Source organism: Apium graveolens, chromosome 9 (assembly GCF_009905375.1).
Source record: "Apium graveolens cultivar Ventura chromosome 9, ASM990537v1, whole genome shotgun sequence".
In the NCBI taxonomy this organism is placed as follows: Eukaryota; Viridiplantae; Streptophyta; class Magnoliopsida; order Apiales; family Apiaceae; genus Apium; species Apium graveolens.
In genome coordinates this window covers 150,750,547-150,822,635 of record NC_133655.1, presented here as the reverse complement: position 1 = coordinate 150,822,635, position 72,089 = coordinate 150,750,547, and the positions used below count along the sequence as shown (strand labels likewise).

General features: G+C 36.6%; 3 protein-coding genes and 1 non-coding gene across 4 annotated transcripts; all 4 read left to right on the top strand.

Annotated features, from left to right (window-relative positions):
* The first annotated feature begins 30,767 nt into the window (after positions 1 to 30,767).
* Positions 30,768 to 31,175, top strand: LOC141685661 (uncharacterized). Its single transcript, XM_074490753.1, has one exon. The coding sequence runs from the start codon at positions 30,768 to 30,770 to the stop codon at positions 31,173 to 31,175; it is 408 nt and encodes a 135-aa protein (XP_074346854.1).
* Positions 31,176 to 46,400: 15,225 nt separating this feature from the next.
* Positions 46,401 to 46,507, top strand: LOC141688301 (small nucleolar RNA R71). Its single transcript, XR_012561753.1, has one exon. It is a non-coding gene; the product is annotated as a small nucleolar RNA R71 (small nucleolar RNA).
* Positions 46,508 to 57,766: 11,259 nt separating this feature from the next.
* Positions 57,767 to 58,518, top strand: LOC141685660 (uncharacterized). The gene is made up of 2 exons (XM_074490752.1): positions 57,767 to 57,771; positions 57,873 to 58,518. The coding sequence occupies exons 1-2, from the start codon at positions 57,767 to 57,769 to the stop codon at positions 58,516 to 58,518; spliced, it is 651 nt and encodes a 216-aa protein (XP_074346853.1).
* Positions 58,519 to 58,665: 147 nt separating this feature from the next.
* On the top strand, positions 58,666 to 68,959 carry LOC141685659 (uncharacterized). Its single transcript, XM_074490751.1, has 7 exons — positions 58,666 to 58,857; positions 58,947 to 59,396; positions 59,507 to 59,701; positions 67,386 to 67,577; positions 67,706 to 67,921; positions 68,192 to 68,381; positions 68,487 to 68,959. Exons 1-7 carry the CDS (start codon positions 58,666 to 58,668, stop codon positions 68,957 to 68,959), a joined length of 1,908 nt encoding a protein of 635 aa, XP_074346852.1.
* The last annotated feature ends 3,130 nt before the right edge of the window (positions 68,960 to 72,089 follow it).

Genomic DNA, 72,089 nt, shown 5'->3' with positions numbered 1-72,089 from the left:
GATTAAAATTTGCAAGCCTGATGAAGCAAAAATGTACAGTATGACTTTCCAGCCGGAGTTGTTAGAGAAAATAAAGAAGTGTCAAGAAAATGTAATGGATCAAGATATAAATCATTTGGTAGGTGAAGAATTGTGCACATAAAAGGACGATCAAGGTATTCTTAGGTTTTCTTCAAGAATTTGGATTCCACCGGTGACGGAGCTGAAGAATAAAATTTTACAGGAAGCTTATAATTCAAGGTATTCAATGCATCCAGGAAGTACCAAGATGTACAGAGATTTAAAAGAGAATTATTGGTGGCCAGACATGAAGAGGGAAATTGCGGAATGGGTTAGCAAATGTTATACATGTCAGAGAGTTAAAGCAGAGCATCAGAGACCAAGTGGATTACTACAGCCATTGGAAATTCCAGACTGGAAGTGGGAACATATTGCCATGGATTTCATAGTTGGATTACCAGTACATAATGTTTAATACTCAGTTCTGAGTTGGATAGTTGGGATTTGAATGATTTGTAATATAAGTAAGTGTGGTTGGCTTGTGTGCATACTTTAACCTGTTGCGATCTGTGGTAGTTGGTAAGTAGGGTCACTGTGTATTATTATTATCCTTATTATTGTTATAAGCAGGTTATAAATAAGGTGTATATGTGTGGACCCCAAACTTCTAACCCGGGTTTGGAGGGCGCCACAGGTATCAAGCCACCGGTCTTACACTTCACATTCTTGAAGGTCACTTCCTTCATCCCATTTTTCTAAATTCTTGTTATCCTGTCTCCTCAGTCCATCTGTGTTTCCTTATTAATCCATCGATCTATCTCAAAGTTTCATCGAATACTCTCAACTTCAAGGGAATTAACTATAAGTATCCCTTACGCCTTCAAACCATAAATTTATCTCATGATCAGTCACCATCTCGCTGATGATGACACACTTCTCTATATTTATTGCAAGGGTTTCTTAGGGTTTCCCATACCTAACTCCCTTATCACTTCTCAACTCTATTTCCTTTATATCCCTTTGTACTCCTTCCCTTTTCAGTCTTTTATTTTCATTTCTATTACAACCATTACATGAACCAACACAACATAAGCATTGATTTCAAACATCCCGTCATTCTGGATTCGTGTCCTCAGAACGAATCTTGACAACTTTTACAACTTAGGTTCATAATTCATCATACTCGTCCGCTTTTATTCTGGCTCTAAAGCTTTTACACTACCTCCATAACCTTGGGAAATACTTTCCCGAAAACAAGTGTCTGAACTTTAATCAATTTATTATAACCTCTGGCTCTGTGCCTTTCTTGGCCTTTCACCAACGGGTGGCCTCTCTCTTAGGAGGGTAAGTGACAAAAATAGTCTTTTGTGATTCGTCAATCATTTAGAATCTCAAATGATTCCTATATTTCCTTTATCCAGGCTCTAGCCTCGACTGGGTCAACCTGTTCCTTGGAACTCTGAGAGCTTAGCGACTTAAAGGTCATGAAAGAATTTCCTACCACATTGTTTCCTCAAGGTGGTGGTTGGGAATAAAAGTATAAGTTTTGTTTAGGCAGGTCCATGAATTGCCCCATAGGAGTGTCGTCCTGGTTCTCCCTATCTTGCTCAACTTCTGTTTTCTCAGTATGAAATGTTTTCTCATCCTCCCCATAATCGGGGTCATCCTACATGTTTTAAATCCTCATTTTCCACTTCATTATGTTATGGGTTCCTTCTACCTTGATGGCGTCCTCCCTGACTATCATATTCAGGGTTTGCCCTAAATCTTATTCCTCGAACTATAACTTTCATCTAAGATCCAGTCCTTAAGCTCTTCAACATTTGGAACCCAAATTCTGTAGGGATACCTCATTATTCCCTCATCATCTTTCTAGGTATTAATCTCTTCTACGGTCATTGGTTCTCTGCCTCTATTCATCACTTTTTTTCTTGGCACAATATGATCTTCACCAATAATTCGGGCTGTATTACAATCTCAAACAACTTTTCGGTACCGGCTCTGGTTACCTTCATTTCTATTTCCATTTTCTCAAAATCTCTTATCAACTCTCCCAAAGATATTTTCATCTTGAGTCTCTCTTTTATACTAAGGGCATTAGCCACCATTTTGGCTTTCCCTGGATGATAAAGAATCTCATAATCGTAATCCTTGATTAGCTCTAACCACATCCTCTGGCGCATGTTGAGCTCTTTCTGCATGAAAATATACTAGAGAACTTATGGTTTATGTAAATCTCGCACTTTTCTCCATACAAGTAGTGCCTCCAATCTTTAGGGCAAAACTATTTCCACGAGCCCAAGCTCATGGGTGGGGATATCGAATTTTATATTCCCTTAATTATCTTGACGCGTACGTGACTACCTTGTTGTGCTGTATAAGAAGCACCCTAATTCCTTATATGAAGCGTCACTACACATCACGAAATCTCCTTTTTCCATCCGGCAACGCCAACATAGGGGCCGTCACCAACCTTTTCTTTAGTTCTTAAAAGTTGTTCTCGCATTTCTCTGTCCATTCGAACTTCTCAGTCTTACGAGTAAGCCGCGTTAAAGGGGCTACTATATTTATAAACTTGAACGAACCTCCGGTAGTGACCGGCCAATCCTACCTCTGGTAGTCACCCTAACCATGGTCATCAATTCATCAGTAGTCCTTTATTCATTCTTATCAGGATCCTCCACGGAATCCTTCTCAGCAATAATCCCTTCTAGGACAACATCTTCAACCTCTACATCCTCAATATGAACATCAGTCAGTCCCGCGTTAGGACGCTCTATCGGATCCATAATCTGATCTCCAATAACTAATAAAACATCATCGCGTTGTTGGTCCTCAACCTCAGGGTTCGGAGTCCCGCTACCATATACGATAACGAGCTACGCTTCTATCACGATATTTATAAGGGTTCCCATAAGGGTTTTAACTGTCAGTACTACGTTAGGTAGTCCGACCATGAACTTGGCAAGAGTTCTTATTATCTTAGTGAACTTATTATTTTAACGTCACATCATCTCTGAGGTTTATAACGCTTGGCTCTGATACCATTTCTGTAACACCCCCAAATCCGGGGTCAGGGATCCGGGTTGTCAAGAGATCCATTTCCCTTAATAACACTTAATCTTAAAAACAACCAACTACTGCGTACTGTGACCCCACAATATACACACACACACCACAAGTTATAGTCTCAGAGATGAGTACCAAAAATAACACAAGTCATTTTATTCCACAATTATAAGCCATTACACCTCAAAAGGTTTCTGAATAAATTTACATATTCCTTGCCATTATTACAATTCATAATTATACATAAGTCTGACACAACAAAAGTTGAAAGCCTAGCCTATTTGTAGCTCCTACCTCAGCTACAAAGGCATCAACGCCTACAGGAAACTGCGGAACATTTCCTAACCGCTCACGAATTGGGAGCTTGGTCCTGTTCATCTTGTCTATCTGTTGTTGTGTGATGAAAGAAGAAATCAAGGGTGAGCAACAAGCCCACCGAAATAATATGTATAATAATTTACAATATATGAGCATTCTCATAGTACTCATGAAAGTCTTGGTCAAGAAGAAATGAACCAAGTTGATATCTTAACGCGACCAAGTCGCAAAATATTCAGTATATATATACCTATATACTTTTCACAATCCTTGAAATCCTCTGAAATGTATAATATACACAGAGTTCCAGTTTATAACTGTATAAAAATATCGTTGCAAGGTGATCTCATATATCTAACCTTGTCTTAACGTTTTTCTGAAAATCTTTGTCATGCATAAGATAATCATTTACTAGATATAAGTTGAAAAGATGAAGTTACAAGATACTCCAATATACTTATATCTTTTTCGAATACTACTCGAACTACCACCGTTCAAGCTATAATCAGTTTCAAAAGTTCATCACATAGATGAGACTACAAGATAAGATTTGAATAGATTCAATCTTTGAAATATTATTCAAAAGAAATGAAGTTACGAGATACTTCATATAAGTCCCGATATATATACACACCTATATATATATATATATATCTCATACATTCCCTGAAAACCTTTGTCATGAAAAGTATGAACAGAGTTGCAATATCCAATGAATTTGGAAGAAAAGAATTTTGGCATAAACCTGAGATCTTGCTGATCAGGCAAAGATACCAATAAGTAACCTTTTCTACTAGTAGATGGACGAATTCCCCACTGGTCATCACCCCGGCCGCATTAGGACCTATATTGGACTGCCACTCAGCCACTTACGCAATGATGGACTCTCACTGAGCCACTTACATTTTCATGGACGCCCACTGAGCCCATGTTGCTTATGCCGACTCAAATAGATGGACTTACTTCCCGAACGTTGGGCAAGTAATCAAAATGTTTTCTCAAAATAGCAACCTTGTTGCGAATATAAAATACACCACAGAGCCGGATCCTTTAGATTTTTGAGCGAGTATTCAAGTCCCCTTCAAAAAGGAAGATCTTAAATTTGAAAACGAGTTTTGGGATCCGCTCTAATCTTTAAAAATCATTTTGAAGACTCGAAAATATTTTTAAGAATGTTTGGAGTAATGCTGATTTAATGAAATAAATCAGTCCCGATATATTAGAAAATATCTGAATATTATTATTTAAATATTATTCCCATAAGGATAATCTTTATAAAAATAATTGAAGTAGAAGTTTTAAAACTCATACTTGAAATGAATAATAAATAACCAAAGATATACTTATACGAAAGTACGATCTTTATTTGAATAATTGAAAATAAGTTTGATTATCGAAACATTATTCTTTAATAAAATAAAGAATATTATTTAGTAAAATAAGAGGAGTCATAAGTCCTCAAATGAATATTCAAAATAATATTCATTAAATAAAATAAGCGGAGTCATAAGTCCTCGAATGAATATTCAAAATAATATTCATTAAATAAAATAAAGTTATCGAATAAACCTTATTCTATTAATAGTTTTGAAAACTATATCTATATATATATATAAATATATATATAATACTCGGGAACATCGACTCCCGATTTAGAAAATGTTCACCTTTGGGTCCCCTATACTAAGGGTATACGCAACTACTGCTTATCTCTAGCATAGGTATTATGCAACTTATAAGCATTTGAATTGATAATAGAATATCAAAATTACGAAACAGGCATGCATATAAATATCATATCACATGATCCAATATATCGCAAGACTTTGCTAATAATAATCATGCACTTATCACAATATAATGCATATACATATATACATCACAACAACAGTATAACGGGTAGATAACTTGCCTGAGTGTTCCCGGAATAAACTTAAGCTTAGACTGGGTCCGGTAACCTATGAACAATAACATAATCTGGAATTAGACCACGTTCGCTTAAGAAACTAGTTTTTAACCAATTAGACCCTAACGTTCGCTTTTGCGCTTAGCGATTTACATAAGTCGCTCGAGTACCCTCGGCTCCACCATTTTTAATAAATTAACCGTTACGAATTTTAAGGCGACGCTTTCGAAAATACCCTACCAACTGACCCTTTAACCTATCATAATTATTTCATACTCCAAATAGTCTTTTAAGGACCTTAACCAAGGTCTCAAAGTAAGGCGAGGGGTATTGGTTCGTTCGCGAAACGCCGTTACTTAAAACAATCGTTTCTCCTAAACCGTGCATCGAATTCAAGCGAACCACATATCAAAACGAAGCTTGTAACATGAACTATATAAACATGGAAATGGTAAAAATATAAAAGTGAGTTCACGGGTCCTGAAGTTAAGAACAAAAACAGTCTAAGGTAAATCGGGCATTACGACAGCTATGTTTACGAGTTTTCCAAGTTTCACACTACACCAAAACCTCACCAAACAACCCACAATTATTAACACATCAAAACCTCAACTAAATAATACTATACCAGTCCTTATTCTCCAGATTCTTAATCTCAACCAACCACAATCAAGTTCTATTTACTATAACAAGATTCATTCACCAAATCACTCCAAATTCAAATCAAACTACTAATAATTCAAGATCATGCTTCTCATTTAGAAAACCAACCATCAAACTCACTAATAATCAAAGTAAAGGCTATGGTTTGAAGTTTATACCTTCCTTGGGAGGTGTTAAGTTGCTAAGAAGCCTTAGGGAGCCTCCTACAAGCTTGATCTTTCCAAAGAAATCAAGAACACAAAGTTAGGCTTTGAAGTTTCTAAAAGTCCGATTGAAAGAACTGCAAAAATGAGGGTCTTACAATGCTTATTTGGACAAGACTTGTGAATAAGAGTTGTATGTCATCTCAATACCTTCCCAACGAGCTATAGAACACAACATTTTAGTGAGTATTGAAGGAGATATGGCAGTTTGAAGTTGCTGGGTTTGTTTTGGCCGAGAGCTTCTTGTGGAAAAACAAAGTCAACTTCTCAATTTTTGTGTTATGATTTCTTTTGGCTTGGTTGCTTCTCTTGTTTTCTAATTAAATTTACCATGGTAAAAATTACATGGCTCACAATCAACCAACTAACCTTTCTATTTGTCATGCTTATGTCACCATGCCTATGTCATCTTTCTTATGTCATCTTCTTACACTTGTTTTCTTCTTATTGGTATGATGACATCATCACCCACTAACCTCTTTGATTAACCCCTAATTACTTGGCTAATGACCGTTTATCTGTTATACGGTTCGCTTAACTTTCGTTCTCGTTTATCGTTTGAGGGATCATACCCGGGATCTCATTACTTAGGTTCCCTTAAACCTTTCTAAATATTTTATATTCCTCATATGATCCTCTCTTATAATCCTTGAATTAAAATCCTTTTAATCATGTTACCTTATACTCAATTCTTTCTGTATCTGGTGGGTTTTCGGGAAAAATCAAAGTGTTCGAATTTGGATTCTGAAGATCTTTACATACACTTATATACCATATAGAGTACTAATAAGATCTCAGAATATCAATAAAAGAACCCCTACATAGTGTGCCATGAAAAGTTTTCTTATTCAGTATAATCAGCAAAATCACTATTCATAAGGGTTACAAAAAAGTTCAAATTTTTTTTTTGGGTTATTACAATTTATAATCCAAAGGAAGCAAGGATGGTTAGTATGACCTTTCAGTCATAATGGTTAAGAGGAGAAAAAGAGATGTCAAGAGGAGATAATGAATCAGGATGATAACAGTTAGTAAGAGGAAATTTATGCACTTAGAAGGATGATCACGGTATTCTCAGTTTTTCTTCCAGAACTTGGATGCTACAAGTGACAGAATTAAGGAATGAGATCCAAAAAGGAACTCGCAATATTAAGTATTTAATCTATTCAAGAAATTCCAAGGTATACGGAAATTTAAAGAAAAATACTGATAGCCAGATATGAAAAGGAAATTTCAAAATAGATTAAGAGGTGTTAGTCATATCAAAGAAGTAAGGAAAAGTATCAGAGGCTATGGATTATTGAAACCATTGGAGATGCAGAATGAACATGGGAGCATATTGCTCTGAATTTTATAATCAGATTACCAAGAACGAAAGCGAACCACGATGCCAATTGAGTTATGGTGAACAAGCTAGTTAATTCAGCTCATTTTCTACCTATTAATGGAAGATTTTCATTGAACAAGTTGGTTCACGAGTAATTGAAGGAGATAGTAGTTTGTCAGGGAATTCCCGTATCCATGGTATTCGACCAAGATTCAAAATTTAATTCAATGTTCTAGAAAAGTTTTCAAGAATGTTTGAGAAGTTAAGTTGAATATGAGTACAGCTTATCATCCACTGACTAACGGCCAAAGTGGAAGAACGATCCAGACAATTGAAGACATGTTACGTATTTATGCCATTGACTTCAAAGAAAATTGAGATGAATATCTACCTTACTGGAAGTGCTTATAATAACCCTTATCACGCCAGTATCAGAATGCCTCCCTACGAAGCTCTTTATGGACGTAAACGTCGATAACCAGTATATTGGGATGAAGTCGGAAAACGTAAGATACTTGGACCCGAAATGGTGCAACAGACAGAGGAAGTTATTCAGAAAAGGTTAATTGCGGAACATTATCGTCAAAGGAAATATGTAGATCAAGTGTAACACCCCCAGATCCGGGGTCGGGGATCCGGGTTGTCACGGTCTTTCTTTCCACAATATCACTTCACTTAATTAATAATAAATAACCTCATGCTGTGACCCCATACTAACACACACCACAACCCGTTATAGTCTCAGAGATGAAATTGAAATAAGTACAAGTCTTTGAATCCACCATTTAAAAGTTATTACAACCCAAAATGATTACTTGATAAATTTACAGTTAATTGCCATTATCTGCCACAAGTTATAATTATACATAATTTGATTCTCAAAAGTAGATGGTCTGAACTACAATGGATCTACCTCTGCAGCTATAGCAGCTACAACATCATCGGGAAGACGCGGGACGCTTCCCACGCGCTTGCGCTGGGTCTGCTGGAGTCTGGCCATCTCTCCTAACTGTTGTTGTGTGATGAAGAAATAAAGCAAGAGTGAGCCTTACAGCTCGCAAGATAATACATAGTGATAACAATAATATAAGTATCTAAATGGATACTTACTAGAATCTTTATCGTGTGTAAGATAATTACTTACTAGATATAAGTAAAAACAAGGAATGAAGTTATCAATACTTCACTACACTTATATCATTTATAAAGCTACTTGAACTACCATCGTTCAAAGTATTATAAGTTTTTAAAAAAAAAACATCCCATAGATGAGACCACAAGTTAAGACTTGAATAGATTCAATCTTTGAAATATTATTGAATGAAAAAAAGTTACGAGATACTTTATTTAGTCCCGATATATATATATCCACATATATATCTCTTTAAACATTTCCCGGAACCTCTGTTATGTAAAGTATGAACAGAGTTTAAAACATCCAATGAATTTTGGAAAGGAAAAGAATTTTGGCATAAACCAGATATCTTGCTGATCAAGCAAAGATACCAATAAGTAACCTTTTCTACTAGTAGATGGATGAATCCCCCACCGGTCATCACCCTGGCCACATAAGGACCTTGTGCTGGACCGCCACCCGGCCTCTTACGCGTTGATGGACTGCCACCCAGCCACTTACACTTTCATAGACCGTAACCCGGCCTGTCGCTTATGCCGACTCAATTAGATGGGCTTACTTCCCGAACATTGGGCAAGTAATCAATTCATTTACCAAAACTGCAACCTCGTTGCGAATATAAAATACACCACAGAGCCGGATTCCCCAGGTTTTGAGCGAGTATCTAAATCCCCTTAAAAAGGAAGATCTTAAATATAAAAATGAGTTTTGGGATCCGCTCTGACTTTAAAAATCATTTTGAAGACTCGAAAACACTTTATAGAGTGTTTGGAGTAAAGCTGATTTAATGAAGTAAATCAGTCCCCAGAATATTTAGAAAATGACTGAATATTATTATTTAAATAATATTCCCATAAAGAATAATCTTTATAAAAATAATTGAAGTAGAAGTATTAAAACTTATTCTTGAAACGAGTATTAAATAACCAAAGATATACTTATATGAAAGTATTATCTTTATTTGAATAATCGAAAATAAGTTTGATTATTGACACCTTATTCTTTAATAAAATAAAGAATATACCTCAGCGAATAATCGGAGTCATAGATCCTCAAATGAATATTCAAATAATATTCATTAAATAATATAAACTGAGTCATAAGCCTTCGAATGAATATTCAAATAATATTCAAATAAATAAATAAAAGGAGTCATACGCCTTCGAATAATATTCGAAATAATATTCAATAATAAAATAAAGTTAAAGTTATCGAATAAACCTTATTCGATTAATAGTTTGGAAAACTATAACCATATATATATATAAGTATAAATATATATATATTTATATCCATATATACAAAATCTACTCGGGATCCTCGACTCCCGGTTTTAGAAAATATTTTCACCTTTGGGTCCCTGTACTAAGGGTATATGCAAATTACCGCTATCCTCTAGCATAGGTATTATCAACTGAATCAACAGATATATATATGGAAAGAATGCGAAACAGGCATGCATATATATATACCATAGCAGCATGCTTCAATATATAACAACATTTGCTAATTAACCAACATGCATCTATCACCAGATAATGCAAATACATATATTCATCACCACAACAGTTATAACGGGTAGAAAACTTGCCTGAGCGACTGGGGGTTACGAATGGCTCGGGACGAATCTGGTAACCTATAAACAACAAGTAAGTTGGAATTAAACCAAAGTCACTTGTAAATCTATACTTTAACTAACTTAGACTCTAACGCTTGTTTTGTGCTTACTGATTCTCTTAAGTCACTCGAGTACCCTCGGCTCCACCATTTTTAATAATTTAACCTTTACGAGTTTTAAGGCGATTCCTTCGCGAGTGTCTTACCAACTGCCTAACACACTTACCATAAATGTTTCATACATTAATTAACCCTTTTTGGTCTTTAACCTATGTTTCAAAGTAAGGCGAGGGGAAAAGTTTCGTTCGTGAAACGCCGTTACTTGAAACGGTCGTTTCTCCTAAACCGTGCATCGGAATCGAACGAACTACATATCAAAACGAAGCTCGTAACATGATCTATCTAAACATGGCAGTGGTCATAATCTAGAAGGGGGTTCTCGGGTCCTAATGTTATGCACAAAAACAGTCCAAAGAAAATCGGACGTTACGACGGCTATGTTTACGCGATTTCCCAATTTTAAACCATTCAAAACCAACCACAAACCAACCTCAAATCCAACATACCACCAACATCCATCTTTATCACATCATAACAACCCCAACCAATTCAATTTAATCATTCATACTTATGCCTAAGCTTAACTTTAATCATACTTAAGTTCTTTTAATCAAAACCACAACATTTACCATTCCATTTTGCTACCATTTCAAATCCCAAACTCTAATCACAACAACAAGCTACAATAGCACCCTACTAATCAAAATCATCTTATAATATATAGGAATCTAGGGTTTGGAGATGGTATACCTTCCTTGAAGTGGTGGGAGGAGCTAGGAAGCCTTAAGAAGCTTTGAGAAGTCTTAGGAAAGCTTGGATCTTCAAGAAAAACAAGAAAACTTCAAGTTAAAAAACTTGAAAACACTATTCATAGTCTTCTTCTTTGATTAAATGAAGAAGATTGAGAAGGAATTAATGGCTTAAACTCATGATATAGCCCTAACTAAGCATGAAGATGATTAGGGAATTTACTCACCAATTTAGGAAGCTTGGATCTTGGATTTTGAAAAATCTTGCCTTTAAAAAGTGAAAAAGCCGAGAGCAATGAAGAACTAATGCCTTGGTTTCTTTTTGTTTTGATGAAGAATGAATTATTTGGCTTGGTTGCTTGGTTTTTGTATTTGATTTAGTCAATTACCTTCTTGCCCTTGAATTTGTGTGGTTACAATGCCACCACACCTCCTTCCTTCCCATGTCATGCTTATGTCATCCTCATGATGTCATCCTCCCTTCCTTGTCCTCTTTCTATTGGTTGGATGACATCATTCCCACTAATCCCTTTGATTAACTTCCTAATCGTTTGCCTAATGACCGCTGATCTGTTATACGGTTCGCTTAACTTTCGTTCTCGTTTATCGTTTGAAGGATCATACCCGGGATCTTATTACTTAGGTTCCCTTAACCTTTCTCAATACATTATATTCCTTTTTATGATCCTCTATTATAATCCTTTAATTTAAATCCTTTTTATCATGTTACCTTATACTCAATTCTCTCCGTATCTTGTGGATTTCCGGGAAAAACCAAAGTGTTCGGAATTGGATTCTGACGATCTTTACATACACTTATATACTTCATAGAGTACTAATAATATCCCAGAATATCCATAACAGAACCCCTACATAGTGTGGCGTGAAAAGTTTCTTCATTCAGCTAAAACACTATTCACAAGGGTTACAAAAAGTTGAAAATTTTGGGGTTATTACAGTCTCCCCTCCTTAAAAGGATTCCGTCCCGGAATCAAACAGAAAACAAATGGGGGTACTTTTCTAGCATTGTGCTCTCTAGTTCCCAAGTTGATTCTTCCACATTATGATTCTGCCATAGTACTCTGACTAGCTTGATCACTTTGTTCCGAAGCACCTGCTCCTTCTTATCCATAATCCTTACTGGCTTCTCCACGTAAGTTAGATCTGGCTGCATATCCACCTGCTCGTACTCCACTATGTGCCTGGCATCCCGATGATACCTCCTTAGCATTGACACATGGAACACATTATGAACTTGTTGCAAATTAGGGGGTAGGGCTAGCTCGTAAGCTAACTTTCCAATCCGTCTTAATATCTCAAAAGGTCCAATGTATCTTGGGCTTAGTTTTCCTTTCTTTCCGAACCTTATTAATCCCTTCCAAGGGGATACTTTCAACAGTACTAAGTCCCCTACTTCATATTCCTTGTCCTTTCGGGCTAGGTCTGCATATTTCTTCTGTCTGTCTTGGGTTGCTACAAGTTGCCCTCTGATAAGATCCACTATATCTTTGGTCCTTTGGACCACTTCGGGTCCGAGCATCTTCCGCTCTCCTACTTCATCCCAGTATAAGGGAGATCGACACCTTCTTCCGTACAGGGCCTCATAAGGCGGCATTCCGATGCTAGCATGAAAGCTATTGTTATAAGAAAACTCGACCAACGGCAAGTGATCATCCCAACTTCCTTTAAGGTCTATTGCACAGACCCTCAACATATCTTCTAGTGTCTGGATGGTCCTTTATCCAATCTCGTCAGGATCCTCCATGGGATCCTCCTCAGCAACTATCCCTTCTAGGACAACATCCTCAACCGCTACATCCTCAATATCAACATCATCCGGTCCTGCGTTAGGACGCTCTATTGGATCCACAATCTGATCTCCAATTAGTAATAAAACATCAACGCGTTGATGTTCCTCAACTTCAGGGTTCGGAGTCCCGCTACCATATACGATAACGAACTACGCTTCTATCGCAACATTTATAAGGGTTCCCATAAGGGTTTTAACTGTCAGTACTACGTTAGGTAGTCCGACTATGAACTTGGCAAGAGTTCTTATTATCTTAGTGAACTTATTATCTTAACGTCCCATCATCTCTGAGGTTTATAACGCTTAGCTCTGATACCATTTCTGTAACACCCCCAGATCCATGGTCGGGGATCCGGGTTGTCACGGTCTTTCTTTCCACAATATCATTTCACTTAATTAATAATAAATAACCTCATGCTGTGACCCCATACTAACACACACCACAACCCGTTATAGTCTCAGATATGAAATTGAAATAAGTACAAGTCTTTGAATCCACCATTTAAAAGTTATTACAACCCAAAATGATTACTTGATAAATTTACAGTTAATTGCCATTATCTGCCACAAGTTATAATTATACATAATTTGATTCTCAAAAGTAGATGGTCTGAACTACAATGGATCTACCTCTGCAGCTATAGCAGCTACAACATCATCGGGAAGACGCGGGACGCTTCCCACGCGCTTGCGCTGGGTCTGCTGGAGTCTGGCCATCTCTCCTAACTGTTGTTGTGTGATGAAGAAATAAAGCAAGAGTGAGCCTTACAGCTCGCAAGATAATACATAGTGATAACAATAATATAAGTATCTAAATGGATACTTACTAGAATCTTTATCGTGTGTAAGATAATTACTTACTAGATATAAGTAAAAACAAGGAATGAAGTTACCAATACTTCACTACACTTATATCATTTATAAAGCTACTTGAACTACCATCGTTCAAAGTATTATAAGTTTTAAAAAAAAACATCCCATAGATGAGACCACAAGTTAAGACTTGAATAGATTCAATCTTTGAAATATTATTGAATGAAAAAAAGTTACGAGATACTTTATTTAGTCCCGATATATATATATCCACATATATATCTCTTTAAACATTTCCTGGAACCTCTGTTATGTAAAGTATGAACAGAGTTTGAAACATCCAATGAATTTTGGAAAGGAAAAGAATTTTGGCATAAACCAGATATCTTGCTGATCAGGCAAAGATACCAATAAGTAACCTTTTCTACTAGTAGATGGATGAATCCCCCACCGGTCATCACCCTGGCCACATAAGGACCTTGTGCTGGACCGCCACCCGGCCTCTTACGCGTTGATGGACTGCCACCCAGCCACTTACACTTTCATAGACCGTACCCCGGCCTGTCGCTTATGCCGACTCAATTAGATGGGCTTACTTCCCGAACATTGGGCAAGTAATCAATTCATTTACCAAAACTGCAACCTCGTTGCGAATATAAAATACACCACAGAGCCGGATTCCCCAGGTTTTGAGCGAGTATTTAAATCCCCTTAAAAAGGAAGATCTTAAATATAAAAATGAGTTTTGGGATCCGCTCTGACTTTAAAAATCATTTTGAAGACTCGAAAACACTTTATAGAGTGTTTGGAGTAAAGCTGATTTAATGAAGTAAATCAGTCCCCAGAATATTTAGAAAATGACTGAATATTATTATTTAAATAATATTCCCATAAAGAATAATCTTTATAAAAATAATTGAAGTAGAAGTATTAAAACTTATTCTTGAAACGAGTATTAAATAACCAAAGATATACTTATATGAAAGTATTATCTTTATTTGAATAATCGAAAATAAGTTTGATTATTGACACCTTATTCTTTAATAAAATAAAGAATATACCTCAGCAAATCATCGGAGTCAAAGATCCTCAAATGAATATTCAAATAATATTCATTAAATAATATAAACTGAGTCATAAGCCTTCGAATGAATATTCAAATAATATTCAAATAAATAAATAAAAGGAGTCATGCGCCTTCGAATAATATTCGAAATAATATTCAATAATAAAATAAAGTTAAAGTTATCGAATAAACCTTATTCGATTAATAGTTTGAAAAACTACAACCATATATATATATAAGTATAAATATATATATATATATATTTATATCCATATATACAAAATCTACTCGGGATCCTCGACTCCCGGTTTTAGAAAATATTTTCACCTTTGGGTCCCTGTACTAAGGGTATATGCAAATTACCGCTATCCTCTAGCATAGGTATTATCAACTGAATCAACAGATATATATATGGAAAGAATGCGAAACAGGCATGCATATATATATACCATAGCAGCATGCTTCAATATATAACAACATTTGCTAATTAACCAACATGCATCTATCACCAGATTATGCAAATACATATATTCATCACCACAACAGTTATAACGAGTAGAAAACTTGCCTGAGCGACTGGGGGTTACGAATGGCTCGGGACGAATCTGGTAACCTATAAACAACAAGTAAGTTGGAATTAAACCAAAGTCACTTGTAAATCTATACTTTAACTAACTTAGACTCTAACGCTTGTTTTGTGCTTACTGATTCTCTTAAGTCACTCGAGTACCCTCGGCTCCACCATTTTTAATAATTTAACCTTTACGAGTTTTAAGGCGATTCCTTCGCGAGTGTCTTACCAACTGCCTAACACACTTACCATAAATGTTTCATACATTAATTAACCCTTTTTGGTCTTTAACCTATGTTTCAAAGTAAGGCGAGGGGAAAAGTTTCGTTCGCGAAACGCCGTTACTTGAAACGGTCGTTTCTCCTAAACCGTGCATCGGAATCGAACGAACTACATATCAAAACGAAGCTCGTAACATGAGCTATCTAAACATGGCAGTGGTCATAATCTAGCAGGGGGTTCTCGGGTCCTAATGTTATGCACAAAAACAGTCCAAAGAAAATCGGACGTTACGACGGCTATGTTTACGCGATTTCCCAATTTTAAACCATTCAAAACCAACCACAAACCAACCTCAAATCCAACATACCACCAACATCCATCTTTATCACATCATAACAACCCCAACCAATTCAATTTAATCATTCATACTTATGCCTAAGCTTAACTTTAATCATACTTAAGTTCTTTTAATCAAAACCACAACATTTACCATTCCATTTTGCTACCATTTCAAATCCCAAACTCTAATCACAACAACAAGCTACAATAGCACCCTACTAATCAAAATCATCTTATAATATATAGGAATCTAGGGTTTGGAGATGGTATACCTTCCTTGAAGTGGTGGGAGGAGCTAGGAAGCCTTAAGAAGCTTTGAGAAGTCTTAGGAAAGCTTGGATCTTCAAGAAAAACAAGAAAACTTCAAGTTAAAAAACTTGAAAACACGATTCATAGTCTTCTTCTTTTATTAAATGAAGAAGATTGAGAAGGAATTAATGGCTTAAACTCATGATATAGCCCTAACTAAGCATGAAGATGATTAGGGAATTTACTCACCAATTTAGGAAGCTTGGATCTTGGGTTTTGAAAAATCTTGCCTTTAAAAAGTGAAAAAGCCGAGAGCAATGAAGAACTAATGCCTTGGTTTCTTTTTGTTTTGATGAAGAATGAATTATTTGGCTTGGTTGCTTGGTTTTTGTATTTGATTTAGTCAATTACCTTCTTGCCCTTGAATTTGTGTGGTTACAAAGCCACCACACCTCCTTCCTTCCCATGTCATGCTTATGTCATCCTCATGATGTCATCCTCCCTTCCTTGTCCTCTTTCTATTGGTTGGATGACATCATTCCCACTAATCCCTTTGATTAACTTCCTAATCGTTTGCCTAATGACCGCTGATCTGTTATACGGTTCGCTTAACTTTCGTTCTCGTTTATCGTTTGAAGGATCATACCCGGGATCTTATTACTTAGGTTCCCTTAACCTTTCTCAATACATTATATTCCTTTTTATGATCCTCTATTATAATCCTTTAATTTAAATCCTTTTTATCCTGTTACCTTATACTCAATTCTCTCCGTATCTTGTGGATTTCCGGGAAAAACCAAAGTGTTCGGAATTGGATTCTGACGATCTTTACATACACTTATATACTTCATAGAGTACTAATAATATACTAGAATATCCATAACAGAACCCCTACATAGTGTGGCGTGAAAAGTTTCTTCATTCAGCTAAAACACTATTCACAAGGGTTACAAAAAGTTGATAATTTTGGGGTTATTACATCAAGCTAGAAAGAATACGGAATTTGAAGAAAGAGATTTTATATTGTTAAATGTATCACCGTAAAAAGGGATCATCCACGATCGGAAAGAAAGGAAAGCTGAGTCGTAAATACGTTGGACCTTTTGAAATTTTGAAACGTGTCGGTAAGATAGCATAGGAATTAGTGTTACCCCGCATATGCAGTGTATTCATAATGTTATTCATGTGGCAAAATTTAAAAAGTATAATCTAGAATTCTAGAAATGTAATAGAATATGAGCCGATAGAGCTTCAGGTAGAGTTGTCCTATGATGAGAATCCAATAAGGATCATAGAAAAGAGAAAGAAAGGGTTAAGAAAGAAAGTTATAAAGTTAGCAAGAGTATTGTGGAAACACAAGAGTTGAAAAGTCAACATGGGGTTCAAAAAGTGATATACGTTAAATAGTACCTTTAGTCATTGCTTAATTGATTCTGGGGACAGAATCCTTTTAAGGGGGGAATTATGTAATATCCGGGATATGACGGGTAATTATCTTTGTTAATAAATAGATATTATGTGATTATTATATGAATTTTTGGTGAATTATTTGTGAAGTGATATCTGTGTTTGGATATTTAAATATGATATAATTTGAGTATTTTAATTTTTATATCTTCAAAATAAAGTATAGATAATTGTGATATTTTTCTATTATTTTTTATGTTGTTATATGATTTTATAAATGCTTTATGAATTTAATAAATTATTTTTCGAGTATCTATAAACTATTTTGTATAATCGGGAACCAACCGACTTCAACCGTTTTTACGTTTTTACAACCCGAAACTCTACCGAAAACTCCTTCCTAACCTAATTGCAATATTCCGAGCATTTTCCATGTTTTGACTTTTTCAATCTGGAGTACGGTTTTCCCCGTGCGGGTCCCGGCGCAATATTTTTGATACAAAATTTATTTCGTTAAATCGATAAAACCCGTATTTTCGAGAAATGGGATCTTTTTATTAAACTATTATAATTATCATCTCGTAGTACGTGTAACCAAAGTGTTGAGATCAAGACCGCAGTACAAAATGTATAGATTTGGATAATTATCCTAAAACCGGTACCGTTTTGGATCCGTTTTCTCAAATAAACGTATTATTTTATATCTGGTATGATCCAATGAGGTACCAATATTCCGTAGATATAAATACCAATACAATATTGTATTTTGTACAGATAAACATTATTATACAGTAAAAAAAGATAATTATCCAGAGAAACGAACCGTGTTCTTCGTGTTCTTCACAATCAGACGAGGATTTGAAGGCGTTATTGGAATCCGATGGAGGCGTATGAATAGTCAAATTGAACCCCTTGATCCCCTCTTTCATAATCTATCATCAAAATCAGCAGAGGAATGGTAAATTGTAAATTCGATTTTTAGGGTTCTTGAGTCGAATTGGGTTTTTGGATTCTAAGCGGTTTTGATTTTTATTGTTGCTATGGTTAGCTTTATTATGATCAATACAGTCGATTCATGTATGAATTTCAGTTGATTGCTTACAAGAATGTGTTAATTGAATTCTTGAGTTTTACCCATTTTTATCTTCTTTGGTTGTTAATTATAGTTGTATTAGTAGATTGTAAATCTTCCAAGTTTTGTTTTCGTATATAGATTGTTAGGTTTAGTATAGAAACAAGCCAATTCATATTTTGGCCGGAAAATTGCTCGACCTCGCTGGTTTCAATGGCAATTTCGCCGGAATTAGAGGTCTGGGGGTTGTTTATGGTTGTTGTTGGTTGTAACTGATTCCAGGGTTTGATACGAATTTAATAGAAGTCAAGAACGGTTCAAACCGTTCGCTGTTGGCCAAGAATGTACTCGCTGAAGCCGGTGAACAGTTGCCAGAATCTGGACTATTTTTCCAGTATCCGGTCGGCTTCAACCCGACCCGGATTTTTATTCTTCACGACCCGTTTTGTTATAAACCCCGACCCGGTTTTGATCCACCCCAATCCTACTTCATTTTTGTAAAACTGTTTCTATATTTTATTTCTATAAATAATTCAAAAATCCTTATTTAATTTCTAAAATTCATTTTTAATTCCAAAAATCATTATTTTAATTCTGAAAATCATTTTTTTATTCAAAAATAAATCTGAATTATTTAATTAATTAATTTTAGTTAATAATTAATTATTTAATTGATCAATTAATTCAAAAATTGATTAATTGATTTAATTTATTATTAATTGGCTTTAATTAATTATTTAATTAGATTTAATTATTAATTTGATTTAAAAATTCTGAAAAATAGTTTTGAGCTTTAAAATATTCTTTTAAATTATTTTCAAGACTCGATAATTATTATTAAATTATTTTAAAGTCAGATTCGGGTGTTCGAACCCTATTATTTAATTATAAAATGATTTGGAGACCCGTTTTAATTCCAAAAAATGTTTAAAAATTCATATTAAATACCAGAAAAATCATTTTAACCCCAAACCTTCTTTGAAAAATTATTTATATCGAATACCTTGCATGCTATGTGCTATGTGCTATCTGATTAATGTGATATACGGCTATGTGCTCATTGATTGGCTATTTTAGCCATAACTTTTAATCTGTAAATCAGATTTGGGTGAAACGAAGGGTAGATAAAACCTTATGACGTCTATGTGTCGATTAGGATACTGTGAGATGGACATTGATAGATACGTATGATGTCTAGCAGAGTAAGCAAGGTATAGAAAAAGGGAAGCAGGTGATCAGAAAATGGAATCGATGCGTAGAAAATAAAGCAAGTGATCAGCAAATAGAAGCGAGACATAGGAAAAGTAGACAAGTGGTTGTTGAATAGAATCATTAGACAAGTACAAGTGAAGTTGGAATCATTTGAGATAAGGAAAGTACTCTGAACCTTTCTCGAGAAATATTGCAAATATTCCTAAACTCTCTCGTGACATGTTGTTAGTATTCAAAATAATTCTGCTTTATATTGTAAGTGCTTTGAATCACTCAGACTTGAACCCTGATCACATCATTTGATCTTTGAGTTGTAAGCCTTATTTTTTTATAAACCATCCATTGTTGATTTACCAGATACTAAACCACACAAATACAATACTACTCCACAAATACATATCTACCATACACCAAACACTGAAACATAATTTCTTGAACATACAGAAACTTTTATACTCAATCATACCTTATAACATCAAAGGACTAAACCTTGTGAAATCATTGTTTATCTAATACCTGATTCTCCAACTGGCTGGAAGTTTTTCCTCACACATACCTTGATATACCCTTGTGATATTCATGAATTGCATTACGCTTTTATTCAAATGTTTTATCCCTATTGATTATGATCTTGCTTCATTGAATTATATTGTTTATCATACTCAACTGATTTAGAATTGGATAGTTTTCTTTGTGTGGACCAGATTCGTGATCAGACCAGATTCATGGTCAAATTAGGCCAATGTGTGCCTTGGATCCAGTTTATAGAGCAGAGCCGTGTGCCTTGCTCGGGGTTAGTGCGTGACTGATCAGCAGTCTAACCTTGGTTTTAAAATTTAAAATAATATCCAATTCTAATGATTGTTTAACAAGCAATTTGATTCTTTTGAATCATCTAGTTTGATCATTGATTAACCTCAGTTATTGCTATTATGATTTGCCGAGCTAGTTAGCTCACTCTTACGAATCTATTTATGTATTCTATAGTTAAAAAGGAAATGATTGATGGCAAGGTTTCCCAGTCCAATGTGCGAGCTAGGATTTCGGGACGAGTTGAATCGAGCCAACGAAGCTTTATATTATAGTTGAGTTGTGCAAGCTTGTAAGAATAAATTTCATTATCGATTGTAAGTTAAACTAGTTGGGATTGGTACGTTGTAATAAAAGTTAAGATTGTGGCTTGTTTTCATATTTTAACCTGTTGCGATCCGTGGTTGTGTAATGCAGGGTCATTGCAAATAATATCTCATATACAGGTTTATATATTGTGTGTGTGTTGTGAACCCCAAACTTCTTACCCGGGTTTGGAGGGCGTCACACTGGTGATGGCCGCAAGGAAGTTGCGTCCTTACTTCCAAGCTCATAAAATTAAAGTGCTAACGAATCAACCTTTGAGAAATATTATTCACAGTCCTAAAGCTAGTGGAAGGCTGATTAAATGGGCTATTGAGTTGGGAGAATTTGACATAAAGTATAAACCATGAACGGCGATAAAAGCCCAGGTTTTGGCTGACTTCGTGGTTGAATGTACCATCCCCAACCAAGAAGTCGGGGGGCAGGAAGATACTATACCTCAAGACACGGAAGGTAACAAAGAAGAGGGCATTAAAAAGAAGGAATATTGGGTTCTCTATTTTGATGGGCGTTAAAGAGAAGGAATACTGGGTTCTCTATTTTGATGGAGAATCAAAAACAAATTCGAGTGGGGCAGGGCTAGTTTTACAAAGCCCAGATGGTTTCCTGATTGAATATGCTATGAAGCTAGACTTCCCAATTAAAAATAATGAAGCATAATATGAAGCTCTGATAGATGGCCTCGGCCTAGCAGGAACATTGAGGGTTAAGAACTTGAAAGTCTGTGGAGATTCGAAGCTGATCATATCTTAGGTCAAGGGAGAGTTTGAGACAAGAGATGATATAATGGCTAGGTATGTCCGCCTAGTAAGGGCAGTGATGACTCAATTCGATGATTGCCATGTTGAACACATTCCAAGGGAGGAAAATGCTAAGGCAGATGCGTTTTCTAAATTCGCTTCATCGGAGATAGAGAAGAGTTCAGGAAGTGTGTACTTCCATTTTTTGAAAACACAGAGCATTGATGTTAAGCTTGTAGCCCCCATAGGGCTGGGGACATCATGGATAGATCCTATTTGAAAGGAATATGTCCTAAGTCCAATCATGTATTAGGATTTAGGAATAACTTTTTATGTAATCTGTTTTGATTTCATTGATATTAATAAAAGACTTGTTTTGTTTTTATTACGGGCTCTATCTATTTAAGTGTTTAAATAAGATATACCATAGTTTAGAGTAAAGCTTTTTATGGATTATGATGAGATCATAATAGTGAGACCTAAAAGATGATAACTCTAAACTTAAATAGTTCCTGGTCGTAGGATTACTAACTGGTAATTAATAATCAGCAAAGATCGGTACATACTATGTTTGCTTCATTATGAAGGATGTCTGTTCTCATAGACATTTGTATGGTGACACTATAGCTAGTATGTAGGTGCTTATTATAGAATAAGTTCACTGAACATGACTCGCACAGCTGAACAACTGATGGAGTTCACTCACGTGTCAGTAGTTGTTCACATAGTGATAGTTGTACAAGTATCCTTAGACTTGAGGTCATCATAGTCATCTTGTGTACACTGAACTATGCTTTGGTTTAGTTCTTAGTCTCCAGGGACAATTATTAGGGCTCTACTGGGTATAGGAATTTGTACACGAAGATAGTGTATGATCAATACAGGATCTACCCCTTCCAGTGAAGGAAGCGAATGTTCAAGGCTGATCCACTTATGCTAGTTCAGGAATCTCTGGTCAGAGTGAATGAAATTAGAAAGGAGTTTCTAATTTGCATAGAACTACGCATAGTAAATGGTAAGCAAGTGATTAAATTAGATAGGCTTGACACGAGATCCATGCCTTGTATTTAATCGGGACATTGTAGGGTAGAAGGAGTTTATTGTACGGTAACTATTCACTGTATAGGTTTTTGGTATTCTAAGCAGTGAATTCGTATTATCCGGATAGTCGCGATATGCTGAAAAGTATCCCTCGCGATGTAGAATAAATGTGATTAATTAATTAATCATATTTAATAAATTAGAGAATTTATATAAATAATGATAAAATAGTTTTATTATTATTTATTTCTACTACCGGCTTAATATTGAACCTACAGGGTCACACCATAAAAAGAGAATGATTTAATGGTGGAGGAATTAATTAATAATGGCTAATAATTATTTATTTGTGAAATAAATAAATAATTGGCAAATTTAATAATTGATTAAATGAGATTTAATAGATTATAAATTAATTAAGAAAAGTTCTTAATATTATTAATTAAGGATTTAATTTTTGGAAATTAAATCAAGAGAGAGAATTATTTCTAAAGTGTTTAGAAAAAGGATTAATAATTAAAAGGTGTTTTAATTATTAATGAGAATAATAAATGGGATAATAATAATAATATTTATGGGAAAATTTCAGCTGAAAATTTTGCCTATAAATATACTATTATAAACCCTATTTTCATTCGAACCCAAAAACCCAAAAGTTTTAGAAAACCAAATTCTCTCCACCTCCTCCTCCTCCTTAACGTCGTTTTCTTGGTGGATACCGGTGGAGTGCTTCACGTTTGAAGAACAGCTTCTAAGGATCTCCGAACGTTGCTTTTGGATCGCATATTAAAGGTTAGTAATCGATCCCTACGTTTTTACCATGATTTATATGCTTTTATTTGGATTTTATGTTTGTAAAAGTATTTTACCATGCCCCCGCTGCATTTAAAATCCAACATTGGTATCAGAACAAGGTTATATGCATATAGATCTGTGGTAAAAATTTCAGAATTTTATGTGCTTGTATGAATTAATTATGATTTTTACAAGTTATATCATGGATTAATTTTTTCTGATGAGAAATCGTTTCTCAGAATAATTTTGAATGTTGATCTGGGTTCTACAAGTGTTGTAGATCGTCTGGGTATTTTTTTTCATAATTTTAGGATGTATAGATTTTTTATTATGAATTTTTGAAGTTCTTGTAATTAAAATTCGTAATTAAATAATCATATATATATATATAATTTGTTAGTATGTATGCTATACATCTGTTATCTGCATCTGCTTGTCTGCTGTTGTACGGAGAAAGAAAAGAAAGGTAGTACGGTGGCACAGTGACCAATGATAGAAAAGAGAAAACAGAAAACGGCAGAAGAGGAACAGGCGCGTGCAGAGCACGCAGAAGGGGGGGTGTCGCGCATTCCGGGAATGCGTTACACCCTGTGGCGCATTCACGGAATGCGTTACACCTTTTAATTGGTTAAAAGGGTTGTAAAGCATCATCGGAATGCGTTACAGGGCTTGTAACGCGTTTCTGTAATGCGTTACAGCCCGACTGTCCACATTAAAATTGATTTTCTGGGAGTTTCGTAACTCCGTTTTGGGCGTGCAATATACCGTTGGATTCGTTTTTCCGAGACGGATCTAATGGAGTGATCAATTTTAGTTTATATAAAAGTTTTGAACTGTTTATATTTCCGAAAGTGTTTTAAAGCTGTTTTTAACTGTTTTAACTGCTTTTAAATGCTTCATGTGATACATAGAGATGTATAATGCTTAGACTAATATGCTAGATGATGTAACATGTCTACCTTGATGTTTATTCATGTTTATATATATGATATATGCTTAGTTTATCATGCGATGATAGATTTAGGTGAACTTAAATGAACATAAGGCGTTTGTTAGACAACCTAGTATAGTGAAATTGTTTCATAACCTTAAGAATAATATTATGAATACAATCATGAGATTCTTGTGTTTATGAAACACGTAATTGAATATGAATTTTCGATATGAGAGAAAGGATGATTCTGTCAACAACAGATTTCTATCTGTAAGAAAGGGTTATTAAGTGACGCCTCTTGACAATGCTCCACCCGATCTGGGAATCATCTGATTATTGATTATTGATTTGAAATATTTAATTTAAAAGGAAGAATCTCTTTATAATATGATTATGATTGTAACGTAATATAATCCCTCTAAAATTAAATAATATCAAGTAGTAATTGGCCAATGACACAACAGGCTTGTGTCGGTCATAGCCTTCCAACATGATAGAAAAGTAGTTCTTATTTTTGAATCATTGTCATTTCGTGCCACAGCCGAGGGCTTTGATTTCGAAATAAGAAATACTTGTCTATTACATAGAGATGTGTACATTGAATAAAGATCTAAAGGTCGTTACGTGCCACAGCCGTGGGCCTTTGGGGACTGATTCAATTGTACGGAATGTTGGGTTAGACTTGACTTAGAATATTGAGTTTGTCGTGCCACAGCCGTGACTCAATTATTCAAGAGGCTAAAGTTTGATTAGGGAATAACATTAGATGTAATTGACAAGAGTTGTCTGCCTATTGAACATTACATGGCGTTTCGTGCCACAGCCGGGGTTGTGTAATGGAATGTAGGATTCCTATTCCCACTAGCATTATGAATGCTTAATTTTTCACGTAGGGGGTTGAATAAATTAGATAAACTAGTGGGAGCCACTTCTGAATAAAGACCCGATTCATATAGTGTTTTAAAATGAAATCGAATATTTGCTAAGTGTTGTTATGTGTTTATCATTTACAGATTTACTTTGTACGTTATGTCTTCTGCACTATCACTCAGGAGCATACTAGATGCTCACAAATTGACTGGTCCTAATAATGCTGACTGGCTTCGAAACTTGAGAATTGTTCTCAGGATTGAGAAGCTGGAATACGTGATTGACTCACCTAAGCCTACTGAACCTGCTAGCGATGCACATAATGATGAACATGTTGTGTATCGTAAGTGGATAGATGATGCAAATGTTGCTCAATGCATCATGCTAGCTTCCATGAACATTGAGCTACAGAAGCAACATGAGCATATGGATGCTCACACTATCCTAATGCATCTACAAGAGTTGTATGATGTGGCGGGGAGGACAGCTCGATATGAGATATCGAAGGAGCTGTTCGGTTGTAGGATGTCTGAGGGATCATCTGTGAATGACCATGTACTTAAGATGATCAATTTAATTGAACGTCTTGGACAACTTGGTTTTGCCATGGATGGGGAGCTGAGCCAAGACTTGGTCTTGCAATCGCTTCCGAGTTCGTTCTCGCAGTTTGTTGTGAACTTTCACATGAATAAGTTGGATGTCAGCCTGCCTGAACTCCACAACATGTTAAAGACTGCGGAATTGAATTTTCCCCCTAAGAAGAGTTCTGTTCTTCTAATTGGTGAAGGTTCCAATCCTAAGAAAAGGAAGAGGAACTCTTCCAAGAAGAAGAAAGTAGGTGAGAAAACGCCGGTTCCACCAAAAGCTGAAGACCCCAAGAGCAAAGTTGTTTGCTTTCACTGTAACAAGGTGGGGCACTGGAAGAGGAACTGCAAGGTTTACCTTGCAGAATTGAAGAAGAAGAAGAAGGGTAGTGAGACTACCACTTCTGATTCAGGTATGTTCATGATAGAAGTGAATATGTCATTAAATCAAATTTCTACTTGGGTATTAGATACCGCCTGTGGTTCTCATATCTGCAATTTATTGCAGGGACCAAGGAGAAGTAGGACTCTTGAGGAAGAGGAGGTGATTCAACTGATGGGAAATGGAGCAAGAGTTGCTGCTGAAGATGTAGAATCATTTCATTTACATATGCCTACGGGCAAGACTATTGTTTTAAATAATTGTTATTTTGTTCCCTCGATTGTGAGGAATATTATTCCCATGTTAGACTTGGCTGGATTTTCATTTATTATTGAGATTAATGAATGTTCTATTCTTAGAGATAATATTCTTTATGGACGTGGTACTTTAAATAATGGTCTGTATAAATGTGACATAATTTACTTCAGATCGAACAAACTAATAAAAGAAAAGGGATGATGAAAATCTCACTTCATTGTGGCATTGCAGTCTCCATTTAGTAGACATGGAGAGAGGGCTGCAAATTTGCTATGAATGGTACACACAGATGTATGTGGACCAATGTCTACGCAAGCCATGGGTGGATTTTCATACTTCATTACTTTCATAGATGATAGATCTGGATTCGGATATGTGTTTGATGAAACACAAGTCTGAGGCCTTTGAAAAGTTCAAAGAATATAAGTATGAAGTGGAGAAACAACCAAACATAGTATTATAACTCTTCGATCAGATCGAGGTGGTGAATACTTTAATGGAGTGTTTCTAGATTATCTCAAAGTAAATGGTATAGTCTCCCAGTGGACTCCTCCAGATTGGTATCTGAAAGGACAAATCGAACTTTGTTAGACATAGTTCGGTCCATGATGAGCTATGCAAATCTTCCAGTATTCCTATGGGGTTATGCATTGGAAACCTCAGCATATTTACTGAATATGGTGCCTTCCAAAATCTGTTCCTCAAACTTCGTATGAGATATGGAAAGAAAGGAAACCGAGTCTTAAACACGTTAAGATTTGGGGATGTCCAGCTTATGTCAAGAAAGTTGACCCAGATAAGCTGGAATATCGATCCGTAAAATGTAGTTTTGTGGGATATCCTAAAGAGACTTTAGGGTATTACTTTTGCACCGATCATCGGGTGATTGTCTCCAGACATGCTACCTTCTTGGAAAAGGAGTTTATCCTTGAAGGAAACAGTGGGAGCAAAATTGAACTTGATGAAGTTCAAGAAGTACAAACTACTACAGATCGAGTGGAAACACCTGTTCTGACTGAACAACCTTTTGTGGAACAGCCCATTCATAGATCAGGGAGAGTGTCTCGCCAACCTGAGAGGTAATATGGCCTTGTCATTGAGAATGACAATGAGTTGTCGATCATTGATGATGACGACCCTGTGACCTATAATGAGGCTATGAGTAGTGTTGACTCAGAGAAATGGCATAGTGCCATGAAATCCGAAAAGGAATCTATGTATACAGTATACGAAAGAATGATTGGAGCAGATGGCCATGTGGAGACCTATAAGGCCAGGCTTGTGGCAAAAGGATTCAAACAAAGGCAATGGATTGACTTTGATGAAACCTTTTACCTGTAGCCCTGTTAAAATCAGTTCGGATTTTGCTTGTGATTGCTGCTTACTACGACTATGAGATCTGGCATATAGCCAGATGGTTTTCTTTCCGAGGGAAATGAAAACCTAGTGTGTAAGCTACTGCGAACCATATGTGGTTTAAAGCAAGCTTCTCGTAGATGGAATATCCGTTTTGATGAGACAATCAAAGAGTTTGATTTTATCAAAAACGTAGATGAACCATGCGTCTACAAAAGGGTTAGTGGGAGCGCGGTAACATTTCTTGTATTGTATTGAAATAGAGTTGACACACATAACAACATAGCAGACCCACTCACAAAGCTACTTTCTGAAAGTCACTATGATCGTCATAAAGACTAGATGGATATTAGATACCAGAGTGATTGGCTTTAGTACAAGTGGGAGATTGAAAGGAATATGTCCTAAGTCCAATCATGTATTAGGATTTAGGAATAACTTTTTATGTAATCTGTTTTGATTTCATTGATATTAATAAAAGACTTGTTTTGTTTTTATTACGGGCTCTATCTATTTAAGTGTTTAAATAAGATATACCATAGTTTAGAGTAAAGCTTTTTATGGATTATGATGAGATCATAATAGTGAGACCTAAAAGATGATAACTCTAAACTTAAATAGTTCCTGGTTGTAGGATTACTAACTGGTAATTAATAATCCGCAAAGATCGGTACATACTATGTTTGCTTCATTATGAAGGATGTCTGTTCTCATAGACATTTGTGTGGTGACACTATAGCTAGTATGTAGGTGCTTATTATAGAATAAGTTCACTGAACATGACTCGCACAGCTGAACAACTGATGGAGTTCACTCACGTGTCAGCAGTTGTTCACATAGTGATAGTTGTACAAGTATCCTTAGACTTGAGGTCATCATAATCATCTTGTGTACACTGAACTATGTTTTGGTTTAGTTCTTAGTCTCCAGGGATAATTATTAGGGCTATACTGGGTATAGGAATTTGTACACGAAGATAGTGTATGATCAATACAGGATCTACCCCTTCCAGTGAAGGAAGCAAATGTTCAAGGCTGATCCACTTATGCTAGTTCAGGAATCTCTGGCCAGAGTGAATGAAATTAGAAAGGAGTTTCTAATTTGCATAGAACTACGCATAGTAAATGGTAAGCAAGTGATTAAATTAGATAGGCTTGACACGAGATCCATGCCTTGTATTTAATCGGGACATTGTAGGGTAGAAGGAGTTTATTGTACGGTAACTATTCACTGAATAGGTTCTTGGTATTCTAAGCAGTGAATTCGTATTATCCGGATAGTCGCGATATGCTGAGAAGTATCCCTCACGATGTAGAATAAATGTGATTAATTAATTAATCATATTTAATAAATTAGAGAATTTATATAAATAATGATAAAATAGTTTTATTATTATTTATTTCTACTACCGGCTTAATATTGAACCTACAGGGTCACACCATAAAAAGAGAATGATTTAATGGTGGAGGAATTAATTAATAATGACTAATAATTATTTATTTGTGAAATAAATATTTAATTGGCAAATTTAATAATTGATTAAATGAGATTTAATTGATTATAAATTAATTAAGAAAAGTTCTTAATATTATTAATTAAGGATTTAATTTTTGGAAATTAAATCAAGAGAGAGAATTATTTCTAAAGTGTTTATAAAAAGGATTAATAATTAAAAGGTGTTTTAATTATTAATGAGAATAATAAATGGGATAATAATAATAATATTTATGGGAAAATTTCAGCTGAAAATTTTGCCTATAAATATACTATTATAAACCCTATTTTCATTCGAACCCAAAAACCCAAAAGTTTTAGAAAACCAAATTCTCTCCACCTCCTCCTCCTCCTTAACGTCGTTTTCTTGGTAGATACCGGTGGAGTGCTTCACGTTTGAGGAGCAGCTGCTAAGGGTCTCCGAACGTTGCTTTTGGATCGCATATTAAAGGTTAGTAATCGATCCCTACGTTTTTACCACGATTTATATGCTTTTATTTGGATTTTATGTTTGTAAAAGTATTTTACCATGCCCCCGCTGCGTTTAAAATCCAACATTATTAAGGCCCATATTCAAACTGGTTGGCTCCTGAATGATGTGACTGAAGCCCGAAAGTTAGTCGTGCAAGCACTGAGGTATTCGTTGATTGACGGAATTTCATATAAGAGATCTTTTTTAGTGCATTACTTAAGATGCCTCAGGCCAGATGAGGCTCGACTTGCTCTAGAGGAAGTTCACGAGGGCATATGTGGCCAACACTTGGGGGCAGGGCCTTAGCCCACAAATTCACCCGCTTAGGCTTATATTGGCCAAAAATGATGACTGACGCCAAAGACTATGTGAAGAGATGCGACTGTTGTCAGAAATATGCCCCTATAGTAAGGAAACCTCCTGAAATGCTGACTTCCATAAACTCCCAAATCCCATTTGGTATGTGGGGAATGGATATTCTTGGACCTTTCCCTATGGAAACTGCTCAAAGAAAGTTCTTAATTGTTACGATAGATTACTTTACCAAATGGATTGAAGCTAAACCTTTAGCCAAGATCACAACTAAACAGGTTGCACAATTCCTATGGGAAAATATCATGTGCAGATATGGAATTCCCCGTATCCTAGTTACCGATAATGGAACAAAGTTCAACAATGAAGAATTCAGGAAGTATTGCGAGGAGAATGAGATCGAATTGTAGTTTACCTTAGTAGCTCATCCGCAAGCCAATGGGCAAGCGGAAGTTGCAAATCATATAATTCTAGATGGGCTGAAAAAGAGGATCGAGAAATCTAGAAATAATTGGGTGGATGAAATATTTCCAATACTTTGGGCCTACAGAACTATATGTAGAGTTACTACGGGGGCAACACCATTCATGCTAGCATATGGAGTAGAAGCAGTTGTTCCTATGGAGATATCATACTCGTCTCCCAGAATCCAAGCATACAATGCTGAGGAAAATGATGAGGGGAAAAAGTTAGCCCTGGATTTGATAGATGAGGTACGAGATGCAGCGCATGCAAGGATCATAGAATATCAGAAAAAGGCCTCTTTTTACTACAACCTGAGGGTGAAGGAAAGGTTTTTCAAGCAAGGGGATTTGGTCCTAAGGAAGGTGGAAGCTTCTAGAGTAGGGCAGAAAGGAAAACTCGCCCCAAACTGGGAACGGCCATACAAGGTTAAGAGCATTCAAGGAAGAGGGTCTTACGAATTGGAGACAATGGATGGGGAAAAAGTACCTCGGACTTGGCATGCTCAAAACCTGAAAGTTTACTACCTATAGCTCATACTTACTATAGTGGTAAAAAGGTTGAGAAGCACCTTGAAGCTTTGCTTGCTTAGGATTTCATGTGTTAATTTTATAAGACTATTATTTTAGATTCTAGTTCTACGCAGAATTATGTAAGGGACGAATCCCAAGAGTTTCCATAAACTTGTTTTAGAACTGTTTGGTTAATCTTGTCCTGGAACTGTTTGGTTCATACTATATATGGTTGAGTTTGCTTATCTATTTTCGTACAAGTACGAAGAAATATAAGGGAAAGCTACAAAAAGGCTAGAAAACTAACTCCCATAAAATAATACAAGTACTTGGAAGAAATAGTAGAAAAGCAAACAAGAAACTTAAGATAACATAATAAACCCCGAGGGGTAATAAGTTCAAAATACAATAAGTTAATACATAGAAAGCCACGATGGACCAATAAGAAAAGGAAACTACTCTAAATCCTTAAACAAATCATCATCATCATTCCCCCCATCAGTAGCAGTAGGGGGCGGAACAGGCTCGTCTCTCACTGGATCATCATGAACTGCATCCTGAGAAGGGGAAGTTGTGGCCATAACAGAAGCACTGGGGATGCGAGATAAAGGAAAATCCTCAAGGGGAGACCCTGACCCAGGAACAGGTATAGTAGGAACTGGGTATGTAGCAAGGGTTACCTCTGGGATCTTCTTCCCAATATCCTCCACAATCTGCTCCAAGCAGCTAGCAAAGGTCTGAGGGAAGTTAGCATCTTACTTAGCATTCAGAACTTCCTGAAAGTCCTGAGATGCCTTGTACTCAGCTATCACCTCAGCACGAGCCCTTTGAGCGTCCAGCTCCAGCTTACGAATCTTCTCATTTTCCTCAGCCAACTCCCTCTCCACCTCACGAAAGCGAGTGAAGTTGGCCTCCAAAGCCTTGAAATACCTATCCATGCCCCTTTAAGCAATGGTCAGGCTAGTCCTCACCTCCTTCAGGTTGTGAAGGGCGGCCTGGAGATAGGTATTCATCTGCACAAACATGTTCAAACACAATAAGTAGTGTGTAAAGAACGAAGAAAGATCGTAAAAACATAAAATGAAAAAGGGAGAGGCTTACTGAAGCAACGGCCTGAGCACTCAGACACTCGATCTGTAGGTTGTCAGAAGACTCTACTATCTTGGTCCTGTCACGAGGCATAACCACGCTCTCGGACCAAACAGCAGCAGCCTCAGAGCTGCCCACTACCGTGTCCTTCCTCTGAAGGCCCCAAGTCACAGTAAAAGGAGAAGTATCCTTATTGAGGCTAAGGGGCCTCTCGGATATGAAAGTAGGGACGGCCTCCTTAACCGTGACTGAAAGGCCGTCTCCAATCCTCATCCGCTTATCGCGGTGAGTCTCAATAGCGGAGCCTTTAACAGCGCGGGCCTCCCTTTTCTAAAAGATAGAGTCCAGAGCTGCCTTAGTTGCAGGGAAATATATAAACATTAGAAAATTGACCAAAATATTGAAATGAAAAACGAAATAAAAAGGGGAAAGAAGTACCCTCGGGACCTAGGTCGCTAAGACCTAAATTTTGCAAGTTGCCTTCTGATAGAATGAGAGCACATTGATGCAAATTATCAGCAGTAATGGCCCTGATGGCCGCATCTTCATTTATTCACCGTTTTAAATCTCTTAAAGAGCCATCTACACTTTTTGAGAAGTTGGGCTGGAAAAAATGGTCCCAACTCTCCTCGACATCTAGATATACATAAAACCACTCATTTTTCCAAGTTGGATACAAGTCAGGATTGGTACCAGAAATGAAGCAAGAACGGGCCAAGGATCTATGAACTATTTTGACCCATCCTTGGTCCTCAAGAGAATTAAAAAATTTAAATAAATAGTGAAAAATGCACACATTGGAATCAAAGCCATGTTTACGGGATTGGGCCATATAGTAGAGAATAAAACGCCACGAGTTGGGGGTAATTTGGGTTGGAAATACTCGGGCTTCAACTAAAAGGCGGAAAACAAAGGGGTGTGGAGGAAGACGAAAACCGGAATAAAAGGTTTCCTTATAGACCCGAATGGCCCCAGGATTTGGGTAACAGGCCCTATCATTTGGGCCTAGAGCCACGACCCTATAAGGGTGTGAAATACCAAATAACGGGTTATAGTCTCTACTTTATCAGAATCAAATCTAGAAGGGTAATTATATGCATATAAGTGTAACATATTAGGGAAGGCTTGCCCAAATTCGGTTAAAAGATCCCTAGGAGAAATAACTGAAGAATGGACTAGAGATTTTTTACCTCGATTGGCCATAAAAGGACGGGTAACGGCGATGGGAGGCTGAGAGTGGGATGAGTCGGAATCCGCCATGGATGATAAAAGCTTGAAACCCAGAAAAACACTTATAGATGAGGAAGGAGATGAAGATTCAAACAGAATTTTCAAGGAAACCCCAGAAAATGGCAAGAACTATGGCGGAAAGAGAGGCCGGAAATCACCTTGCGGTGGCAAAGAGGCAGAGAAAATATTGTAGAAATAAAAAAGCAAGGAAAGAATTTTTTAGAGATTTTTGTAGAGTGTGAGAAATGAACTCACACTCCACTCCTTTTATAGCCGAGTAGAGGGAACTCAACCAACAATGGGCCTAAAAGTAATGGGCCTGTGAAGTCATCAAGGGCGGGAAGCCTAGGCGTTTTGAATTTTGAAAATTCGAATTTAGAATATTCTACTATACTCAAAAGAATTCTAGAACATTCTTTACTAAAAAATCAAAAACATAAGTTTAATTGCCCCGGATTTATGAAAAAATCATAGGGTATAAATTGAGGTACCAAACCACGCCTAACGGACATAATTCCTAGGCATTGTTGATAAGGTGTCTCCTAGGCGTGGGTTACCCCCATGCCTAGGAAGTATTGAGGCTTAAAAGCCAAACCACGTCTAGGAGACATGATTCCTAGGCGTGGTTCATAAGGTGTCTCCTAGGCGGGGGTGACCCACGTGTTAGTCGCTAAACACGCGCTAATAATATACGCAAGTATACGAGTTCACAAGTAGTATAAGATATAAATCATATTTGATCCCACAGAGACTGTATTGGTTAACTAATCAACTCATGCACTTAAGAAATAATGTATGGTTATTATTCAATGTTAAGACGAAAACAAAGTGAGGTTGTTTATAACTAAAAATTAAACTAATTATTAAAACTACGAGAATAAGATAGACTGAGTTAATATATATGACAAACATGGGATTCTAACTTCATTAAGTACTTCATTCAATAGCCTTATTGTTCTTAACCTTAGCATGCAATGGTGATGACACTAATCAGATAACACGAAATTGATAAATGCCAACTTTCGTTGCACGAGTACCATTCTACCAGACATCCACAAAAGAGATAGAAGCTGAATAGGCACCAATTATATTGAGACCCTATATGTCTATAGAATTTGACTACATAACGGTTTAAACACAAGTTATCTATCTTGAATACATAGGGCAAGTAAGATGCTTAAAATTACCTATGAATCATGCATAACAATACATGAACCTATGCTAGCATGGCAAGTTCTAAATCCTTAAATTCATTTTCGCTTCATTAAGAATTAACACACTATCTTATAAGTTCGTGACGCTCACAAGACGAATACGCACAACCATAACTAGGATATCATACAATCACCACACAGTAAGGCATCGAAACAATTTAACTAAAGAAATCCATAAATAAATCTGCTAGAACCCCACGATAACGATTAGATCGAACTCATCGCCAATGTGGGTTCCAATGAAAACATGATATAGCAAACGTAGTCTTTATACGAATAAATACACCAAAGTACAAACAAGAATAAAGGTTTAGGAAAAGAATAAACAAGCATCCAAATTACAACTCAAAACAAAGATTCACAAAAATAAACTAGATCATCTTCACCTTTGTTGAATTGTGCCCAAAAGGTTTCTTGACGTCTTCTCCTTGCTTGATGTCTTGATATCTCTGAATATATCTTAAAAAATGACCTAAATTATGTTTATATAGCAGTCCATGCATCCCAGGAGTCCAACAATTCGAATTATAAAAGAATCAGAATTTGTCGCGCGGCCGCGCTGAACTCCTGTTCTCCCGGCGCGGCCGCGCGCAACACCAGCGCGGGCGTGCCTGCCTTCTGCTAAAAATTATTTTTTTCTTCTTCTTTATTCCTTGTAGCTTTGAGCCAATCTTTCAAGCTTTTATTCCAGCATATCCTACACACCATATTAGCAACAAAACAATGCTAATTCACCCGACTCACTAAGTAAAGCCTGAAATGCAAAAACACTTAAAAACACGTTAAAACACAAATAACTTGAGTACAAATACAACAACTCAAAGCTTATTAGAGCATAAATAAGTGTCATAAATGCCACTTAACACACCCCCAAACTTGAATCGATGCTTGTCCTCAAGCGTAAACAGACTCAAAGAACAAGAAATAAAAATGCATGAATGCAACTATATGAATGCAACGATCCCCAAAGAATAACTAAACCAATCAAACAGCAACACCTCAGCAAATGTAATTATTCACATAAAGATCCATCAAATCTCACAAATCAATCTACTCACCAGAGATGTGCGTGTGTGCAAATGCTTATAGATATACTATCGCAACTAGATCGATAATCATAACTCACTACCCGTCAAAACAATCGCAAGTTTATTAATAGAATAAAAGCTACACTCAAAATAACTTATAACACTTCAATTCTTATATTGGAGTTAACATGGATTCATGCTTTTATTCTCAACTAAACAACACAAATATGCTTATTTGATCGTGCAATGAGTGAGGTCCACAAAAGACTTATACAATAGTACCCATGTAGCGAGCGTTAGGTTAACGGATCCCAGACTATAAAAGCCTTAGGTCACTAGGCACAAAGTCCCCTAAGAACTTAATAGCTCGAGTACTAAAGAGCCTACTTGTGATCAATTATACATAACACTTATTCTTTTTATTCTTTTTTTTCTTTTTCTTTTTTTTTCAATTTCTGAATGATTGTATTTCGCTCCATCTCATTCAACCCTAGACTACTCATAAAAATATGAGCCGTCTACTAGCCATTTGACACCTAGCCACACAACTAGCCATGAAATCCAATCTCTCCAATTTTTAAATATCCATGTCTTTTATTATTAAGAGCATATCCTAGATTCTAAATATAAACAAGCGATTAAACCTCACAATCAAACAAATCATGACAATGATCTAGCACTCTAGCAATCTATAAGACTTAGTGAAATACAAGTGTCTCTAGCATACAAATCAATCTAATAAGACTCAACATCACTAAATACGACATCACTACACTAGCATCAATATCACCAATTAATCGGAAAAATTATCTAAGGGAATCATGATATAATGCAAATGCATGAAACTACATGAACAAACTATCATACAACTACCAAATTAGAAAAAACTACATGGAAAAATATATGCAATTATATGAAATAAAACTATCATGAACATGCAAACTATATGAGAGTCACACAAACTATATTCCTTCAACTACTACCCCTATACTTAAAATATTCATTGTCCTCAGTGAAGGTAATAGTAAGGAATCAGGCATACCTACTGCGAATCAGAATCCTCACCCTCAAAGGGTGGAGTGTCAGGTGTGTCCAGAGGTGAATACACGGAATCTTCACCAAATACTGGTCACTGAATGTCAACTCCGGTGGCTCTAAATACAGTCCCAAGTGCCTGGGTGAGATCGCGTGCAAAACTACTATAGATGTCGTGCATCGCATCCATCCTCCTCGCAAGACACCTATACTGCGTCGAACTTAAACCAGCTCCCATCTCTGCTCCTGCTGCCTCCTGTGCTGCTGTTGTGACGGACTGGCTTCCTCTCCCAACTCGGCTCTCCAAGCCGCCTTACTAGCCTGCTGTGTACCACCGGCATACGACTGAGAGGCTGGACGTCCTCCTGGTAGATGAGTTACCCCCATGCCTAGGAAGTATTGAGGCTTAAAAGCCAAACCACGTCTAGGAGACATGATTCCTAGGCATGGTTCATAAGGTGTCTCCTAGGCGGGGGTGACCCACGTGTTAGTCGCTAAACACGCGCTAATAATATACGCAAGTATACGAGTTCACAAGTAGTATAAGATATAAATCAGATTTGATCCCACAGAGACTGTATTGGTTAACTAATCAACTCATGCACTTAAGAAACAATGTATGGTTATTATTCAATGTTAAGACGAAAACAAAGTGAGGTTGTTTATAACTAAGAATTAAACTAATTATTAAAACTACGAGAATAAGATATACTGAGTTAATATATATGACAAACATGGGATTCTAACTTCATTAAGTACTTCATTCAATAGCCTTATTGTTCTTAACCTTAGCATGCAATGGTGATGACACTAATCAGATAACACGAAATTGACAAATGCCAACTTTCGTTGCACGAGTACCATTCTACCAGACATCCACAAAAGAGATAGAAGCTGAATAGGCACCAATTATATTGAGACCCTATATGTCTATAGAATTTGACTACATAACGGTTTAAACACAAGTTATCTATCTTGATTACATAGGGCAAGTAAGATGCTTAAAATTACCTATGAATCATGCATAACAATACATGAACCTATGCTAGCATGGCAAGTTCTAAATCCTTAAATTCATTTTCGCTTCATTAAGAATTAACACACTATCTTATAAGTTCGTGACGCTCACAAGACGAATACGCACAACCATAACTAGGATATCATACAATCACCACACACTAAGGCATCGAAACAATTTAACTAAAGAAATCCATAAATAAATCCGCTAGAACCCCACGATAACGATTAGATCGAACTCATCGCCAATGTGGGTTCCAATGAAAACATGATATAGCAAACGTAGTCTTTATACGAATAAATAAACCAAAGTACAAACAAGAATAAAGGTTTAGGAAAAGAATAAACAAGCATCCAAATTACAACTCAAAACAAAGATTCATAAAAATAAACTAGATCATCTTCACCTTTGTTGAATTGTGCCCAAAAGGTTTCTTGACGTCTTCTCCTTGCTTGATGTCTTGATATCTCTGAATATATCTTAAAAAATGACCTAAATTATGTTTATATAGCAGTCCATGCATCCCAGGAGTCCAACAATTCGAATTATAAAAGAATCAGGATTTGTCACGCGGCCGCGCTGAACTCCTGTTCTCCCAGCGCGGCCGCGCGCAACACTAGTGCGGGCGTGCCTGCCTTCTGCTAAAAATTATTTTTTTCTTCTTCTTTATTCCTTGTAGCTTTGAGCCAATCTTTCAAGCTTTTATTCCAGCACATCCTACACACCATATTAGCAACAAAACAATGTTAATTCACCTGATTCACTAAGTAAAGCCTGAAATGCAAAAACACTTGAAAACACGTTAAAACACAAATAACTTGAGTACAAATACAACAACTCAAAGCTTATTAGAGCATAAATAAGTGTCATAAATGCCACTTAACACACCCCTAAACTTGAATCGATGCTTGTCCTCAAGCATAAACAGACTCAAAGAACAAGAAATAAAAATGCATGAATGCAACTATATGAATGCAACGATCCCCAAAGAATAACTAAACCAATCAAACAGCAACACCTCAGCAAATGCAATTATTCGCATAAAGATCCATCAAATATCACAAATCAATCTACTCACCAGAGATGTGCGTGTGTGCAAATGCTTATAGATATACTATCGCAACTAGATCGATAATCATAACTCACTACCCGTCAAAACAATCGCAAGTTTATTAATAGAATAAAAGCTACACTCAAAATAACTTATAACACTTCAATTCTTATATTGGAGTTAACATGGATTCATGCTTTTATTCTCAACTAAACAACACAAATATGATTATTTGATCGTGCAATGAGTGAGGTCCACAAAAGACTTATACAATAGTACCCATGTAGCGAGCGTTAGGTTAACGGATCCCAGACTATAAAAGCCTTAGGTCACTAGGCATAAAGTCCCCTAAGAACTTAATAACTCGAGTACTAAAGAGCCTACTTGTGATCAATTATACATAAAACTTATTCTTTTTTTTTCTTTTTTTTCTTTTGTTTTTTTTTCAATTTCTGAATGATTGTATTTCGCTCCATCTCATTCAACCCTAGACTACTCATAAAAATATGAGCCGGCTACTAGCCATTTGACACCTAGCCACACAACTAGCCATGAAATCTAATCTCTCCAATTTTTAAATATCCATGTCTTTTATTATTAAGAGCATATCCTAGATTCTAAATATAAACAAGCGATTAAACCTCACAATCAAACAAATCATGACAATGATCTAGCACTCTAGCAATCTATAAGACTTAGTGAAATACAAGTGTCTCTAGCATACAAATCAATCTAATAAGACCCAACATCACTAAATACGACATCACTACACTAGCATCAATATCACCAATTAATCGGAAAAATTATCTAAGGGAATCATGATATAATGCAAATGCATGAAACTACATGAACAAACTATCATACAACTACCAAATTAGAAAAAACTACATGGAAAAATATATGCAATTATATGAAATAAAACTATCATGAACATGCAAACTATATGAGAGTCACACAAACTATATTCCTTCAACTACTACCCCCATACTTAAAATATTCATTGTCCTCAGTGAAGGTAATAGTAAGGAATCAGGCATACCTACTGCGAATCAGAATCCTCACCCTCAAAGGGTGGAGTGTCAGGTGTGTCCAGAGGTGAATACACGGAATCTTCACCAAATACTGGCCACTGAATGTCAACTCCGGTGGATCTAAATGCAGTCCCAAGTGCCTGGGTGAGATCGCGTGCAAGACTACTATGGATGTCGTGCATCGCATCCATCCTCCTCGCAAGACACCTATACTGCGTCGAACTTAAATCAGCTCCCATCTCTGCTCCTGCTGCCTCCTGTGCTGCTGTTGTGACGGACCGGCTTCCTCTCCCAACTCGGCTCTCCAAGCCGCCTTACTAGCCTGCTGTGTACCACCGGCATATGACTGAGAGGCTGGACGTCCTCCTGGTAGATGATTATATGAATAACCAAGCCCCTTAGGATCGAGCTTCCCTCCATACCACTCGACCATGCTGTGCAGCGTAAAACTGTCAATAAGAGCACTGGAATCTGAAGCTGCTCATGTGCGGACCAATAAACACCAACTGCGATGCACAACTTCATCACAATGGATGCATACGGAATAGCCCCAGTAGTACCTCCTCTCAATAACCTCAGGATCCCTTGATATATCACCATCCCCAAATCAATGTAACCCAAAGTAGACGAGCACACTCCATCATAATCTCATGCACATGTGAAGATAGCGTGATGTTAGCACAATTAAATGAGTTCCAAGCCCGTTCATACCTGTTCATGCATGAAGCAGGGAACATGTAGTAATTAGTAGTGCCCCTCTTGAACTTCCAATGAATCTCAGACACACAGAGAGTAGCAACGATGAGATCCAAATCGAAGTCCTCGGGAGTCTTATCGTTCCAAGTGTCCTGGCCCACCTTCCTCGTAGGCTGCTCAATCACCGTCCTGATAGCCTCAGCACTGTACTCAACAGTCCTCCCCCTCACCACCGTAAAACCATTCTTCTCTACCTTAACGTTGGCGTAGAACTCCCGCACAACACTCATGGGCACAGCAGCGGGAGCCTCACAAAAAGGAACCCAGCCCATCTCCAAAATCATCTCCAACAGCTTACCATCTTTTCCTGATGGCAGAAATCCTCTCTCCTTAGCAATAGGCTTCGAGAGAAGCCTCGTGTACTCCTCCTCAGCCTCAGGAGTAGAGAACCTGGGCCTCACACCACTCGCGGTAGAAGAATCGGTGGCGCTGCTTCCAACTTGAGTTCTCTATCTTTTGGGTGCCATCGGGATTGAAAAAGAAAGAATAAAAGCTTAAGTGTTTAGAGAGAATTTGTGTTTGAGAGTTTGTGGATTGGTGGAGAAGTTGTATGCAAGTGTATGTATTTATAGGTGGAGGGGTGTGAATTTGATAAGGAATAGAAGTGGGAATTGATTATGGGAATCGTGGGAATAATGGAATTGATTAGGAGAGGGAATTATGGGATGTGGAAGAGTAAAAATCGGTTTAGAATTGATTTTGAAATTAAAATCCTGATTTTTTCTTAATAAACTACTTTTTTTATTTTTTTCTGAACAGGGACTCGGCGCGGCCGCGCGCTAGGCCAGCGCGGTCGCGCTCCAACTCTGGAGACCGGTGCGGGCACGCGCTAGGACAGTGCGGGCGCGCGCTTGGTTTCTGGAAAAAATGGCACGGTCGCGCGCTTGGCCAGCGCAGGCGCGCCCAACTTCTGTACTTGGCCCTGAATTTTTTCCTTTTTCTGATTTTTTTGTGTTTTTCTCTTTTCTTCTTGCTTCCTCTACCTACTAATGTACAACATACTTGGGTTGCCTCCCAAGAAGCGCTTCTTTTACGTCACTAGCTCGACGTAGAATCTCGAGATCAAGTAGACAATAAAACGGCAATAACCACCTCGCGGGTTGTCGTATCACCATAATAATTCTTCAACCTTTGACCATTTACCTTGAATGCTTGGCCCGGATCATTCTCAAAAATTTCCACCGCTCCATGTGGAAACACAGTTTTGATTATGAAGGGCCCTGACCATCTTGACTTCAACTTTCCAGGAAAAAGATGAAGACGAGAGTTGAATAAAAGAACTTGTTGACCTGGCACAAATTTCTTGAGCACTAGACCCCGATCGTGCCACCTCTTGACTTTCTCCTTATACATCTTGTTGTTCTCATAAGCTTGAAGTCGAAACTCGTCAAGTTCATTCAATTGAAGCATCCTCTTCTTTTCAGCCTCATCCAAATCCATATTTAATTTCTTCAAAGCCCAATAAGCTTTATGCTCGATCTTCACAGGAAAATGACACTCCTTACCATAAACCAACTGAAACGGCGACATTCCCAGCAGAGTCTTATATGCTGTTCTATATGCCCAAACAGCTTCATCAAGCTTCAAAGACCAATCCTTTTTTGATGGACATACCACTTTCTCCAAAATGCACTTGATCTCCCTATTAGATACCTCAGCTTGACCATTTGCCTAAGGATGATAAGCCGTAGCAATGCGATGATTCACATTATACCTTTTCATCATGGTAGTGAACTTGCGGTTGCAAAAATGCGACCCCTCATCACTGATTATGACTCTTGGAGTCCCAAACCTTATGAATATCTGCTTGTGAAGAAAACTAAGCACTACTTTCACATCGTTCGTTGGCAACACCTTAACTTCAACCCATTTTGACACGTAATCAACCGCCAACAAGATATACTAATTGTTGCAAGATGAGACAAATGGCCCCATGAAGTCAATTCCCCAAACATCGAAGACCTCAACCTCGAGAAGCACATTAAGAGGCATCTCATCCTTTTTAGACATATTACCCACATGTTGACATCGATCACATTTCAAAATGAACCGATGAGCATATTTAAACAATGTTGGCCAAAAGAAACCTGCTTGAAGAACACAAGCTGCTGTCTTTTCTCCACCATAATGTCCTCCATAAGCCGTTGAGTGAAAATATCGCAAGATCCCCCCCCCCCCCGTTTCGCTGTAAGGAATACATCTCCTGATGATTTGGTCAGCTCCTTGGCGAAAAAGAAACGGCTCATCCCACATATACCACTTCACTTCATGAAGAAACTTCGTCTTTTGAGCATAAGATAAGTCGGGAGGCATGATGTTACTCACAAGGTAGTTCACAATGTCTACAAACCACGACTCTTCTTCTTGCACTCCAAACAGCTGCTCGTCGGGAAAAGACTCATTTATCAAAGTCTTATCCAATGAAGTAGCATTAGGATTCTCTAAACGCGAGAGATGATCAGCAACTTGATTTTCAGTTCCTTTTATGTCCTTGATCTCTAGTTCAAATTCTTGGAGCAAAAGAACCCATCTAATCAATCTAGGCTTCGAGTACATCTTCGAGACGAGATATCGAATTGCAGCGTGGTCAGTGAAAATTGTCACCTTAGTCCAAAGTAGATAAGATGGAAATTTTTCAAAACCGTAGATAATAGCCAAAAGTTCTTTCTCCGTAGTAGTATAATTCAGTTAAGCACCATTGAGTGTCTTACTAGCATAGTAGACCACATGAAATACGTTATTCTTCCTCTGCCCAAGAACTGCTCCAACTACATAATCACTTGCATCGCACATCATCTCAAAAGGCTCATTCCAATCACGTACGGTTGTGACGGGTACCGTGATTAAACTCTTCTTCAATGTCTCAAAATTTGCAAGGCACTCGTCATCAAATTTAAAAGGAACATCTTTCTCTAACAGACTGCACAAAGGCTTTAAAATTTTTGAGATGTCCTTGATGAAACGCATGTAGAAACCCGCATGACCAAGAAAACTGCGACTTCCCCTAACAGAAATAGGTGAAGGAAGATTCTCAATGACCCCTACCTTGGCCTTGTCCACCTCTAGACCTTTATTAGAAACCTTGTGCCCGAGAATTATGCCTTGACGCACCATAAAATGACATTTCTCCCAATTGAGAACCAGATTGGTCTTAACGCACCTCTTGAGAACGTGTCCAAGATTTTGCAAGCATTCATCAAAAGAATCGCCAAAGACTGAGAAGTCATCCATGAACACCTCCACATTCTGGCCAATTATGTCAGAAAAGATGGCCATCATACATCTTTGAAATGTGGCTGGTGTACCACATAGACCAAAAGAAACTCGTTTGAAGGCGAAAGTACCAAATGGACAAGTGAAGGTAGTCTTCTCCTGACCTTCTGGGGTGATACAAATCTAATTGTAACCCGAATATCCATCCAGAAGACAGTAATACTCTTGACCCGCTAACCTGTCAAGCATCTGATCAATAAAGGGCAATGGAAAGTGATCCTTCCTAGTGGCTTTTTTCAACTTCCGATAGTCCATGCAGACTCTCCACCCCGTGACTATTCGTGTAGGGATAAGCTCATTCTTCTCATTTGCCACCACAATAATTCCACCTTTCTTTGGCACACAATGAACCGGGCTTACCCATGAACTGTCAGAGATAGGATAGATGATCCATGCATCTAGCCACTTTAGAATTTCCTTCTTCACTACTTTCTTCATGATTGGATTAAGTCTTCTTTGCTGCTCGACTGTAGGCTTGCTACCTTCTTCTAGTAGAATTTTATGTATGCAGTAAGAAGGGCTGATTCCCTTGATATCTGCTATAGTCCATCCAATTGTCGATTTGAACTCTCTCAAAATTCTCAAAAGCTTTTCCTCATCGCTACCTGAAAGGTCAGATGCAATAATAACAGGCAGAGTAGATGCATCACCTAAAAAAGCATACCTCAAATGTTCAGGTAAAGGCTTAAGCTCAAGAGAGGGGGCTTTCTCGATAGAAGGCTTAAGGCATTTAGGAGCTTTGCTCAATTCTTCAATCCCAAGAGATTCAAAAGGCATATCGATCTTCCTCTTCCAGGGAGAAGCATTCAGATATTGCAATTGATCATCACCTTCGTCATCTTCACCATCTGAATTCCCCAATAAGGCTTTTTCTAAGGCATCAGACCTTAGCAATTGATCAAGTTCCGATGTGACCACCGAATCGACCAACTCCACTTTTAAACACTCCTCATTATTAGTAGGAAATTTCATAGCATTGAACACATTAAAGGTAACATCCTGATCCAACACTCGCATTGTAAGCTCACCCTTCTACACATCGATCAAGGTTCGGCCAGTTGCCAAGAAAGGTCTTCCCAAGATTATGGGAATCTTCTTATCCTCTTCGAAATCAAGAACTACAAAATCAGCAGGGAAGATGAGTTTATCTACCTTGACCAAGACATCCTCCACAATACCTCACGGATATGTAATAGAACGGTCGGCCAACTGCATAGTCATATACGTCGATTTAGGATCAGGTAGATCTAACTGCTTGAAGATTGAAAAAGGCATCAAATTGATGCTAGCTCCCAAGTCACATAAGCATCTGTCAAAAGACACTTTTCCAATAGTACATGGAATAGTGAAGCTTCCTGGACCTTTAAGCTTCGGGGGTAACTTCTGCTACAGCACAACACTGCATTCCTCCGTGAGAGCGACAGTCTCTAAATCATCTAGCTTCACTTTCTGAGAGAGAATACCTTTCATAAACTTTGCATAACTAGGCATCTGTCCGAGAGCCTCAGCGAAAGGTATGTTGATATGAAGTTTCTTGAACACCTTCAGAAACTTCTTGAATTGCTTGTCCAGTTTTTTCTTCTACAGCCTCTTAGGAAAAGGCGGTGGAGGATAGATCTGCTTCTCCCTTGTATTACCCTCAGGCGGAGTGTGCTCAACAGTAGTCTTCTTTGGTTTCACTTCTTCATCCTGCTGCTTTGCTTCTTTCTCAACCCCAGCTTCTTCAGTCAACTCTTGAGTCTGTTCGGGATTCGCAACCTTTCCAGACCTCAAAGTGATTGCCTTAACATGCTCCTTAGCTTCCCTCTTTCCTGGCACTTCAATGTCACTAGGCAATGTACCGGGTTGACGATTTAACAAAGCATTGGCAATTTGCCCAATTTGATTTTCCAAGGTCTTGATAGAAATAGCTTGACTCTTGCACATGAGCTTCAACTCCTCTAATTCAGATTTTTCATTAGCTTGTTGCAGCTGGAGTTGTTGTTTTGGTGCATACTGCGGTTGCTGAAAACCAGGGGGGTTGTATAGCTTAGCTGGATACTACTGATAAGGCTGTTGAACCGCATTCTGAGCATTGCTCTAACTGAAATTGAGATGATTGTGGTTGTTAGGATAATAGGTGGGTGGCACAAGTTGCTGCGATCGCTAGAAGTTGCTCAGGAACTGAGCTGATTTGCTAGAAATTGCGCACTGATCAGTCTCATGGGCACCAGCACAAAGCTCACAGACACTAGTGATTTGATTAACTCCATAATCATCCAAAGTGTCCACCTTCATTATCAAAGCCTTAAGTTGGGCAGCTATAGCAGTTGCTGCGTTCAACTCCAGAATTCCTGCTACTTTTCCATGAGTCAGTCTCTGGGAAGGATTCTGGTACTCATTAGCAGCCATCAGTTCAATAAGTTCATAAGCTTCATCATAGCTCTTAGCCCACAAGGCTCCTCCTGATGCTGCATCAAGCATGGGTCTAGAAGTAGCACCCAATCCATTGTAGAAACAGTTGATAATCATCCAATCAGGCATGCCATGATGTGGGCACTTCCTTAGCATCTCCTTATATCAATCACAAGCCTCACACAGAGATTCTCCAGTTTGTTGAGCAAAATGAGTAAGAGCATTCCTGATTGCGGTAGTCTTCGCCATGGGGAAGAATTTAGTGAGAATCTTTTGAGCGAGATCTTCCCAAGTTGTGATAGATCCTGCTGGTAGAGAGTGCAACCAGCACTTAGCTTTATCCCTTATAGAGAATGGGAAGAGACGTAGCTTGATAGCATCTTCAGTCACATCATTGAACTTGAAAGTGTCCCAGATCTCGATGAAATCCCTGATGTGCATGTTGGGGTCTTCGGTAGAAGAACCCCCAAACTAAACTGAGTTCTGTATCATCTAGATCGTGCTTGACTTGATCTCAAAAGTGTTAGCCCTGATGGCCGGTCTAATGATGCTAGACTGAATGTCATTAATCTTAGGCTTAGAATAGTCCATCAAAGCCTTCGGAGTTTCCGCTTGATCACCCATAGCTACTACAATTGACTCTTCAACTTTCTCTTCTTCTACCTTCTTTTCTTCCTCAAAAACTTCACTACGAACTACCACAAGTTCTTCCTCAGCTTTATCCAGTATTCTCTTACGAGTACATGAACGCGTATGCATACACCCTCGCTAGATCACCTGAAATAAAATGAAGAAACAAATAAGTAACAATGTCCGAGTCAATGAACTTTAACGACCACTGATGGAAAGCACATAAAATAATAATTAACACTGCAGTCCCCAGCAGCGGCGCCAAAAACTTGTTAGTCGCTAAACACGCACTAATAATACACACAAGTATACGAGTTCGCAAGTAGTATAAGATATAAATCATATTCGATCCCACAGAGACTGTATTGGTTAACTAATCAACTCATGCACTTAAGAAATAATGTATGGTTATTATTCAATGCTAAGACGATAATAAAGTGAGGTTGTTTATAACTAAGAATTAAACTAATTTTTAAAACTATGAGAATAAGATAGACTGAGTTAATATATATGATAAACATGGGATTCTAACTTCAGTAAGTACTTCATTCAATAGCCTTATTGTTCTTAACCTTAGCATGCAATGGTGATGACACTAATCAGATAATACGAAACTGATGAACGCCAACTTTCGTTGCACGAGTACCACTCTACCAGACATCCACAAAAGAGATAGAAGCTGAATAGTCACCAATTATATTGAGACCCTATATGTCTATAGAATTTGACAACATAACGGTTTAAGCACAAGTTATCTATCTTGATTACATAGGGCAAGTAAGATGGTTAAAATTACCTACGAATCATGCATAACGATACATGAACCTATGCTAGCATAGCAAGTTCTAAATCCTTAAATTCACTTTCGCTTCATTAAGAATTAACACACTATCTTATAAGTTTGCGACGCTCACAAGATGAATACGCACAACCATAACTGGGATATCATACAATCACCACACACTAAGGCATCGAAACAATTTAACTTAAGAACTCCATAAATAAATCCGCTAGAACCCCATGATAACGATTAGCCCATAATCGAACTCATCGCCAACGTGGGTTCCATGAAAACATGATATAGCAAACGTAGTCTTTATACGAATAAATAAACCAAAGTACAAACAAGAATAAAGGTTCGGAAAAATAAGAAACAAGCTTCCAAATTACAACTCAAAATAAAGATTCACAAGAATAAACTAGATCGTCTTCGCCTTTGTTGAATTGTGCCCAAAAGGTTTCTTGTCGTCTTCTCCTTGCTTGATGTCTTGATATCTCTGAATATATCTTAAAAAACGACCTAAGTTATATTTATATTGCAGTCCATGCATCCCAGGAGTCCAGCAATTCGAATTATAAAAGAATCAGGATTTGTTTATCCCGACCCAGCGCGGCCGCGCGCTTCACCAGCGCGGGCGCGCTGAACTCTTATTCTCCCGGCGCGGCCGCGCGCAACACCAGCGCGGCCGCGCGCAACACCAGCGCGGGTTGCGCGCGGCCGCGCCTGCCTTCTGCTAAAAATTATTTTTTTCTTCTTCTTTATTCCTTGCAATTTTGAGCCAATCTTTCAAGCTTTTATTCCAGCACATCCTTAACACCATATTAGCATCAAAACAATGTTAATTCACCTAATTCACTAAGTAAAGCCTGAAATGCAAAAACACTTGAAAACACATTAAAACACAAATAACTTGAATACAAATACACCAACTCAAAGCTTATTAGAGCATAAATAAGTGTCATAAATGCCACTTAACACCACACCTAGGATATATTGAGGGTATGAAGATATATACCAGGCCTAGGAGACATAATTCCTAGGCGTGTTACAATGCATGCTTCCTAGGCGGGGGTAACGCACGCCTAGGATTATGGAAGAGTTGAAACTCAACCACGTCTAAGAGACATGATTCTTAGGTGTGGTATAATGGATGCTTCCTAGGCGGGGGTAACCCACGCCTAGGATTTTGACAGGGATGAAACTCAACCACGCCTAGGAGACATAGTTCCAAGGCGTGGTACAGAACTTGTCTCCTAGGAGGGGGTTACCCACGCCTAGGAAGTATGGAAGGAATGGAACCTAACCACGCCTAGGAGACACAATTCCTAGGCTTGGTACAGAAACTGTCTCCTAGGCGGGGGTGACCCACACCTAGGAAGTATGGGGGATCCAACAACGCCTAGGAGACAATATTCCTGGGCGTTGTTGGTAACATGTCTCCTAGGCAGGGGTGACCCACGCCTAGGATGCATAGCACCATGAGAGCCCATTAATTTATCTAAAAAATAGGCCAAAAAACAGAGAAATTGTTAAAAATTCCCAAAAAATAGGGAAAAATAAGCAAAAAATCGCATAAAATTAGGGAAAATTAGAAAATAAATTTCAAAAATTATTGTTGATAAAATATTCTTGAAATATTAAAGAAATAATACCTGTGAGTATCAGAATATTCTTAAAAATTAAGGAAAAATCATTAAAAATACCAGAAAGTACACAAAAAATCCTAGAAAATTAGGGAATCCTGAATGAATGAATTTTAAAGGCAAAAATCGTTGTGAATGTGTAGGTCGGTTCACACTTTACGAAAAAACGATACCTTATAAGGGATCAAATGGACTTAACTTCAGCAAAATCTAATACGGTTTCCTGGAAGTTGGGGGGGGGGAAATGATAGGGATAAAATAAACCTTGACTTTATTGTAATAATTATACATGGTTTGGGCTACGCACAAGGCCCATTAAGGAGATGTATGACATTCAGACTAAGAAGGTCAACATATTGATCAGGCCTAATGGACCAGATCAGGCCTGATGGAACAAAGAAGGCCCAAATAGCCCTGACTATTAACTATTTTTGTAGTTGATAAATATGGGAAAAACAGCTATCAAGGTAAGTTCTAATGAGGATATAAGTCCTTGTAGATTGGCTTCCAAGGGACCTAATTGGATAAGGAATCAACTTCCTATCTCCTAAGACTCCAAAGTCCATTCTAATTCTGGGACTTGCCCACCAAGTCTCCTAGACCTATTCTAATTCATGATGTTCCACACCTATATAAAGGGTATCACCCCTCCATTCAGAACTATATTTTTGGCTTGATTCTCTAGTTCGCAGAGATACATAGGTATCTCGTAAAGGCAGAATTAAGCTACGAAACACGAGAGCAACCATTAAAGGCCTTGAGATCCCGAACCCTAGTAATAAATACAGCAATTAATACACCTTAGTTTTTTATCCATAACAACGGGTCAACTAATCGGGTCAAACAGGTCAAAATCCAGGTCGTGAAGCACACGCCGAATTATGCCCAGAATCCGGCCACCAGAGCCAATTTCGTCCATCCAAATTCAGGCCAAAATCGCTATCGTTTGGTACGGTTTTTTATTCCAAACCATTCCAAATCACTTCCCCTTTCTGATTAAGGCCAAAACCAACCGTAAAAACCCCTGGGTCCGACATAAACTCCGGTCAAACATCGATTTGGCTCATATGTACATGAAACTTCGATTTCAATAGCTCAAATCAAAGTTTATGAACTCTACAATTAAAGCCCTAACACCCTATATACCTCAGCTTTCTCAAAATCAAAAACGTTCAAATCAAAAATTAGTATCAACCCTAATAATCGAATTCACATATCCAGGAATCGTTCGTTCAATTAAATACCATGAAATGACTGCAAATCATCATATGAAGCTATTTTAATCATCAAATCATCCTAATAACCCTATAATCAAAAAGACCCAATTCAAACATAAACCCTAGAAATCGAAATTGAAAAATAACAACTTAAAACATGAAATTGATACCAGAAATCGAAAGAACATATCAAGAGGATGAATTTGAGTACTTACATCGATCGATTTGGTGCAGAACACTGATCAAAATCATGGTTTGATTGCACGGCCCGAATCCGAATTCCTGACCCGATTTCAGAGAATTAATCTGATTTTTCTGATTTTTAATAATTAAATAAAAATTAGGCTATTTATACAAGTAAAAATAATATCCCTAATTAAAATTAAGTCCATAATTATACATCTAATAAAATTAATTGGCCCCTAATTTTATAAATTTTGAGTATTAATTTCTAATTTTGAAATATTTAATATATAAAATATATATATCAAAAATTCCCAAAAATTGTTAATAATTCAAAAATACAAAGAAATGGTATATTTGATAGTTCTAAAATTTTATAAAAATAAAAATGTGATTTTTGTGGGGGTTTTAACACCCGAAGGGGCCCGAAAAAGTCATTTTTCACTAAACAATAAAATTTATAAAATACTTAGATGTTCAGAATAACGCGATGGTATAAGTCGTTCTAAGAAAAATAAGGCCAGTTATTTTATTTAAAATATCATCTATTAAAACATAGTTCGGGTAGTATAACTTTTGATATAGAAGCTTTTAATACTAAATAAAATATCCTCGGAGAATACCCTGACGATACGGAACACACATATCACATAACAGTTAGAGTTTTATAACTAATTACATAAATGACATAATAAAACACATAATTTATCTTTATTACGGTATAATACAGCGTAATTTCTCAGTTGTTACACAATGCATAAGAAATCCTATTATATTAACAAGGAAACCTAATACAATGCTTTTGACATAAAATCCTTCACCGCCTTGAGTTCATGTTTCCTTCTCCTTATCGAAGATAAACTGATGTGACAAATAATGATTACATCATCCGTCGATATCATCATCCGTTGATATATAAATCTGATGTGAACTTGTGATAGTTTCTGCTTGATATCATCAATTGCTCCTAACATATCCCTTCCATAAAGGATGTGATAACTACTAACAATCTCTCTTTCACATATCGAGCTCGACACCTGCTGGGCCTGCCTTCTGATTGTGTGATCAGGCTCCCTTTCACCTATTCTGGAAGTCCATATGGCTCTCTGGCTCACCTTAAACCCACACTGGAAGGCCCATCTGCCTCCCTCTTAAGCACATCCTGGGGTAGCCCATATGTCTCTTCCTAGGTCCATTCTAAAAGCCTATATGAGATTGTTACGGTTATTTATAACATAAAACTTTGATACCACTTATTGGTCTGGCTAAGTAGGTCTAACTTCACATTAATATGATATTCGGTATGAACTGAGCCCGCACGGTTTATTTTTGGTCATATATTGAAGGTTTCATACTAATGGAATTATCAAACTAATTATATATTAGGGATATGTCACCCTCACAAACGGCGTGCGATAATTTTTAATACGAAGGCCAATGAAGCTATTGAGATATTATATCCAGGTGACACTCGAGTATAACAGTGACCGAATCTTGGAAAATCTTTTAAAAGAGCAAAATATTGAAATTAAATTTTAAAGAGAAAATACTTCAACATGATAGGTTTTGTATACTTAAATAATAGATATTATCGATTTGTATAGATTAAATTCAAAATCATGCGAGATTTGTGAAAGAAATTAAGGGGATTACAAAGTAAACATAAGCTTGTCAAGGAAGTTTGCACGTATCATGCACTAAATTATAGTTATTAGGCAAAAAGTTCAACAAACTATTTTTTTTGTCAAAAAGTTTTTGAACATTTTTTTGAATCCTAATAAACTTTCATAATTAGGCTAAAATAATTAATACTAGTTATTTATTGTTGATCTACGGCAACATAATTAAGTTGATTAAGTATTAATTAAAATAACTAAAATTATTTTTAAAGTTATTAATAAAACAATTTAAAAAATTGACTTAATTCTTACCTGACACAAAAAATAATTAATAATTGCAATATATTTATAATTGGAATAACATATTATATTTGATATATTCGCTTTACAAATATTTTAAAATTTAAAATAAATAAATATAATTCGTGGAACTACTAATCGTAAAATAATGTTTCAAATATAAATGATGAGAAGTTATTTTATATAAAATTTCCAACAATGTCTTAAAATGGATATTGCAATAGAAACTCATAAATTTAGATTAGTAGTTTTAATTTAGATAAATTAGTATATATTATCGTAAGAGCACTAGAAGATTAGTATAATACAGGCGGCAACTCATAAGTACATGTAATGTTTTAGGGATCAAATGATTATTTTGCAGAGTGAACTTTTTTTAAAAAATAAAAATAATTTATATAAAAAATATTTATTAATTGTATGATGGTTACCTTGATCACGGCTTACACATGTACAAAACTATATAATTCATATGAAAATATTTGACAACTAAGTATGTAAATTTTAAAATAAATAACTTAAAATGAATAAGTTACATGATAAGTAGATGAATACTTATAAGTTATACTAGTTTAAAACTTGTGTGAATTGAATTCAATTCTTAATTTTATTTATTTAAAACTTTAAATGATATGACTTCATAATAATTATATTAGTAGACGTATATGTTCATAACTTTTTTGAATATTTAAACTTATTTAAAGTGATAGCATTGGTAAGGGGAAAAATGTTATTATAACAAAATTATTTTTTATTGAGGGTAAAAATATAATGTCTCCATTATGTTCGGACCTTAAAAAATATTATTTTAGCATGATATTACTTAGTCGATTAACTATAATTCTATAAAAGATATTTGAAAAAGACAATATTACGAATTTTTTAGTTCGCATCAATAGGGTACGAATTATACTTAGTCTAATATTAATTTTATTAATCTCAGATCAGTGATTTACATTATTTTATTTTAGCCCGATGCCCAATACACCGACCAAATCAAACTAATTATTTTTAGTCTAATTTTAATTATTTTTAAAATCTCGATCAATAAGATAATTTTGTTTTAGACTGAATAATTAGTATATATTACTTTTGTTGGTTGAATTGTATTTTTATTTTAGTTTTGTGTTAGTCTGAATCAATTATATAATATATTTTTTATCTTGGATAAATAATATATATTATTTTGTTCTCCAAGTTCATTAGTATAATTTTTTTAGGAGGTTGAATAGTATTATTATTTTATCTTAACCCGATTCACATGATATATCAACTGAATATTAATAATTATATTTAGTTTGTTTAAATTTAATTTAACATGAAGTAACAAATTATAATAATATTAAACTCAATATGAATTAAAATATAAATTGATAAAAGACGTTGAGTTTAATATAAATTATAATGATATAGAAATCGATATAAAATAGAATTGAAATTGGTAAAGCGATAGAGGAAGTTGACTTGAATATCAATTAGAATTAGAATTGATCGACCCAATAATTAGAATTAGAATAATTAAATAAGGGTAATAAAGTAATTTCAGCAAGTATCGACTGACGGACTACCAAAATTTTAATGTTTCGTTTATTATAATATAGTATAGATAAGTATTTGGATAATTCTACTTATAATAATTTTTACTTATAAGATATAATCAATTTTACTAAAATGAACTAAAATAAATAATGTTTAAATATAATTATCTTAATTCGTAAATTTTAAATTAGATTAAATTTTAAAACATAATTTTCAAATTAAAGTTGATGAAAAGGTGAAAAAATAAAATAAGTTGAGAAACATTACATCACCACCAATATTCAACTTATCAAATTATAAATTTTAAATTCAACTTATAAATTGGATTGAAAAATGTGTAAATAATTTTCAAGTGAGCAAATAAATAGGCCCTAAGATTCATAAATTTAACCATGGACAATTTTTTGAATTTTTTTATAGTTTAGTATAGGTCAGTGGGGTTGTAAAAACTAGTTGAACGATTTTTTAGCAAAAAAATGATAAGCTTAATTTTTTCTAATAACTCCACTAAATTATAGGTAGATGCAGGGATGCACAAAAACCCCGGTCCGAAAATCTAGTCCAGCCCAATTCGGTTAAATCCCGGCCCGGTCAAAGTCCGGGACGGGGCCTCGACGGGCCTTATATTTTTAGGTAAAGTTCAGCCAAGCCCGGCCTGATTAAAAGCCCGGGTTTGGGTCCGGCCCGATTTTTGACTCGGCCCGATTAAAAACCCGAAAAAATACGGTTAAAATCTTATTATTATAATATTTCCTTATATATTTATTGTATTTATGTATTCACATTTACTATAAATATAAATAATACTTTAAACACATATATATTTCCATATTCGTGACTAATAATACTATTTATTAATGAAAAAAGATATAAGCCCGCAAGGGTTGGCTCAACTGGTTAAAGAGAGGAAAACTATCCTCTTGGTCACAGGTTCGATTCCCACGGGAGGAGAATTTATGATTATGCCTCCTGAGTCAGAGTCTGTCGCTTAAATGCGGTTTACCTTGGTGCGGTTTACCTTGGTTCACGTGGTTTGCAGGCTATTGCGTGAGCCCGTATGGTTTACCCAGTGCGCACCCGAAAGGTAGCGGCTGCGGGTTACCTACGATAAAAAAAAAGATATAATAAGTATACTGTATATATTTGGATAACATTTGTAAAACGTATTATTCTATAAACATGTTTATTTTTTGCAGTAATTAAATATTTTCAATGAAGTAGTGTTTTCATAAAATATTCCATGCAAACTAATACATTTTTGCAATGATCTAGTTCCTAATATATGTCAGAATCTCTAATACAATCCGATCCGATTTAAATTAGAAAAAAACCCGGCCCGATCCGATCCGATCCGGCCCAAAAAAAAAGCTCGATAAGGCCCGCCTCGAGGGCCTAAATAGGCTCTGACATTTCTCAGAAATCCGACCCGGTCAAAATCAAAATTCGAAAAGTCGGGCTCGGTCAAAGCCTGGGCTTATTAAGACCCGGTCAAAACCCGTCCAATAAATCATTTATACATCTTCTGGCCAAAGTTTTGGGCATCATGGCCGCCTATACCTCGATTAACTAATAACAGATAAATAATAATTTCACTAAAATAATATAATATTTTTAAAAATAATATTCTTTTCGTCTGACTTTATTACTCGAAAGAAATTTAAATGTACCTTCTCGAATCTGAGTATCAAAGCGGGTAGCAATTTATTATCGCATCTGAAGACAGGGCAGGTGAGAAGTATGATCATCTCACAACTGAGTGGTACTCAAATTTTAAGTGCTCTGTTCAAAATCTAAATAAATATCTTTACTAATTTTTTTAAAAAATAATATGAAATAATAAAAAACTAAAGTTTATAAATAAAATATAATAATTAAAGTATAAAAAGTAATTTTATTACATAATCAAAATTAACTAAAAAACAGTTATACATGTAAATTTTAATATGTTATACTATATTTTAAAAATTAAATATTTATCTTAAAGAGATAAGTTATACATGTGACTTATGATATATTATTTTATAAAAAAATAAGATATAATATTGATAAACAAAAAAATAGTCAAATAAAAAGTAATGTATACGTAAACTTGTAAGTTAGATATGTTCAACTCGTGCCTTACTCAAGATCATCACTTCTGAAGAACATGTTCATGTCAACTGACATGGTTTTCTCTCATTCTCTATAAACATTTTTCGTTATTCTTTTTTCATGTTTTTCTGAATTGTTTTGTTCAATCTCTTATGGAAGATCTAGTAGATAAATACGCAGCTATCAGTTTGGAGGAAGAAGATGAGGGGGGAACAGTGTATGCAGAGGAGGAGGTCTTAGAAAGGGGGATAAATACGAGACGGTGTTTGGTGGGACGTGTCTTATCGGATAGATCTATTGATTTTTACAAGATGCAACACTTCTTGGCATCATTGTGGAAACCAGGGAAATGAGTCTACATCAAAAGCTTAGAGCCAAATCTCTTCTTATTTCAATTCTATCACAATGTGGATATTAATAGAGTGATCGAAGGTTCTCCATGGATGTATGATATGATGCAATTGGTGTTTGAGCGGATGAGGAAGGAGACAATCCAAGGATGATGCAAAATAAGTTGGATTTATGGGTTCAGTTACATGATATCCAACCGGGTTTCATGACAGAGAGAGTATGTAAGGATGTTGGCAACTATATAGGGGAGTTTTTGGAGTCGGACAGGAATAATTTTGTAGGTATGTGGAGAGAATACTTGCGTATACGAGTAAAAATGTAGATTGATAAACCATTGAAACGGAGAATGGAAATCAAGAAGTCAGGGGGTACATGGTTTTGGATTAATTTCAAATATGAACATGTTCCTACATTCTGTTTTATTTGTGGTTTGCTTGGACATGATAAGTTTTGAGCGAAGATATTTGAATCCCCAGTCAATGATTTGTCAAAGCCATATGGACCTTGGATGAAAGCAATGCCACGAAAGCAATGCCAAGGAGACAACAGTACTTAACTGGCTCTAAATGGTTGAGGTCAGGATCAGCTCTGCAGCAATTAGAGAAGGAGCAAAATGTGAATATGGGGAATACAGCCATGGGTGAAGGTGACAGCGGCAAAAGTGGAACTGAAAATCAAGATCCTAACTTTAAGGGATATATTGCTAGTACTTCGGGGAAGTCTGTTACAACGGAGGGAATTTTAAATAATAATAATTTGAATTCTGAAACTGATGTAAACAGGATGGAGGAGGATGTGGACTATATTTTTAATGATCCAAAGAGGAAAAGGCCCAATGGGGCAGATGACAAAAACCCATTAGATGCTAATGATGGGCTTTCAAAAAACTTGCAAGCGGTAGGCCTCCAGGGAGGGGTCTGCCGAGAATCATGAGTACGTTAGCATAGAACTGCCGTGGGGCTGTCCAGTTTCTTAAGGATATGGTTATCCAGAAGAGACCTCAACTAATATTTCTCTGTGAGACTTTATGTATGAGGGATAAGTGGATAAAGTTAGAGATTTGGTTGGTTTTGAGAGTTCGTTTTCAGTTGATGTTTTATGAAGAAGTGGGGGAATAGCTCTTTTGTGGCAGCATGAGAATGAAGTTAGTATAACAAGCTTCTCGAAGAACCATATTGATGCAGTAGTAAGCATAGTGGGCTATTCTGAATGGCGCTTAACTTGATTCTATGGTGAACCTAATAGGAGATTACGGAGAACCAAGTGGGACTTACTTCGATTACTTAGTCAGCAATCAAATTTACCATGGTGCGTTATCGGCGATCTTAATAACATTCTCTCCCATGAAGACAAAAGAGGCGGTAGGAGGTATCCAGAATGGCTGTTACAGGGCTTTAATGAAGCGGTTATGGATTGTAATCTCATTGATATGGATTTAATAGGCTACTCGTTTACTTGGGAGAAATCTAAAGGAACAAATTCCTGGGTTGAATTACGTCTGGACAGAGCTTTGGTTAATCAACAGTGGTTAGATATTCACAAGGAGGCAACGCTGTCCAACATGAATGTATCAACTTCAGATCACACTCCTATTTTCTTAGCACTCAATAAATGCATATCTAATCCAAAAACCAGGAGGTTTAGATTTGAGAACGCTTGGCTCCGTGAGCCAATGTGTAAAGATATTGTGTTGCATTGCTGGGACACAAATAAGGACTCTGCGCTTAATCAAAAGCTCCTAGTCTGTCAAGCACAGTTGGAAGTTTGGGACAGAGAAATTACCGGTAACTTTACACAAAAAATTCGAGATTGCAAGCATAGATTGAAATATCTGAAGCAAAGGCGGGATGAGGTTCTACTCGTTTATATGCTGAAGAACAGAATAAGCTGAATGTGGTTTTGGTTCAAAAGGAAATTTACTGACGCCAAAGGTCAAAGCAGTTTTGGCTGCAATACGGAGACCAGAACAATAAATTTTTCCACTCTTCTGCTAGCACCGGGAAAAAGAATAACCAAATTAAGTGTTTACAAAACAGTGATGGGGAGTGGCAGGATTGGTCGAATGGGCTTAGATCAACTGATGATAGACTATTTTTTTCAAATATTTTCTGCCTCGAATACTCATTGGGAGGAGATTTTGAATAATGTGCAAAGAACCATATCAGTTCAGGTTGATGAAGTGAAGTATGTTATTTCCCAAATGAACCCAGACAAAGCTCCGGGGCTGATGGTATGACCCCGGGTTTTTTCCAGAAGTATTAGAGCATAGTTGGGGAGGACCTAGTAAAACTGGTACGTGATTTTTTTGAGTTTGAATAGTTTGGTAATAATCTGAATGCAACCAATATTATTCTTATCCCAAAAAAGAAAGTTCCTATAAACATGGGGGACTTAAGACCAATTGCGTTATGCAATGTGACTTATAAGTTGATCTCAAAAGTCCTTGCAAATCGCATGAAACCTATTCTGAATCTAGTGGTTTCCCCTAATCAGAGTGCTTTTATCCCTGGGAGATTGATTACGGACAATATAATGGTTTCTTTTGAGGTCGTACACTACTTGAAGAGGAAGAAAGTAGGGAAAGATGGTTATATGGCTATTAAGTTAGACATGAGTAAGGCTTATGATCGGGTCGAATGGTATTTTGTGGAAGCTATAATGAGGAAAATGGGATTTGATGCGAAGTGGGTTAGACTTGTGATGCATTGTATGACGTCACATACAATATCACTCGGGGGGAAGACATGGGTCCTATTTTTCCAACAAGAGGTATTCGCTAAGGTGATCCTATTTCGCCCTATCTTTTTATAATATGTCATGAGGGGTTTACTGCTCTCATTAACAGTTATATAAACAAGGGCTGGCTTCATGGTTGCAAGGTAGCTAATGGTGCTCCCTCAATTTCTCATATGTATGCAGATGATAGTTATTTGTATTGTAAAGCAACGATCACTGAGGCTATAAAAGTCTGTCAGCTTCTTCATACGTTTGAGACTGCTTCGGGACAGCAAGTTAATAGGCAGAAGTCTTCCATATTTTTTAGTAAAAATACAAGTGACATGACTCGAATGGAGGTTTGCAGCCTAATGGAGATGAATGAGGCAACTGAACACAGTACATATCTTGGTCTGCCAAATACTTTGGGCCGGAATAAAAGTGCAGTTCTGGGATATCTGAAATAAAGAATTAGAAAGACTGTTTCTAGTTGGGATGGGAAGTTAATGAATAAAGCTGGCAAGGAAATCTTACTTAAAACAGTGGTTCAAGCACTGCCTACGTATGCTATGAGTGTCTTTCTATTTTCGTTGCAAATGTGTAAAGAAATTGAACAGCTCATGTGTAACTACTGGTGGAAGTCGGACACAAGAACCAGGAAGGAAATGTTAGAAAATTAGGATTTTAGAGCTTAATTTAATTATGTTCTTGATGTTAATCCTAAAATCTAATGATTGGAAATTGTTCAATGATATTTGAACTTAAATTTTCATGTATGGTTTTAAGAATTTTCTTAATGAAATCCATATGAAATGAGAGATGAAAGTAGCTTGGAAAAGCTTGGAAAATTTGAGAATGTTTGTCCCACATTGAAATAAATAAAGGGGGTTGTGTGCTTTATATGGTATTACCCACATGAGTAGTATACAACTACTAAGGTGTGTGATGGTCCATTGTGTTGTTGTGTGCTTCACGTGCACACACACACACGCGCGCCCCGCCTCGCCCCGCCACGCACCGGACCGGACCGGACCGGACCGGGTCGAAGGGCGATTTGGGCGAATGTCTCGGCGTCTCGCGTACGCGAGGCGACCTGGGCGAGGATTTTATTTATTTGAGAATTATTTTAATTCGAATTTATTTATCGGTGATTGGATTATTGAGCTGGGTTCTGAAATAGGCTAAGTAGTCTAAATATATTGAACCTGCAAATAATCTGATCTGTAACAAGTTCTGATATTAGAATCAGAACTTAAGAACTGATGAATAAAATCAGAACTTAACAAGTTCTGATATCAGAATCAGAACTTAAGTACTGATGAGTCGAATCAGAACTTAACTTAAGTTCTGATAATAATGTGGGTGTTAATGTGAAAAGCTGTTACAAATAATTTAAATTCAAAAGTTGTTCAGTTTTGATTTTTTTTTCATTTATGAATTCAAAATCTGATCAGTTTTGATTTTTTCATTAATGGAGCAGTTTAATTCAGACATTAAGTGTGTGGACAGTTTCATTTTTCCTCTCCTATAAATAGAGGCTAAACTGAATGAATACAATACACTACATTCTCATCTCTTCTCTTCAACCTCTCTGCATTTCTCTCCCATAAGTCCTGAAGTGCTGATATTTTCCGGCGACTGAGGTGCTGGTCGAAGTGGAGGTTTTGTTGCTGCTGTTAACATAAACTCCGAGCTGTTTTATCCAGGTGGAGATATTGCGCACATCCCAAACGCAGCAGGTAGGGGGCAATAATCTCTTCAAGAGCAGCCAGGACTTCGAGCAAGGCCTGGTGACTCAGCTGTGATTATTTTCTTGGCATTTTGTATCTGTAAACCTTTATTTCAGTCACTGTTGAAAGCTATGGTTTCGGGTACATCTTTCTTTCTCTCTTCGTTATTTCAGTTACTGATTTTGTTTACCTGCATGTTTTGTTTTGTTAACTGTGGTCTTGGCCTAAACTTGTTAAATTCTTTATACACTTGCCTCTATGTTGCTATACTTGTTAGTGAGCTTCTCAACATTCTTGAAGAGATTATTAGTTATTTAGAATTTAGCATAATGGTTAACGAAAGTGAGGTTATCGTTGGTGGTGGTAGCAGTTCGGGTGTAACTGCTGGGGCCATTGATTGGACCACCTATAGTTTCCCACAGGCTGTTGAACTAACCGGTTTACCGGAGAAATTCAACGGTGGCATTGGCTTTTCTCGCTGGCAGAAAAGGATGAAGTTGTGGTTGACTATAAAGGGTCTGTGGCCGGTTGTGGAATATGAGAAACCAGTAGTGGATCAAGAGAAGGCTGACACAGTTAAGGCTTTTGCGAAGTGGGCTGAGAAGGATGGAGTGGCTAGAGCGGCCATTCTTGCGGCACTAACAAACACTTTGTTTGATGTCTATTCTTCTGATGCCTACTCTGCAAAACTCTTATGGGAGAAGCTGGACCAGACACATAATACTGACTCACAAGGTCTAGAAAAGTATTCTGTGGCAAGGTTCCTCGAGTTCAAGCTGGTGGACAATAAGTCCATGACTGAGCAGGTGCATGAGTTCGAGATGATAGTGCATGCTTTGAAGGAGTCTGGAATGAATCTCCCGGAGAAGTTCAAGGTGATGAGTGTAATTGAAAAACTCCCGAAGTCTTGGGAAGAGTTCTCTCTCCCCCTGAAAAGACAGAAAGGAGAGATCACCTGGACCAACCTTATGCTGGACATCTCGGTACAAGAACAACACAAGTCCAAACAGGGACATGTGATGCCAACTGAACACGGTACCTCTAAGGTAAACATAGCAACTGTAGGACAAAAGAGGAAGGCTTTTGCTAAGAAAGCTAATAGTAATAAACCTAAGAGTGACAAGGACAAGGCCAAGAAACCCAAGGCAAACAAACCATGCTGGTCTTGTGGGCAGGTTGGGCACTGGAGTAAGGACTGCCCTACGAAGAAAGCGAAGAAAACCGAGGTAGCACAAGCAAATGTTGTGCTTGGAACCGCAAGTGGGCCTGTAGTGAACATGGTTGTTGGTGAGGCTACGGCTTCTGAAACCAACGTTGACCGGTATGTATCCTACAACCCTGTGATATTTTCTACCTATCTGTCAAATGAATGGTTGATAGATACTGGAGCTAATGTACATATTTGTGCTGATATTAGTTTATTTGTATCTTATCAACAGAGTCATAGCCTGACTGTGAAGATGGGGAATGCTAGTGTTGCTCAAGTACATGGAGTTGGAAACGTGGATCTGAAGTTCCCTTCAGGACGTATTCTATCTCTGACGAGAGTGCATCATGTTCCCAACATGCATAGAAATATAATAAGTGGAAGCTGTTTAGTTTCTAGTGGTTTTGAAATTTCGTTCAAGTGTAATAAAGTAGTTCTTATTCACACTGGTACATTCTTTGGCAAGGGTTACTTGTCAAATGGTTTATTTGTTATTAATGCGGATCCCGTTTTGGGAAGTTTGAATAATAATGTTATTCCTACTGTTAATTGTATTGAATCCTCAGATATATGGCATGCTAGACTAGGTCATTTAAACTTTGGTGCTCTTAAGAACATGATGAACTTAGAGTTGATTCCAAAATATACCATAGAAAAGAATTCTAAATGTCAAGTATGTGTGTCTGCTAAACAGATAAGGAAACCTTTTCATAACGTTGTTAGGGATTCAGACTTGTTAGATTTAGTACACACTGATATTTGTGAATTTGGTGGTGTGTTGACCAAGGACCAGTTTAGGTACTTCATTACTTTTATAGATGATAGTAGTAGATATGGTTATGTTTATTTACTTAGACATAAGGATGAAGCACTTAGTAAATTCATTATATATAAAACTAAAGTAGAAAAACAAACTAGTAAGTTACTTAAAAGATTGAGATCTGATAGAGGTGGTGAGTATACGAGTAATGCTTTTAATGAATTTTGTGCAAACAATGGTATAGTTCATGAAGTTACTCCACCATACACACCTGAGTCTAATGGGGTTGCTGAGCGAAAGAACAGAACATTTAAAGATATGATTAATAGTATGCTTATTAACTCTGGGTTGCCTAAATACATGTGGGGAGAGGCTCTAAATACGGCTTGCCATATTTTGAATAGAGTCCCTCTGAAACACATGGATAAAACACCCTTGGAGTTATGGAAAGGCAGGATGACTAGTCTTAAGTATCTTCGTGTGTGGGGGTGCCTTGCTAAGGTGCTTGTTCCTGAACACAAGAGAAAGAAACTAGGTCCAAAGACTGTTGACTGTATCTTTCTGAGCTATCTTGAAACCACTACAGCTATGAGATTTTTAGTGTTAAAATCTGACATAGATGGTATAGTGGCAAACACGATAGTTGAATTTCGAGATGCGACATTCTTTGAGGATGTCTACCCTATGAAGACTGGAATACCTGAAACGACTTCTGAGGAAGATCCTACTCACACATCAAGTTCTATTCCTGATCATGTGGAAAAGATGACAAATGTGGGGGCGGAACCTAGTAGTAGCTCTATTCCTAAGGAATTAGAGGAACCAAGGAGAAGTAAGCGTGCAAAAATAGTCAAGGATTTTGGAGGTGATTTCATCACTTACAATATCGAGGACGAACCTTTAACTTTCCAGCAAGCTATGGATTCTTCTGAGTCAAGGCACTGGAAGGGCGCTGTCAAGAGTGAAATTGACTCTATTGTTTCCAATGGAACATGGGAGTTGGTTGATCTCCCTCCTGGGTGTTCTACTATTGGGTGCAAATGGGTCTTTAAAAGGAAGTTGAACCCTGACGGCTCAATAGATAAGTACAAAGCTAGACTGGTAGCTAAGGGTTTTAAGCAAAAGGAAGGAATTGATTATTTTGATACATACTCTCCGGTTGCAAGAATGGTAACAATCCAAATGCTTATAGCATTGGCTTCAGTCCATGGTCTTATCATTCATCAGATGGATGTAAAGACGGCTTTTCTTCATGGTGAACTTGAGGAAGAGATTTATATGGATCAGCCTGATGGATTTGTTACATCAGGCAATGAAAGGAAAGTATGTAAGTTGATCAAGTCCATCTATGGCTTGAAACAAGCTCCCGGAGATTGGCATAAAAAGTTTGATGAAACTATATTGCCTTTCAGTTATAAGATTAATGAAAGTGATAAGTGTGTCTACACTAAAGTTAAAGGTAATGAGTGTGTTATTTTGTGCCTATATGTGGATGACATTTTACTGTTTGGAACCAATATTGAGATTATTAACGAGACTAAAGAATTCTTGAAAAGGCATTTTGAAATGAAGGATATGGGTGAGGCAAGTGTGATTCTTGGAATCAAATTGATTCAGTCCACTGAAGGAATAACCTTGACTCAATCTCATTATATAGAGAAATCTATACTTGAGAAATATGGTTATTCACAGTGTAGAATCGCTAGTACACCTTATGAATCGAAAGTTGCCCTTGTCAAGAATACTTCAGGAGTGCCTGTGTCTCAGTTAAGGTATTCTCAGATTATTGGGAGCTTGCAGTATCTTGTTAACTGTACTAGACCAGATATTTCATATTCTGTGTCTAAATTGGCGAGATATACAAGCTGTCCAAACAGAACTCATTGGGATGCTCTTGATAGAGTACTTAGATATCTAAAAGGCACAATGTACCTTAGTTTACACTACAGGAGATTTCCTGGTGTACTTGAAGGGTACAGTGATGCAAGTTGGATAGCTAAGAAGTCTGGTTCCAATGGAGTGACTGGATACGTGTTCACCTTGGCTGGTGGAGCAATATCCTGGAAGTCAAGCAGACAGACTATTGTTACTCGGTCTACTTTTGAGGCTGAGTTGTGTGCACTTGATGCCACAGGGACGGAGGCTGAATGGTTACACGGACTTATGTCTGCAATACCTGTAGTAAGCAGACCGCTCCCTGCTATTGCTATTCACTGTGATAGTCGAACAACTATTGACAAGATTAGCAGTAAAAAGCATAATGCTAAAACTAAGAGACACATCCAAGTTAGACTCAAGTCTATAAGGGGTTTAGTGACTGATAGGATCATAGCTATAGAGTTCATAGGAACTCAGAATAATATAGCTGATCCTCTTACTAAAGGACTGGAACCTGCAGTGGTCCTTAAGTCAAGGTTGGGGATGGGATTGTCAACCCATCATAATTCATCAACAGTGGGAACCCAATACACATGAGAGGAGATCCCTTGAAGTGTATTCAATGGGTAATAACAAGCTGTAAGGATGAGTTGGTAGTACCTTTGCTACATAAATGATACTACAGTATCTGAATCTATCCCCTGTAAACCTAGAAGGTACTGACACTGCCAGAAAAGCAAGAGTGTTGAAACTCTGAATGGGATCAAGTCATTTGACGAGATAGAGGCAGTATATCTCTGGAGATGCCCAGCTAAGCGAATGTAATTGTGTGGTCGCAATTAGAGGATTGGGTTAATCCTTGAAGCATTCGACGAACAGGATCGAGACATGACCATTAATGTCTCAAAGCCGTAGATTGGCACCATAACCTTTGACTTGTCGTCGTCTATGGAATATGATTATACTAAACGGATAAAATTCAAGGTGAAACATTCCATCTGAGTCCGATAGCCATTGAAGTAGAGGAATTAGGAGGGTTCAAACCCGGAAGGGTACCGACTCTGAAAAACAAGTCATGATGGGAAATTGATCATATTTCTGTATGGATTTGTGGGGGATTGTTAGAAAATTAGGATTTTAGAGCTTAATTTAATTATGTTCTTGATGTTAATCCTAAAATCTAATGATTGGAAATTGTTCAATGATATTTGAACTTAAATTTTCATGTATGGTTTTAAGAATTTTCTTAATGAAATCCATATGAAATGAGAGATGAAAGTAGCTTGGAAAAGCTTGGAAAATTTGAGAATGTTTGTCCCACATTGAAATAAATAAAGGGGGTTGTGTGCTTTATATGGTATTACCCACATGAGTAGTATACAACTACTAAGGTGTGTGATGGTCCATTGTGTTGTTGTGTGCTTCACGCGCACACACACACACACACGCGCGCCCCGCCCCGCCCCGGGCCGGGCCGGGCCGGGCCGGGTCGAAGGGCGATTTGGGCGAATGTCTCGGCATCTCGCGTACGCGAGGCGACCTGGGCGAGGATTTTATTTATTTGAGAATTATTTTAATTCGAATTTATTTATCGGTGATTGGATTATTGAGCTGGGTTCTGAAATAGGCTAAGTAGTCTAAATATATTGAACCTGCAAATAATCTGATCTGTAACAAGTTCTGATATTAGAATCAGAACTTAAGAACTGATGAATAAAATCAGAACTTAACAAGTTCTGATATCAGAATCAGAACTTAAGTACTGATGAGTCGAATCAGAACTTAACTTAAGTTCTGATAATAATGTGGGTGTTAATGTGAAAAGCTGTTACAAATAATTTAAATTCAAAAGCTGTTCAGTTTTGATTTTTTTTCATTTATGAATTCAAAATCTGATCAGTTTTGATTTTTTCATTAATGGAGCAGTTTAATTCAGACATTAAGTGTGTGGACAGTTTCATTTTTCCTCTCCTATAAATAGAGGCTAAACTGAATGAATACAATACACTACATTCTCATCTCTTCTCTTCAACCTCTCTGCATTTCTCTCCCATAAGTCCTGAAGTGCTGATATTTTCCGGCGACTGAGGTGCTGGTCGAAGTGGAGGTTTTGTTGCTGCTGTTAACATAAACTCCGAGCTGTTTTATCCTGGTGGGGATATTGCGCACATCCCAAACGCAGCAGGTAGGGGGCAATAATCTCTTCAAGAGCAGCCAGGACTTCGAGCAAGGCCTGGTGACTCAGCTGTGATTATTTTCTTGGCATTTTGTATCTGTAAACCTTTATTTCAGTCACTGTTGAAAGCTATGGTTTCGGGTACATCTTTCTTTCTCTCTTCGTTATTTCAGTTACTGATTTTGTTTACCTGCATGTTTTGTTTTGTTAACTGTGGTCTTGGCCTAAACTTGTTAAATTCTTTATACACTTGCCTCTATGTTGCTATACTTGTTAGTGAGCTTCTCAACAGGAAATTCACTGGGCTAGCTGGGATAAACTTTGCAAACCCAAGAATGTGGGAGGTATGGGATTTAGAAAGCTGAACGACTTTAATCTTGCTTTGCTGGGAAAACAGGCATGGCGGTTGCTTAATAATGAAGAGTCTTTAGTTGCTAGAGTTCTTAAAGTGCGTTATTTCCTAAGTGCTCTTTGCTGGATGCAAGTATAGGCTGTAATCCCAGCTACATTTGGCGTAGCATCTGGGCAACTCAGAACTTAATAAAGGCTGGCACTCGATGGAGAATTGGCTCTGGAAAAAAAATAAAGATTCTTGAGTATGCCTGGTTGCAGGATGCAGCATGCCCGTTTGTAACTAATCAACACCCTTCTCTTCAAAATCAATTGGTTTCTAGCTTAATGAAAACATGGGCTAGAGAGTGGGATTCAGAGGTGATAGTGGACCTGTTTAATGATAGAGATCAGCTGCTTATTTTGGGGACTCCTCTTAGTCATTTTCAAGAAGACGATATCCGTTACTGGTATAAGGAAGACAATGGTGCTTATACGGTTAAAAGTGCGTTCAATTTAGTTCAAGACTTGAAGGGTGAGTGGTTCCCTAATGACAATTCAGGTTTCTGGAGGAAATTATGAAATTTAAAGATTCCTCATAAGGTAAGGAATTTTTTATGGAGAGCTTGTAATGATTATTTACCAACCAGGGCCTTGTTACTTTCAAAAAATATTCGGGTTTCACATCTTTGTCCTTTATGTAATAAGGGAGTGGAAACTACGTTGCATTGTCTTGTTAAATGTGAATTTGCTCGGTGGTGTTTACAGACTCTGGGATTAGGGGATACAGGCATTGCGTCTGCAAATTTTGCAGACTGGCTTGAACAGGTTATGGGCCAAGGTTCTATTGGGATGATTTCTAAAATGGGAATGATTTTGTGGTCTATTTGGAATGCCCGGAATTCAGTGGTCTGGCATAGTACTTATATTCATGTTGATGAAGTGATTCGTACTGCACGTTCTACTCTTGATCAGTGGTTAGAAGATAAAAATTAAAATTTTGTTCCGGCTGTTGGTAGTGTCAATGCAATGGATGGTAAAGACTTATGAACGAAACCTGTAGGACAAACAATCAAGATAAACGTCGATGCTGCACTTTTCGACAATGAGGGTAGGTATGGTTATGCATGCGTCGCTCGAGATCACACCGGTAGACTAGTAAATGCAAGAGCAGGATGTCGGAGGTGTAGGATCACTCCTGTTTTGGCTGAAGGTATTGCCTTTAAAGAGGCTTTTAGTTGGATCAAGACCACAGCCTGGCAAAGTGTTGTGCTGGAGACAGACTGCATCAAAATTGTGCAGTCACTTCGGAGTTCATTGTCCATCAATTCACCATTTGATCTAGTTATTTCAGATTGTAAGCAGCTACTACATGAAATTGGTGATGCTGCATTCTTCTATGTAAAACGATCAGCTAATGGGGTAGCTCATTACTTGGCAAGGCAATCTTTATTTTTCTCTGATCGTGTCTTCACCGAGAATGATGCCCCGTTAGAGGTGCTTTCTCTTTGTATGTCTGAGAGTTTGAATGATTAAATGTTTTCTCTTTCATAAAAAAAAGATATGTTCAACTCATTATTTAATTTATTTTATATTAAATTATCTTGTTTCATATAATATATACATTAAAAATGGATATATTTAAGATGAATAATATACCTACAATTTGAATCATTGTTTGAATGAGTATAATTTGTCACAAATAAAAAATAAGTATATATAATTATATTAGTTAACTACAAAATTTTCATTAAAACTAGTAGTTTATAAACGAGAGTATTGATGGTGATTTACAATGCAATTTTTTTAAATGATTTTTTATATTAGTATTTTTAAGATTTATTTAACTCATTCAAGATAATAATTTAATATTATTTAAATGTATAATATTTTTCAATTATTTTCCATTTACAAATTTTTAACATTAAAAAAGTTATATTTTTTTATTAAACATTCTCTTTTTTACTTTAGTATACATATATCTATACTATAATATTATAAGCTAAACATGGTTTCATTTGTTCGGTCTTTAACACCTTCATAAAAAAGTATGTTTACATCTTCCAAAAATAAAAGTTTAAACGAATATAATTTAGTTAAAAAATTAAATCATGTATCTAATATAACTACAATCTCTATGAATTGTTATCCAACTTAATTTTTAATCGAACTCAACTTTTTTGTTATATCTTGTATAGAAAATCAAAGACTTCAAATATTAATTTTAGTAATTTAAGTAATAATCTATCATCTATAACATATTATTATAAGCAAACATAACCCCTTCCAGAAATATTGTCGAGGCCTTCCAACAAATAATAATTTAAAGCATTCTATAAATTAATAGTACAAAATTAATATAATTATTTTTCAAAAACTTAATAGAGAAATAGAACTCCTTCTCACACAAGGTCCAGCCCACAAAACTTCTCTCTAACCTTAAAGTCTAATAGTATAGATGACATGCTTCAACAAAACTATCCAAACACACTAAAATAATGCTAATGCGAGAATTTTTCAATTTTTAATATTAAAAAGTTAAGAGTTTTGTATGTTTATGCTACGGCGGGTGATATATTCATTTATTTTAAAAACTACTCGATAGACTTAATTATTTTAAAAAAATAATTTAACTAAAATATACTTAGCTTTTATAAATTAATTTAATTTAAAATACATATTCAATATCTATTTACTTGCGAGGTTTAAATTTTTCAATTTTTAATATAAAAAAAGTTAAGAGTTTTGTCTGTTTATTCTACAATGATACATTCATTTATTTTAAAATTATTTGATAAACTTAATTATTTTAAAAAAATTAATTTAACTAAAATAAACTTAGTTATTATAAATAAATTTAATATCTACTTACTTGGGAGGTTTAAAGAGAACATCTTTTACACTTATTTACTTGAACTCGACCAAAATTTTTATTTACATTAATTGGTATACAATCTCAGCAATGGATATTGTTACATTGTTCAGTGAATTTGAAGAATATAACTAATTATAACTAATAATACTAATTATAATTATTTAAATCAAAGACGAAATATTAAAAAATTTATCGAGTTTAAACAAGATAATAAATATTAATTATGCAGTTAATAAATTATACTATTGAACGGGGTTAAAATAAAATAAATATTGAAAACTAATTTATTGGTGGATATAATGATATCAAGCAAATCAAAGTAATATATATGTGTTAAAACAAAATAATTTTCGATCCGAGCTAAAATTAGTTTTAAAACATATTAAATTTAAATAAGTATATTTGGTTAATATAACAGAATTATATAGTAAATGATTTTCTTATACGTCTATGTTACAACTAAGGGTTTTACCAATAATTTACAACTACAGCTAATAAAACAAAACTTGCAGCAAAAGAAGGTTAAAGAAGAAAAAGCATATTCTCATTTCCCAAAAATGATGTTCCACTTACAGCAATTTCCTATATATAGGCAGACAACTACTAACGGTACTGATAAGACATTGGCCCAATGCTTAATAGACCAATGGATCAATAAAAAGCCCAAAGACTAGTTAATACTACCCAGCCCATTAACCTCTAGTCATAACATTACATACGCGCTCTAAATCCAGTTTAAACTAATACCCAATGCCTCCAATTCATGACAAATATCCCTCCTTAAATTGATCCTTGTCCCCAAGGATCGAACTTAGGAAATTTCTTCATTATATCCTCCCACAGCTCCCAAGTCGCATCCTCCTTACCTCCGTTGGTCCATTATATAAGCATCCTGGCTGCAAGTCGGTTTGCCTTCTTTACTAGTTGTCTATCCAGTATTGCAATTGGCTCTACCATCAATTCTCCTTCATCATCAACCCCTAGTAATTCTGTCTGTATCACTTTACCTGACCCAATGCATTTTTTGAGCTGCGATACATGGAATACATTATGCACCTTGGAGCCTAGAGGCAATTCAATCTGGTAAGCCACATTGCATATCTTCTTAATTACCTTATATGGTCCATAAAACTTTGCAGCCAATTTCTGATTCCTTCTCAAAATCACTGATGCTTGACGATCTGGCTGTAACTTTAAGTAGACATCATCTCCTATTTCAAATTTCCTGTCAGTTCTGTGCTTATTTGCATACCATTGCATTATTTCTTGAGCCTTTAGCAAATTTTCCTTGAGCAATTGCTGGACTTGCACTCTGTCATGTACAAATTGCCTTACCCCCAAGTTAGTAATTCCAGCAGATTGATAGTGGATAGAAGGGGGGTCCTGATTGTATAGCGCCTTAAAAGGAGACATCCCTATAGCTGTGTGATGGCAAGTGTTGTACCATAGTTCAGCCATAGGTAACCATCGACTCCATTGACTTGGCTTCTGTCCTGTTATGCACCTTAGATACATTTCCACGCATTGATTGACCCTTTCTGTTTGACCATCTGTCTGGGGATGGTAAGCAGTGCTTAGGTTGATCTTAGTTCCCATGGCCTTAAACAATTCACTCTAGAATGTACTGACAAAGATAGTATCTCTGTCAGATATTATAGCCTTTGGGGGGCCATGGAGCCTGACAACCGTATCCAACACCTTCTGTGCCACGCTTGTAGCATTGTAGGGATGACTATGCGCCACAAAATGACTATACTTAGTCAATTTATCAACAATTACTAAAATCACCTC

Bases quoted from the DNA above. Each gene is read 5' to 3' on its own strand.
- LOC141685661 (XM_074490753.1), top strand. From the start codon at position 30,768: ATGCTAGCATATGGAGTAGAAGCAGTTGTTCCTATGGAGATATCATAC.
- LOC141685659 (XM_074490751.1), top strand. From the start codon at position 58,666: ATGGGGAGTGGCAGGATTGGTCGAATGGGCTTAGATCAACTGATGATA. The intron at 59,397-59,506 runs GTATTCGCTAAG...CATGGTTGCAAG, and splicing joins TCCTATTTTTCCAACAAGAG to GTAGCTAATGGTGCTCCCTC. The intron at 59,702-67,385 runs GTTTGCAGCCTA...GCTTCTCAACAG, and splicing joins GTGACATGACTCGAATGGAG to GAAATTCACTGGGCTAGCTG.